At 47.1% G+C, this 70,327-nt stretch overlaps 4 protein-coding genes, 1 long non-coding RNA gene and 2 other non-coding genes across 10 annotated transcripts; 2 read left to right on the top strand and 5 right to left on the bottom strand.

Annotated features, from left to right (window-relative positions):
* The first annotated feature begins 32,234 nt into the window (after positions 1 to 32,234).
* Positions 32,235 to 33,392, top strand: LOC100280478 (xylanase inhibitor protein 1). The gene has a single exon (NM_001153398.2). It carries the CDS (start codon positions 32,293 to 32,295, stop codon positions 33,214 to 33,216), a length of 924 nt encoding a protein of 307 aa, NP_001146870.2. The 5' UTR covers positions 32,235 to 32,292; the 3' UTR covers positions 33,217 to 33,392.
* On the bottom strand, positions 33,285 to 39,310 carry LOC100384250 (Guanylate-binding family protein). Its single transcript, NM_001357883.1, has 17 exons — positions 38,917 to 39,310; positions 37,854 to 37,956; positions 37,646 to 37,715; positions 37,516 to 37,554; positions 37,310 to 37,427; positions 37,157 to 37,214; positions 37,006 to 37,070; positions 36,901 to 36,907; positions 36,764 to 36,824; positions 36,148 to 36,207; positions 35,999 to 36,018; positions 35,847 to 35,912; positions 35,035 to 35,202; positions 34,683 to 34,940; positions 34,168 to 34,380; positions 33,699 to 33,970; positions 33,285 to 33,590 (listed from the first exon to the last, which is right to left on the bottom strand). Exons 1-17 carry the CDS (start codon positions 39,003 to 39,005, stop codon positions 33,446 to 33,448), a joined length of 1,812 nt encoding a protein of 603 aa, NP_001344812.1. The 5' UTR covers positions 39,006 to 39,310; the 3' UTR covers positions 33,285 to 33,445.
* Positions 39,311 to 46,715: 7,405 nt separating this feature from the next.
* LOC103632024 (uncharacterized) lies at positions 46,716 to 47,888 on the bottom strand. The gene is made up of 2 exons (XR_555610.3): positions 47,214 to 47,888; positions 46,716 to 47,118 (listed from the first exon to the last, which is right to left on the bottom strand). It is a non-coding gene; the product is annotated as an uncharacterized lncRNA (long non-coding RNA).
* LOC111589910 (small nucleolar RNA SNORD96 family) lies at positions 47,352 to 47,444 on the bottom strand. Its single transcript, XR_004851715.1, has one exon. It is a non-coding gene; the product is annotated as a small nucleolar RNA SNORD96 family (small nucleolar RNA).
* On the bottom strand, positions 47,542 to 47,635 carry LOC111589909 (small nucleolar RNA SNORD96 family). The gene has a single exon (XR_004851714.1). It is a non-coding gene; the product is annotated as a small nucleolar RNA SNORD96 family (small nucleolar RNA).
* Positions 47,889 to 47,993: 105 nt separating the features above from the next.
* LOC103632023 (pentatricopeptide repeat-containing protein At5g64320, mitochondrial) lies at positions 47,994 to 55,606 on the top strand. Of its 3 annotated transcripts, none has more exons than XM_008653873.3 (4): positions 47,994 to 50,664; positions 51,056 to 51,263; positions 54,196 to 54,437; positions 54,936 to 55,606. In XM_008653873.3, the coding sequence occupies exon 1, from the start codon at positions 48,311 to 48,313 to the stop codon at positions 50,360 to 50,362; it is 2,052 nt and encodes a 683-aa protein (XP_008652095.3). In that variant the 5' UTR covers positions 47,994 to 48,310; the 3' UTR covers positions 50,363 to 50,664; positions 51,056 to 51,263; positions 54,196 to 54,437; positions 54,936 to 55,606. The 3 variants fall into 3 exon arrangements, with proteins under 3 accessions (XP_008652095.3, XP_008652096.3, XP_008652097.3); XM_008653874.3 differs by having other exon boundaries at positions 54,168 to 54,437; XM_008653875.3 differs by having other exon boundaries at positions 53,921 to 54,437.
* Positions 55,607 to 57,088: 1,482 nt separating this feature from the next.
* On the bottom strand, positions 57,089 to 59,087 carry LOC100382025 (uncharacterized). 2 transcript variants are annotated; one of them, XM_008653417.4, is made up of 2 exons: positions 58,439 to 59,087; positions 57,089 to 58,296 (listed from the first exon to the last, which is right to left on the bottom strand). In XM_008653417.4, exons 1-2 carry the CDS (start codon positions 58,826 to 58,828, stop codon positions 57,535 to 57,537), a joined length of 1,152 nt encoding a protein of 383 aa, XP_008651639.1. In that variant the 5' UTR covers positions 58,829 to 59,087; the 3' UTR covers positions 57,089 to 57,534. The 2 variants fall into 2 exon arrangements, with proteins under 2 accessions (XP_008651639.1, NP_001168261.1); NM_001174790.1 differs by having other exon boundaries at positions 57,281 to 58,355; positions 58,439 to 59,062.
* Between the last annotated feature and the right edge of the window lie 11,240 nt (positions 59,088 to 70,327).

Raw genomic sequence — 70,327 nt, 5'->3', positions numbered from 1 at the left:
ATTTTCTCCGGGTTGGCCTCTATGCCCCGCTTGGAGACGATGAACCCTAGGAGCATGCCTCGGGGGACTCTGAAGACACACTTCTCAGGGTTGAGTTTCACGCCTTTAGCTCTCACACACTTGAATGTCGTTTCAAGGTCAGAGAGGAGGTCAGAGACTTTCTTCGTCTTGACAACGATGTCATCGACGTAAGCCTCGACCGTTCTGCCGATGTGTTGTCCAAACACATGGTTCATGCACCTCTGGTAGGTGGCGCCTGCATTCCTCAAACCAAATGGCATTGTAGTGTAACAATACATGCTAAAAGGTGTGATAAAAGAAGTCGCGAGCTGGTCGGACTCTTTCATCTTGATTTGGTGATAGCCTGAGTAGGCGTCGAGGAATGACAGGGTTTCGCACCCAGCAGTGGAGTCCACAATTTGATCGAGGCGAGGCAGAGGGTAGGGAACCTTCAAACATGCTTTGTTTAGACCAGTGTAGTCTACGCACATCCTCCATTTCCCATCCTTTTTTACTTACAAGAACAGAGTTAGCTAACCATTTGGGATGGAATACTCTTTGATGAACCCTGCCGCGAGTAGCTTGTGGATCTCCTCGCCTATGGCCCTGCGCTTTCCTTCGTCAAAACGACGCAGGGTCTGCTTCACGGGTCGGGCTTCAGCTCTGATGTCCAGTGAGTGCTCGGCGACATCCCTTGGTATGCCTGGCATGTCCGAGGGACTCCACGCAAAAACTTCGGTGTTTGCGCGGAGAAAGTCGACGAGCACTGCTTCCTATTTGGAGTCGAGCTTGGAGCCGATCCAGACTTTCTTGCTGGCGTCGTTGCTAGGGTTGAGAGAGACAGACTTAACCGCCTCGACTGGTTCGAAGTTGCTAGTGTGCCGCTTCATGTAGGGCGCCTCCTTGGAGAGGCGTTCCAGGTCGGCGATGAGGGCCTCGGACTCGGCGAGGGCCTCAGCGTACTCCACGCATTCCACGTCGCATTCGTACGCGTGGCGGTACGTGGATCCGACGGTGATGATCCCGTTGGGGCCTGGCATCTTGAGCTTGAGGTAGGTGTAGTTGGGGATGGCCATGAACTTGGCGTAGCACGACCTTCCCAACACCGCGTGGTAGGTCCCTCAGAACTCGACCACCTCGAAGGCGAGGGTTTCCTTTCGGAAGTTGGAGGGAGTCCCAAAGCAGACGAGCAAGTCAATCCGTCCGAGGGGCAGGATACGCTTTCCGGGTGCGATCCCGTGGAAGGGTGCCGCACCGGCCCGGACCTCGGACCGATCAACCCCCAAGAGTTCCAGGGTCTCGGCGTAGATGATGTTGAGGCTGTTGCCTCCGTCCATGAGGACCTTGGAGAGCCTAACGTTGCCGATGATCGGATCGACGACGAGCGGGTACCTCCCTAGGCTTGGCACGAAGTCGGGGTGGTCGCCTCGGTCGAAGGTGATAGGCTTGTCGGACCAGTCTAGGTAGGCTGGCGCTACCACCTTTACCGAGCAGACCTTTCGGCGCTCCTGCTTGCGGTGCCGAGCCGAGGCGTTCGCCACCTGCCCGCTGTAAATCATGAAGCAGTTGTGGATCTCGGGGAACTCCTCTTCCTTGCCACCCGCCTTCTTGTTGTTGTCTTGGCCCTTGCCATCTTCCGCCGGGGGCCCGGCCTTATGGATGTAGCGCCGGAGCATGACACATTCTTCAAGGGTGTGCTTGACGAGATCCTGGTGATAGGGGCACGACTCCTTGAGAATCTTGTCGAACGCGTCGGCCCCTCCAGGGGGCTTCCGAGGGTTCCTGTGCTCGGTAGCAGCGACAAGATTCGCGTCAGCGGCGTTGCGGTTTGTTTGCGCCTTCTTCTTGGCCTTATTCTTCGCGCCACGCTGGGCAGACGCCTCGGGGGCGTCTTCCTTCGGCTCCCCTGAGGTTGCTTGTCTTTCCAGAAGATGGCCTCGATCGCCTCCTGACCCGAGGCAAACTTGGTGGCAACGTCCATCAATTCACTCGCCTTGGTGGGAGTCTTGCGCCCCAGTTTGCTCACCAGGTCTCGGCAAGTGGTGCCGGCGAGGAAAGCTCTGATGACATCCGAGTCGGTGATGTTAGGCAGCTCGGTGCGCTGCTTCGAAAACCGCAGGATGTACTCTCGGAGGGATTCCCCAGGCTGCTGGCGGCAGCTTCGGAGATTCCATGAGTTCCCAGGTCGCACGTACGTGCCCTGGAAATTTCCTGTGAAAGCCTTGACCAGGTCGTCCCAATCGGAGATCTGCGCAGGTGGTAGATGCTCCAGCCAGGCCCGGGCGTCGTTGGAGAGGAAAAGGGGTAGATTACGGATGATGAGGTTGTCATCGTCCGCCCCTCCCAACTGGCATGTCAGTCGGTAGTCCGCGAGCCACAACTCCGGCCTCGTCTCCCTCGAGTACTTGGTGATGGTAGTCGGGGCTCGGAAACGGGCGGGGAACGACGCTCGTCGTATGGCCTGGCTGAAGACTCGTGGACTGGGTGGCTTGGGCGAGGGACTCTGATCCTCCTCGCTGTCACAGCGTCCCCCACGCCTGGGATAGTAGCCTCGGCGCACCTTCTCATTGAGGCAGGCTCGATGATCGCGATGGTGATGCTCGTTGTCGAGGCGATCCCGGGCGACAGGTGCTTCGTCCCGTGTGCACTCGGGATGGACCGAGGCCTCCCGCATTCGTCGGGAGGACGCCGTGTGATGCTCCGAGGGGTTAGCTCGCCTTTGGGAGGTAGAGCTCTCGGCTCGTCGAACTGTGACACCTTCCAGGAGATCCTTGAGTTCGCTCTGGATACACCGTCCCTCGGTGGTGGATGGCTCTGGCATGGTTCAAAGTAGCATCGCCGCTGCAGCTAGGTCCCGGCCGGACCCGCTGACGGTCGGGGGCAGCGCTGCCCTGGCATTGTCGACGATGCGGCGCTCGACGTCCCTGGCCCGATGACAGGTTCCTCCGGCGAGTGTTCGGCCTGCCCACTCCTGTTCGATGTTCTGTCGGAGCTGCACAAGCCGCCCTGCTTCCTCGCCGACCTTGGCCTGCATCTCGCAGATTTGCTCGAGCTGTGTGTCCAGACCCCCCGCAGGGACTGGGACCACAGCTAGCTCTCGCGGGATGTCAGCGCGAGATGCGGGCCCAGGGGATCGTCAACCTCCGGCATACCGAGGTGGTTGCCTTCGTTGTGATCTCCCTGATCGACGTGGAAACATTCGCGACTGGGGCCGTAACCCTCGTCGTCAAGGCCATGGCCATCGTCAGAGCAACCGGAGAGGCAGTGGTCACATGCGGACATGAAGTCCTGCATGGCACCGGGGTCATCGAGGCCAGAGAAATTCCAACTGAAGTCGGGGTCGTCCTCTTTCTTGGCCAGAGAAATTCCGGTCCGAAGGTTGAGACGGCTATCAGTCGGTCCCAGGTTGACCACATATGGTACCCCAGAAGGTTTGGATACGCCCTTACAAAAGCGCTCACCGTAGCAGGGTCGCTAGGTGGATCGAAGCTGAATCGAAAGGGAATAGGGTGGAATACGGACGGTACCTTTTGGTCGATGGATGGTGGTGAAGTCGCATCGGGGACGGAACGCACCGTCATCTCAGGTACGAGGGTGACGCCCAGCAGGTCCTTTGCGAGGGTGCTAGCGTCGTCAGTCCGCTTGGGGCTAGCACGTTGCGGGAAAACGGCGCTCGTCGTTGTCCTAGGCGCGAGGACAACACCCGACATGTCCCCCGGAGGAGTGCTGGTGTTGTCGGCTCGCTCTGGTTCGACAGTCAATAAGGTGCTGCCTCCTGCGTGGCCACGGTTGCCCCGTCTCCGTCTCCTCCAGCGAGGAGGGTGGCGAGGACGACCGGAGTGTTCCTCTTCCGCCACAGGGAGATGCCGTCGTGGAGGTCGCCTCCGCTGGGCGAGCCGTTGACTGTCGTTGTCGTCGTGCTGCTGAGGGAGGAGTACCATGTCGTAGCTGCCGTCGAGGGACATGAACTCGAGACTCCCAAAGCGGAGCACCATCCCGGGCTGAAGAGGTTGCTGAAGTCTACCCATCTGGAACTCAACGGGAAAGTGTTCATTAACACGCAGCAGGCCCCTACCTGGCGCGCCAACTGTCGGCGTTTTGGACCCGGGGGGTCCCTGGACCGACGAGTAAATTTGTCGCTGCGTGCCCCTGCCCAGATGGGTTGGTGCGAGATGGAACACAAGTGGAGGAATGAGCCTTGTATTATCCTGCACCAGGGTGCTTGTAGTAGGGGTTACAAGCCTTGCGAGAGAGCGAGGGCGAGAGAGAGAGAGAGAGAGAGTAGGAGAGAGTGAGAGAGAGAGAGGGTCCGGTCCTTGCTCGTCTTCTCCCGTCCCTTTGTCGTGCGTCTACTCGTCTCTCCTGCCGTGCGTACGTATGCTCATATGTTCGTATGCTCGTCCCTCTGTCCCCCCTTTCTTCTGTGGGGCCCTGGACACCCCCTTTTTTAGACGTAAGGAGATGCCCAGCTGTACAATGGGGTGTAGCTGGGAGCTAACGTGGCTGACAGGGGAGTGCCCTGAGCCCTGTACAGATAACAACATGGCCGTCGGGGGGACATCTCGAGCCCTGTAGAGGTAGTATCGTGGCCGTTGGAGAAGTGCCTTGAGCCCTGTAACAGTACAGCTGTTGGTGCCGTATGAATCCTGCTGACATCTCCTTGCTTTCGTAGGGGGCTTGAGAACCACCGACGTCATGGTTGCATGCGGGAAACCACCATTCGCCTGTTACCGGGGTAAGCTGGATGGAACACCGGTCTTGTTCCTTCGTAGCCTGAGCTAGCTAGGAGTAGGGTAATGATGCATCCCTTGTGGCGTGGTTGATCCGAGCCTGAGGTCGGGCGAGGCGGCGACTCCTCCGAGGCCGAGGCTGGGGCCGAGACCCAGGGTCGGGCGAGGACGTGACTCTTCCCGAGGCTGAGGCCTGGGGTCGGGCGAGGCGGAGATTTCCTCCCGAGGCCGAGGCCGAGGCTGAGCCCTGGGGTCGGGCGAGGCGGAGCTTCCTGTTGCGCCCGAGGCTGAACTCGACCGTTGTCGGTTTCGCCCGGGTGGTTGGCACAGCAGCCGGAGTGGGGCGGGCGACGCTGTTTTCCTGTCAGATTGGTCAGTGAAAGGGCAAAGTGATTGCGGTCACTTCGACCTTGCCGACTGAGGCGCGCGTGTCAGGATAAGGTGTCAGGCGACCCCAGCATTAAATGCGCATGCAACACGGTCGGCTGGTAAGGCGATTTGGCCAAAGTCGCTTGCACGACAAGGCTTGCCTTTGGCTGAGCCGAGGGTGCGCTCACTGTCTGAGGAGACCCTCGGGCGAGACGTGGATTTGTCCGGGACCACTATTCCGTCCGAGGCCGGGCTCGGGCGAGGTGAGACCGCGTCCCCTGGTAGACGAAGCCTTGACTTTGACCCGAGCCGTCAGTCTTCACGGTTTGCTCTGAAGGTGTTTACCAGCCGTGATTAGGAGTGGTGGGGGTACCCCTAATTACGGTACCCGACAGATTGTGTGTTTACATGGAGTGCCAAAGAAGATCATGTCTGATCGAGGTTCACAGTTTACCTCAAGATTTTGGAGAAGCCTTCATGAGAACATGAGCACGAAGTTTAATTTTAGTACGGCTTATCACCCTCAGACTGATGGACAGACTGAAAGGACTAATCAAGTTTTGGAAGATCTGTTGAGAGCTCGTGCCCTTCAGCATGGAGGAAGTTGGGATAACAGTTTACCTTATGCTGAGTTTTCATATAATAATAGCTATCAGGCCAGTCTGAAGATGTCACCTTTTGAAGCTTTATATGGGAGGAAGTGCAGGACTCCTCTATATTGGGATCAGACTGGAGAAAGACAGTTCTTTGGGCCTGAACTGATTCAAGAAGCAAAAGAACAAGTCCGTATAATTCGAGAGAATTTGAGGATAGCTCAAACCAGACAAAAGAGCTATGCTGATAATAGAAGGAGACCATTGGAATTTGAGGAAGGAGATTATGTGTACCTCAAGGTGTCACCACTTCGTGGAATGAGGAGATTCAAAGTCAAGGGCAAATTGTCCCCTCGCTATATTGGACCATTCTTGATCTTTAGGTGAGTTGGGGAGATGGCATACCAACTCGAGCTACCTGCTACGCTATCGGATATGCATAATGTATTTCATGTGTCTCAACTTAAGAAGTGTCTCCGTGTCCCTGAGGAGCAGTTACCAATGGAAGAGCTCAGTGTACAGGGTGATTTGACTTACACGGAGTATCCGATCAAGATTCTTGACACATTGACTCGAGTTACAAGAAATAAGGTGATAAAGAATTAAAGATGTGCAAAGTGCAATGGAGTCACCATGACGAAGATGAAGTAACTTGGGAAAGAGAAGAGGAGCTTCGCATAGATTTTCCCCATCTTTTCCCTAGATCTTCCTAAATCTCGAGGACGAGATTATTTTTAAGGGGGGTAGGATTTGTAATACCCACTTTGTAAGAAAAGTCTAAAAAGAGAAATTATGTCACTTTATAGCCATATGTGTTATCCATGTCTATTGTTTCATGTGAACACCACATATAACAGACAAATAAATGACAAAAGACACCTAAAAATAATACATGCATCATGCTGGGAATTTATTTTGTGTGCATTTTGTGACAATATGAAAATAATATGACAAGAAATATATTAAAATTCCAAAAGGGAAATTTAGAATATAAAAGAAAAAGCTAGAATTTAGAAGTGGAGAAAGAAGAGAAAAAGTATATATACAAAATAAATATTATAAATGGATAAATAAAATAGTGTGTGCAAAATTATACTCTTAATTTGAGGAAGGTTTACCACATAGTAAAATTCGAATTTTGAATTCAAATGGAAAGGAAAAACAAATCATGAAAAGGGAAAAAGAAATAAAAAAGGAAAACAACACTATGCATTTTGGGTCGATCGACTTCCCTTTTCGACCCAGGCAGCATTCCCTCCTGCGCGGCCCACCAAGTTTCCACCGCGCGTAGACGCTCCGCAGCGCCGACAGTAGGGCCCCACGGTCCAGTCTCTCGTGCACTCCACGCGCGCTCGGTTCCCGCGGACACTGATAGCGCGGCCCCGCCTGTCATCAGGCTGGTCGCCGGCTCCAACGAAACGCGCGATCCGCGCGGCGGATCCTCCGGCGGTGCTCGCCCACGTCGGGTACTCCCACCACATATATGTGGTCGCGTGCCTAGCGCAGGCATTGCGCTTCTAAACCCTGGACCCGAGACCCCCTTGGCCGCAGCTACTCGTACCAGCAGAGCGAAACCGAAAGAGAGAGAGGGAAGCGGCCGCGCGCCGCCGTGGTTGGGATCTCGACTGGGGCGTTGTCTGGTGACCGAATCCAGGCCGTGGTGGTGTGCGCCACCGGGGGAAATTGTCCGGTCAACAAGCTGGCGCGGGCAGCGGTGAATTGAAGGCAATTCCTCGCCGGAGTCAAAGCGCCGTCGCGATTCCGCCTAACACCGCGGCCAGCACCGTCCAGACAACCATCCGCGGTATGAACTTCCCCCTCCGTTTTGTGGACCCTCCGATTTGGTTTTTACCGGGTAGCTATGGTGGATTGCGCTCGGGAACAAGCTCAGGCGTAGTGCGGCGATGGCGCCGCTGCGGGGAGGCAAACCACGGTGACCGGAGTTGGGTGGCGCGGCCATAACCACGCGGGCCGTTCATCCTTCGGTCTATGGCTGCGATTAGAAGATCATACCCCTTTGTTTGAGTGACTCGCGCGACCGTAGATCTTTGATCCGTCGGCACAGATCGCGTCCTGCTTCATTAAATCGCGACCGTCGATCGTTGATCGAGTGGACGCGCTCGTGTACCTGTTTACTGCGGCCGGGATCTAATCCTCACCGTCCATTTTGGATCAGGCGGCCAGTAAACCCCGATACCCCTTCGGCCATGCCATTATGCAAAAGAAACCCCGTAGATCCCTATATTCAACCCGCCGTCCGCGCCTAGATCTGTCTGTGTCATGTGGACATTTACCCCGAGGCCCCTGCCTTCCTATGTAATAGTGTGCCCAGTCCAGAGTTCATGAGAAATGGTTAAATAAAATCTGAAAATGATTTTAATGAGAAAAAGAATTGCTAGAACTTATAAAATTCATAGAAAATTCATCTCTAGTCCAAATTAATCCATCCCACTTTCTAAAATTTTGTAATTTTATTCTCTATCACTTAGAGTCTCTGTTTTGTCATGACAACAGTAAGAAAAATAATTTCTCACTTAATCCTATTTCAACCACTTAAAACCTTTGGAAATTCATATCTCAAAATCTATAACTCCAAAAATTATGATTCATGTTCCTAGGATTTTATTTTAATATGTAGATTATTACTAAGTATTTTGTTTACATGTTTGGTGTGATGTTAATTTTCTCTATACACTGTGCTTGTTTGTATTGTGGCGAGTAGAAGAACCCGTTACTGAGGATCCTAGTGAGAAGCAGATAGAAGTAGCTGAGCAGGAGCTCATTGAAGGCAAGTTGTGCCCTTGACCACTTTTTACCCAATAATGTTCTTTAATATCATTTATTCATGCATAGGTTAATTTTGATGGGACCCGATAGGTCACCCTAGATTGTTTATCTCATTACCTTGTTTACCCATGAATCACTTGGGTAGTTTGCTATTGCTTTACATGGTTTTGGGATAATCATTTATTATATCTATGTTCCAATTCTTTTGTTATTCTATTTCTGTTCATGTCAAGATCATTAATGTTAATCGGAACATAGAGCTTAACTTGAGAAACACGTGCCACCACAAGGGTTTAATGGGACGCCCTTGGCTGACTAATTAGGAAAGCTAGTGGAAGACTACCTTACCCGAAAGGGGCAAGGGCAGTAGGGGAGTTGCATGCAAGGAGGTTCTCGGGTTGATTTAGCTGCGATGTCGGTCAGATGGGGGATTCTTGCAAGTGCTCTTCCCATAAACTGTAGCGGGTTTTCGGAAGCTAGTGGAACTTTGTAAAGGCCTCGTAGTGTTGCCCTGCCTCGCCTCCTAGGTAGAGGTGTATGGGAGTCGCAATCCCTTGGCAGATGGGTAACATGACTTGTGGGTAAAGGGTACCACCTCTGCAGAGTGTAAAACTGGTATACTAGCCGAGCTCACGGTCATTAGCAACTCAGGACTCTCTGATGATTAATTTATGGAACTTAAATTCAATTTGTCATTTGCATATGCATGGGTTTATTATTAATTTGTTCTATTACTTTACTTAAGGTTTGGTGTTTACTTACATTTAGTAACTGCTAATAAAACTTTGACCAACTAATTAAAAGCAATGCTCAGCTTTAACCCCTGTCATTGATTAGCCTTACACATCACATGAACTCCCACCTTTGTGAGTTCATGCCACTGGTTCCCCACAAGTTGTTGAGTTATGATCATGTGTGAGCTCACCCTTGCTATCTCACACCCTCCCACAGGAGAAGAACAGGTGGTTCAGGAGGAGCCACAAGGCGAGGAGTTTCATATGATCTAGGTGGCTTTTCTCAGTTGACATTGGCGCCAACGGCGATCCTTAGTTTGTTTTATATTTATCTTTTATTTTGTAGTAAGACTTCCGCTATGTAATAAATACTCTGATTTTTGTGACATTTATCTCTATACACTCTGTTATTATATATGTTGTCTTCTTGGTGCATGTATGAGATGCACCTAGCTTTGTTACTTAAAGCCGGGTGTGACAAAGAGCAAGTTGGTACCTGGAATCTTGAGTCCCAAGCAAGTTGTACCCTTGATCACTCCTTTTTACCTAATAATGTTCACTATTAATCTCTGTGACATGCTCAGGTTAATTTGATGGGACCTAATAGGTTTCCCTAGTATTGTGTATTCCCCACCTTGCAAACAGATGAATTATTGGGTAGATTTGCTATTGCTCTACTTGGTTTTGGGAAACCAATGTTTCATTATGATCATGTTCCAATTATGTTGTTGTTTAATTATTATTCATGATAAGATCATATTATTAATTGAAACATGGAGAACTACCCGGGAAAATAGTGCTACCACAAGAGTGGTATGAGACGCCCTTGACTGACTAATTAGGAAAGCTAGTGGAGGACTAACTTACCCGAAAGGGGTAAGGGCAGTAGGGGAGTGGTTAGTGTAAGGAGGTCCTTGGGTTAATTTTGCTGCGATGGCAGTCAGGTGAGGGATCCCTGCATTGGAGCTTCCTAGAACTGTAGCGGGTTTTCTGAAGCTAGTGGAACTTTGTAAATGCCTCGTAGTGTTACCCTGCCTCGCTTCCTTGGTAGAGGTGTATGGGATTCATGACCCCTTGGAAGATGGGTAACATGACTTGTGGGTAAAGATGCGTAACCTCTGCAGATTGTAAAACTGGTATATCAACCGTGCTCACGGTCATGAGCGGCTCGGACACTCACATGATTAATTTATTGAACTAAACTTAATTTGTCATATGCATTGCATTGTGGGTGTTGTTATCAATTTTGATCTACTACTTATTTGGGTTGGTATCTACTTATACTTAGTAATTGCTAATAAAATTTTGACCAACTTTAAAAGCAATGCTCAGCTTCAACCATCCTCTTTGGTAAGCCTTACACTTCACATGAGCTCCCACCTTTGGCGAGTTCATGCACATTATTCCCCACAACTTGTTGAGCGATAAACGTATGTGAGCTCACTCTTGCTGTCTCACACCCCCACAGGTCAAGAACAGGTACTGCGGGATGAGACACATGGAGGATGTTGTGATGAGCTTGTGAGTGGTCTAGGCCGTCTGAAAGTCGCCTAGAGGGGGATGAATAGGGCGAGACTGAAATTTACAAAGTTAATCACAACTACAAGCCAGGTTAGCGTTAGAAATATAATGCGAGTCTGAGAGAGGGCGTAAAAACAAATCGCAAGCGAATAAAGAAGTGAGACACAAGGATTTGTTTTACCGAGGTTCGGTTCTCTCAAACCTACTCCCCGTTGAGGTGGTCACTAAAACTGGGTCTCTTTCAACCCTTTCCCTCTCTCAAACGGTCCCTCGGACCGAGTGAGCTTCTCTTCTTAATCAACCGGGAACCAAACTTCCCCGCAAGGACCACCACACAATTGGTGTCCCTTGCCTTGATTACAATTGAGATGATCACAAGAAAGAATGAGAAAAAGAAGCAATCCAAGCGCAAGAGCTCAAATGAACACAACAATCACTCTCTCTAATCACTAAAGCTTTGAGTGGAATTGGGAGAGGATTTGATCTCTTTGGTGTGTCTAGAATTGAATGCTAGAGCTCTTGTAAGTAGTTGGAAGGTGGAAAACTTGGATGACTTGAATGTGGGGTGGTTGGGGGGTATTTATAACCCCAACCACCAAAAATGGCCGTTGGAAGACTGCTGTCGCATGGCGCACCGGACAGTCCGGTGCACCACCGGACACTGTCCGGTGCGCCAGCCACGTCAGCCTGCCGTTGGGGTTCGACCGTTGGAGCTCTGTCTTGTGGGCCCTCCTGGCTGTCCGGTGGCGCACCGGACAGGCCCTGTAGGCTGTCCGGTGTACCACCCGCGCGTGCTCTGCTCCTCTGCGCGCGCTGGCGCGCATTTAATGTGTTGCAGTCGACCGTTGCGCGCGAAGTAGCCGTTACTCCGCTGGCTCACCGGACAGTCCGGTGAATTTTAGCGGAGCGGATTCCCGAAGCGGGCGAGTTCAGAGTCGCTCTCCCCTGGAGCACCGGACACTATCCGGTGGTGCACCGGACAGTCCGGTGAATTATAGCGAAGCGCCTCTGAGATTTCCCGAAGGTGAAGAGTTCAGCTTGGAGTCCCCTGGTGCACCGGACACTGTCCGGTGTGTGCCACCGGACAGTCCGGTGCACCAGACCAGGGCAGCCTTCGGTTGTCCCTTGCTCTCTTTGTTTGAACCCATTCTTGGTCTTTTTATTGACTTTTTGTGAACCTTTGGCACTTGTAGAACTTATAGACTAGAGAAAAACTAGTTAGTCCAATTATTTGTGTTGGGCAATTCAACCACCAAAATCAATTAGGAAATAGGTGTAAGCCTAATTCCCTTTCAATCTCCCCCTTTTTGGTGATTGATGCCAACACAAACCAAAGCAAGTATAGAAGTGCATAATTGAACTAGTTTGCAAAATGTAAGTGCAAAGGTTACTAAGAATTGAACCAATAAATATTTTCATAAGATATGCATGGATTGTTTCTTTATATTCTCAATATTTTGGACCACGCTTGCACCACATGTTTTGTTTTTGCAAATACTTTTGTAAATTCTTTTCAAAGTCCTTTTGCAAATAATCAAAGGTAAATGAGTAAGATTTTGAGAAGCATTTTCAAGATTTGAAAATTTTCTCCCCTGGATCAAATGCTTTTCCTTTGACTAAACAAAACTCCTCCTCAATAAAAAACTTCCTCTTAGTGTTCAAGAGGGTTTTAAGATATCAATTTTGAAAATACTACTTTCTCCCCCTTTTGAACACAATGAGATACCAATTTGAAAATCATAAGTTTTAAAATTTGGGTGGTGGTGCGGTCCTTTTGCTTTGGGCAATACTCTCTCCCCCTTTGGCATGAATTGCCAAAAACGGATGTTTGAGTGAAATATACGCCCTTGTTAAACTACTTTCTCCCCCTTTGGACAAAAATAAAGGAGTGAAGATTATACCAAAGTTGGAGAGTTGTGCGGAGCGACGGCGAAGGATGAATGATTTGATGGAGCGGAGTGGAAGCCTTGTCTTCGCCGAAGACTCCTTTTCCCTTTCAATCTATGACTTAGCATGAAATGGACTTGAAAGAACACATTAGTCATAGCACATGAAAGAGATGATCAAAGGTATATAAATGATCTATGTATGCAAGACATCAATAAAAATTCCTAGAATCAAGAATATTTAGCTCATGCCTACGTCTGGTAAATGTTTGTTCATCCAATGGCTTGGTAAAGTTATCGACTAATTGTTCTTTGGTGTTAATATATGCAATCTCGATATCCCCCTTTTGTTGGTGATCCCTTAAGAAATGATACCGAATGACTATGTGTTTAGTGCGGCTATGCTCAACGGGATTATCCGCCATGCGGATTGCACTCTCATTATCACATAGAAGAGGAACTTTGGTTAATTTGTAACCATAGTCCATAAGGGTTTGCCTCATCCAAAGTAGTTGCGCGCAACAATGGCCTGCGGCAATGTACTCGGCTTCGGCGGTAGAAAGAGCTACGGAATTTTGCTTCTTTGAAGCCTAAGACACCAAGGATCTTCCCAAGAACTGGCAAGTCCCCGATGTGCTCTTTCTATTAATTTTACACCCTGCCCAATCGGCATCCGAATAACCAATTAAATCAAATGTGGATCCCCGAGGGTACCAAAGCCCAAACTTAGGAGTATAAGCCAAATATCTCAAGATTCGTTTTACGGCCATAAGGTGAGCTTCCTTAGGGTCGGCTTGGAATCTTGCACACATGCATACGGAAAGCATAATGTCCGGTCGAGATGCACACAAATAGAGTAATGAACCTATCATCGACCGGTATACCTTTTGATCTACGGATTTACCTTCCGTGTCGAGGTCGAGATGCCCATTGGTTCCCATGGGTGTCCTGATGGGCTTGGCATCCTTCATCCCAAACTTGTTTAGAATGTCTTGAGTATACTTCGTTTGGCTAATGAAGGTGCCCTCTTGGAGTTGCTTCACTTGAAATCCTAAGAAATACTTCAACTCCCCCATCATTGACATCTCGAATTTCTGTGTCATGATCCTACTAAATTCTTCACATGTAGATTCGTTAGTAGACCCAAATATAATATCATCAACATAAATTTGGCATACAAACAAATCATTGTCAAGAGTTTTAGTGAATAGAGTAGGATCGGCCTTTCCGACTTTGAAGCCATTAGCAATAAGGAAATCTCTTAGGCATTCATACCATGCTCTTGGGGCTTGCTTGAGCCCATAAAGCGCCTTAGAGAGCCTATAGACATGGTTAGGGTACTCACTGTCTTCAAAGCCGGGAGGTTGCTCAACGTAGACCTCTTCCTTGATTGGTCCATTGAGGAAGGCACTCTTCACGTCCATTTGGTAAAGCTTGAAGCCATGGTAAGTAGCATAGGCTAATAATATACGAATTGACTCAAGCCTAGCTACGGGTGCATAGGTTTCACCAAAATCCAAACCTTCGACTTGGGAGTATCCCTTGGCCACAAGTCGAGCTTTGTTCCTTGTCACCACACCATGCTCATCTTGCTTGTTGCAGAAGACCCACTTGGTTCCTACAACATTTTGGTTAGGACGTGGAACTACATGCCATACCTCATTCCTCGTGAAGTTGTTGAGCTCCTCTTGCATTGCCACCACCCAATCCGAATCTTGAAGTGCTTCCTCTACCCTGTGTGGCTCAATGGAGGAAACAAAAGAGTAATGCTCACAAAAATGTGCAACACGAGATCTAGTAGTTACCCCCTTATGAATGTCGCCGAGGATGGTGTCGACGGGGTGATCTCGTTGGATTGCTTGGTGGACTCTTGGGTGTGGCGGCCTTGCAACTTGCTCTTCCTCCTTGTCTTGATCATTTGCACCTCCCCCTTGATCATTGTCGTCTTCTTGAGGCGGCTCATCTTCTTGATCTTCTTCTTCATCATCTTGAGCCTCATTCTCATCTTGAGTTGGTGGAGATGCTTGCATGGAGGAGGATGGTTGATCTTGTTCATTTGGAGGCTCTTCGGATTTCTTAGGACACACATCCCCAACGGACATGTTCCTTAGCGCGATGCACGGAGCCTCTTCTTCACCTAACTCATCAAGATCAACTTGCTCTACTTGAGAGCCGTTAGTCTCACCAAACACAACGTCACAAGAAACTTCAACTAGTCCTGAGGACTTGTTAAAGACTCTATATGCCCTTGTGTTTGAATCATATCCTAGTAAAAAGTCTTCTACAGTCTTAGGAGCAAATTTAGATTTTCTACCTCTTTTAACAAGAATAAAGCATTTGCTACCAAAGACTCTAAAATAGGAAATATTGGGCTTTTTACCGGTTAGGAGTTCGTATGATGTCTTCTTGAGGATTCGGTGTAGATACAACCGGTTGATGGCGTAGCAGGCGGTGTTGACCGCCTCGGCCCAAAACCGATCCAAAGTCTTGTACTCATCAAGCATGGTCCTTGCCATGTCCAATAGAGTTCGATTCTTCCTCTCCACTACACCATTTTGTTGTGGCGTGTAGGGAGAAGAGAACTCATGCTTGATGCCCTCCTCCTCAAGAAAGCCTTCGATTTGTGAGTTCTTGAACTCCGTCCCATTGTCGCTTCTAATTTTCTTGATCCTTAAGCCGAACTCATTTTGAGCCCGTCTCAAGAATCCCTTTAAAGTCTCTTGGGTTTGTGATTTTTCCTGCAAAAAGAACACCCAAGTGAAGCGAGAATAATCATCCACAATAACTAGACAGTACTTACTCCCGTCGATGCTTATGTAAGCAATCGGGCCGAATAGGTCCATGTGTAGGAGCTCCAGTGGCCTGTCAGTCGTCATGATGTTCTTATGCGATGATGAACACCAACTTGCTTCCCTGCTTGGCATGCGCTACAGATCTTGTCTTTCTCAAAATGAACATTTGTTAATCCTAAAATGTGCTCTCCCTTTAGAAGCTTATGAAGATTCTTCATTCCAACATGGGCTAGTCGGCGGTGCCAGAGCCAACCCATGTTAGTCTTAGCAATTAAGCAAGTGTCGAGTTCATCTCTATCAAAATCTACCAAGTATAGCTGACCCTCTAACACTCCCTTAAATGCTATTGAATCATCACTTCTTCTAAAGACAGTGACACCTACATCAGTAAATAGACAGTTGTAGCCCATTTTGCATAATTGAGATACAGAAAGCAAATTGTAATCTAATGAATCAACAAGAAAAACATTGGAAATGGAATGGTCAGGTGAAATAGCAATTTTACCCAAACCTTTGACCAAACCTTGATTTCCATCCCCGAATGTGATAGCTCATTGGGGATCTTGGTTTTTCTCGTAGGAGGAGAACATCTTCTTCTCCCCTGTCATGTGGTTTGTGCACCCACTATCGATGATCCAACTTGAGCCCCCGGATGCATAAACCTACAAAACAAATTTAGTTCTTGACTTTAGGTACCCAAACGGTTTTGGGTCCTTTGGCATTAGACACAAGAACTTTGGGTACCCGAACACAAGTCTTTGATCCCTTGTGTTTGTCCCCAACAAACTTGGCAACTACCTTGCCGGATTTGTTAGTCAAAACATAAGATGCATCAAAAGTTTTAAATGAAATGTCATGATTATTTGATGCACTAGGAGTTTTCTTCTTAGGCAATTTAGCACGGGTTGATTGCCTAGAACTAGATGTCTCACCCTTATACATAAAAGCATGATTAGGGCCAGAGTGAGACTTCCTAGAATGAATTCTCCTAATCTAGCTCTCGGGATAACCAGCAGGGTACAAAATGTAACCCTCGTTATCATGAGGCATGGGAGCCTTGCCCTTAACAAAGTTAGACAATTTCTTAGGAGGGGCATTAAGTTTGACATTGTCTCCCTTTTGGAAGCCAATGCCATCCTTGATGTCAGGGCGTCTCCCACAATAAAGCATACTACGAGCAAATTTAAATTTTTCATTTTCAAGTTCATGCTCCGCAATTTTAGCATCTAATTTTGCTATATGATCATTTTGTTGTTTAATTAAAGCCATATGATCATGAATAGCATCAATATCAACATCTCTACATCTAGTGCAAATAGAAACATGCTCAACGGTAGATGTAGAGGGTTTGCAAGATTTTAATTCTACAACCTTAGCATGTAATATATCATTTTCACTTCTAAGGTTAGAAATAGTAACATTGCAAACATCAAAATCTTTAGCCTTAGCAATTAATTTTTCATTTTCATTTCTAAGGCTAGCAAGAGAATCATTCAATTTTTCAATCTTAGCAAGCAAATTAGCATTATCATCTCTAAGATTGGAAATTGAATCATCACAAACATTAGAATCAACCTTAGCAATTAATCTAGCATTTTCATTTCTAATGTTGGCAATCAAATCATGGCATGTGCTTAGCTCACTAGTTAATTTTTCACATTTTTCAACTTCTAGAGATTAAGCATTTTTAACCTTGACATGCTTTTTGTTTTCCTTGATTAGGAAGTCCTCTTGGGTGTCCAAGAGTTCATCCTTTTCATGGATGGCACTAATTAATTCATTTAATTTTTCTTTTTGTTGCATGTTTAGGTTGGCAAAAAGGGTACACAAATTATCCTCCTCACCACTAGCATTATCATCACTAGAGGACTCATATTTAGTGGAGGATTTGGATTTAACCTTCTTCCTTTTGCCGTCCTTTGCCATGAGGCACTTGTGGCCGACGTTGGGGAAGAGTAGTCCCTTGGTGACGGCGATGTTGGTGGCGTCCTTGTCGGAGGAGGAGTCGGTGGAGCTCTCGTCGGAGTCCCACTCCCGGCAAACATGGGCATCACCGCCCTTCTTCTTGTAGTACCTCTTCTTCTCCTTTCTTCTCCCCTTCTTGTCGTCGCCCCTGTCACTGTCACTTGATAATGGACATTTAGCTACAAAGTGACCGGGCTTACCACACTTATAGCAAACCTTCTTGGAGCGGGATTTGTAATCCTTCCTCCTCCTTTGCTTGAGGATTTGGTGGAAGCTCTTGATGATGAACGCCATCTTCTCATTGTCGAGCTTAGAGGCGTCGATTGGTTGTCTACTTGATGAAGACTCTTCCTTCTTCTCCTCCGTCGCCTTGAATGCAACTGGTTGTGCTTCGGGCGCGGAGGGGTCATCTAGCTCGATGATATTCTTTGAGCCTTTGATCATCAACTCAAAACTCACAAAATTACCTATCACTTCCTCGGGGGTCATTTGAGTATATCTAGGATTGCCTCGAATTAATTGAACTTGCATAGGATTAAAAAATACGAGGGGTCTTAGAATAACCTTGACCATCTCATGGTCATCCCATTTTGTGCTCTCGAGGTTGCGCACTTGGTTCACCAAGGTCTTCAAGCGGTTGTACATGGCTTGAGGGTCCTCGTCTTGGTTGAGTCAGAACCGACCGAGCTCCCCCTCGATCGTTTCCCGCTTGGTGATTTTGGTCACCTCGTCTCCTTCGTGCGCGGTCTTGAGTACGTCCCAAATTTCCTTCGCACTCTTTAACCCTTGCACCTTATTATACTCCTCTCGACTTAGAGAGGCGAGGAGTATAGTGGTGGCTTGGGAGTTAAAGTGGTGGATTTGGGCGACTTTGTCGGAGTCGTAGTCTTCATCCCCTACGGATGATACTTGTACACCAAACTCAACAACATTCCAAATGCTTGTGTGGAGTGAGGTTAGATGATGCCTCATTTTGTCACTCCACATATTATAATCTTCATCGTCAAAAACCGGTGGTTTGCCTAATGGAACGGAGAGTAAAGGAGTACGCTTTGAAATACGGGGGTAGCGTAGGGGAATCTTACTATACTTCTTGCGCTCATGGCGCTTAGAAGTAACAGACGACGCGTCGGAGCCGGAGGTCGATGGTGATGAAGTGTCGGTCTCGTAGTAGACCACCTTCCTCATCTTCTTCTTTTTGTCACCACTCCGATGCGACTTATGGGAAGAGGATTTCTTTTCCTTCCCCTTCCCCTTTTTGCGGGACTCTTCCGATGAAGTTTTCCCGTGGCTTGTAGTGGGCTTGTCGCCGGTCTCCATCTCCTTCTTGGCGTGATCTCCCGACATCACTTCGAGCGGTTAGGCTCTAATGAAGCACCGGGCTCTGATACCAATTGAAAGTCGCCTAGAGGGGGGTGAATAGGGTGAAACTGAAATTTACAAAGTTAATCACAACTACAAGCCGGGTTAGCGTTAGAAATATAATGCGAGTCTGAGAGAGGGCGTAAAAACAAATCGCAAGCGAATAAAGAAGTGAGACACAAGGATTTGTTTTACCGAGGTTCGGTTCTCTCAAACCTACTCCCTGTTGAGGTGGTCACTAAGACCGGGTCTCTTTCAACCCTTTCCCTCTCTCAAACGGTCCCTCGGACCGAGTGAGCTTCTCTTCTCAATCAACCGGGAACCAAACTTCCCCGCAAGGACCACCACACAATTGTAATCTCTTGCCTTGATTACAATTGAGATGATCACAAGAAAGAATGAGAAAAAGAAGCAATCCAGGCGCAAGAGCTCAAATGAACACAACAATCACTCTCTCTAATCACTAAAGCTTTGAGTGGAATTGGGAGAGGATTTGATCTCTTTGGTGTGTCTAGAATTGAATGCTAGAGCTCTTGTAAGTAGTTGGAAGGTGGAAAACTTGGATGACTTGAATGTGGGGTGGTTGGGGGTATTTATAACCCCAACCACCAAAAATGGCCGTTGGAAGACTGCTGTCTCATGGCGCACCGGACAGTCCGGTGCGCCACCGGACAGTCCGGTGCGCCACCGGACACTGTCCGGTGCGCCAGCCACGTCAGCCTGCCGTTGGGGTTCGACCGTTGGAGCTCTGTCTTGTGGGCCCACCTGGCTGTCCGGTGGCGCACCGGACAGGCCCTGTAGGCTGTCCGGTGTACCACCCTCGCGTGCTCTGCTCCTCTACGCGGGCTGGCGCGCATTTAATGCGTTGCAGTCGACCATTGCGCGCGAAGTAGCCGTTGCTCCGCTGGCTCACTGGACAGTCCGGTGTTACACCGGACAGTCCGGTGAATTTTAGCGGAGTGGATTCCCGAAGCGGGCGAGTTCAGAGTCGCTCTCCCCTGGAGCACCGGACACTGTCCGGTGGTGCACCAGACAGTCCGGTGAATTATAGCGAAGCGCCTCTGAGATTTCCCGAAGGTGAAGAGTTCAGCTTGGAGTCCCCTGGTGCACCGGACACTGTTCGGTGGCACACCGGACAGTCCGGTGCGCCAGACCAGGGCAGCCTTCGGTTGTCCCTTGCTCTCTTTGTTTGAACCCATTCTTGGTCTTTTTATTGACTTTTTGTGAACCTTTGGCACCTGTAGAACTTATAGACTAGAGCAAACTAGTTAGTCCAATTATTTGTGTTGGGCAATTCAACCACCAAAATCAATTAGGAAATAGGTGTAAGCCTAATTCCCTATCACCGTCATCTCCCAGTCAACTTTGGGTTGCTAGATCGTTGTCTCCTTATGATGTAATTATTTATTTATTTTGTGCAGAACTCATATTATATAGTAAAGATGTGACATTCATTTCTGTACCATGATTCATCATATGTATGAGACTTGGTCCCAGCACACCTAGTGATTATGTTCGCGCCCCGGTGTTGGTGCCCCGAAACCCGGGTGTGACAGAAGTGGTATCAGAGGGATGTTGACTGTAGGACGAAACCTAGATAGAACTAAACAACCCTTACTTACTTACCTTTGCTACTCTGATTCTTTCTAAACCTTTCTTAATTTCTTCTCAACTACTGCTGGTTTACTCTGATTACTCTTACCTTTTCACTCTAAAGACAAAAGTGGATTTCACACTTTGAAATCATGTACCTAAAGTGACTTTTAGGAATAGGAGACCTAATCTTAGGAATAAAAACAAAACTAGTTTTATAGGTATCTATGTGCTTCAATGTTTGTTCTTATGATACTTGTCTGATTTGGATATTTGATTGAGTGTGATGGGTTGTGGAGTAATGTCCACAATTGCATCTGCATATACATCTAGGCATAAAGGAGAATATTTATAAAATAACTAGACAACCTAGATTACCCCCATTAAAATGTATCTAGTATCTCATATCTATCTGATCTTGACATATTCTATCTTACCTTTGGACATTCACCTTATACGACTAGTTATCCCAATATTGACATGAAACAATAGATCAAAGCCCTGCCAAATAACCTTCAGTTTATAACTAGCTACTAGCCTATCTGTTTACCTACTAAATAATTTCCCTTGCAAAACTATCTTACCATATATTTCTAACCCAGATGGTCAATACTAGGAAGGGAGGCGGTATCGATCTACCTGCTAACCACCATAGCAAGAGGGTTGTTGGACAACCACAACCAGAAATGAATCCTCCAAATCCTCCACCGACCGGAACAGATCTAGTGGTTGCCGCTCAGATGCAGATGCTGCAGCAAATGGCAAACATGATGAATGAAATGCAAGCTCAAATGAGGCAAGAACGCCAGGAAATGCGTCAGGAACAGTTGGAAATGCGTCAAGAGATGAGGTAAGAACGCCTGGAAAGACAGCAACAACCACCACTACCTCCACCACCACCACCAGCTCCACCCAGGAATAAGCACCGGGAGTTTATGAGTCACAAACTACCAACATTCTCCAACTCCGCGGACCCACTACAAGCTAATGACTGGTTAAAATCTGTGGACAAGATGCTCAACATAGCTCAGTGCTCTGATAGGGATAATGTGCTATATGCATCGGGCCGTCTTACCGGTCCCGTTGCAGATTGGTGGGATGCATACTGCGTTGCTCACGCTGCTGTCAACACCATTACCTAAGCAGAATTCTCCACTCAATTCAGGAATTACCATATTCCTGCTGGGCTTATGAAGATTAAAAGAAAGGAGTTTCTATCCCTTAAGCAGGGAGGTATGTCCGTAAGTGAATATAGAGACAAATTTATCCAACTATCTCGATATGCTCCTAGGGAAGTTGAGGATGATGAGAAGAAGCATGAGCTCTTTCTGGAAGGTTTGATTGGACCGCTACAATATCAACTGATATCGCATATATTCTCGTCCTTACAAAGACTACTGGACAAAACTATTGCTATGGAAAACAAGAGGCTTGAGTTTGGAGAAAATAGACAGGTTGCTAACCAGGGATAGGCTGGAAGTAGTTCCCATCCCTGATATAATACTACTCTAAGTACACTTGCTCGTGGTAGTTCCGGGCAGCAAACTCAACAGACACAAACTGCTCCTCCTCAAGCAAGCACCCTAGCAGGACCTGTTGCTCCTAATACATCCACCAACAGAGCATGCTTCAAGTGTGGACAGTATGGACACTACGCCAACTACTGTCCCAACAGGGCTGCTTATACTACTCTGGCTCCAATGAAGCAGGGTCAGGTCTCAAGAGGCAAGAGCTAGCCTTTATCTGTCAACCGGGGTAGGTCATTCCGCATGTGTACGGGGTCGTTCCACATCAAATCGGATGATGAGGCCTTAACTAGGATATATGTAGAGATGGCAATGGGTACCCGAAACCCGAATACCCGATGGGTTTTACCCGATATGAAGATGGGTACATGATGATTTCTCTACCCGCGGGTATGTTAATGGGTAAAAACCTCTACCCGTTGGGTAGACGGGTACGGGTTGGAATATACCCGCATCAATACCACTATAACCATCTAATAGAGCCCATCTTAGTTAAATAAAACCCTTCTCTAGCTATCATTTGTCTAGATACCAAGTTATGTAATCATATGATTTGTTATATGTGAAGTTGAAGTTATTTTGTATGTTTATTTAATATTTTGAGTGATTGGTATATTAGAATTTAAGAATTTTCTAACGGGTACGGCTTAGTCGCGCGGGTACGAGTATGGGTAAGATTTTATACCCGCGAGCATATATGGGTAACCGACGGATATAATTTTTTTATGGGTAGGTATGGAATTGTTGACACCTTTTTGGAGGCGCCAATCACTCAAAAGAACCAGCGGCGGTGCTCTCTGGTCAGGCGCGGACGGTCCGCGGCACAGAGCCAGATGGTCCGCGACCTGGCGCGAGGCGGCGGTGCTCTCTGGTCAGGCGCGGACAGTCTGCGGCCAGGGGCCAGACGGTCCGCGACCTGGTGCAGAGGCTAGGGTTTCCTGCCTGATGGCCGGACGGTCTGCGCCCTAGGGCCGGACGGTCCGCGCGTGCGCAGGGGCGGCGGAAGATCGCAGGCGGCGCCTGGATCTCGCTCCCGGGAGGGACCCCGTCGGGGAGGAGAGATTCTAGGAGATGTCTACGCTCGGGTAGACCGACCTAGACTCCTCTAATCGACGTAGAGTCAAAGAGAAGCGGAAGATTTGGGGATTGGAAACCTAAACTAGACTAGAACTACTCCTAGGATAAAATGTAAATTGTATTGATTGAAGGTTCGATTTCTTGTTCAAATCGGTCGTATACCTCTCTATTTATAGAGGAGGGGGACTGGACCCTTTACAAACTAATTTCCGAGCGAATCCCGCGAATCTAGCTAACAATTGTAGCACAAAACTCGGAACCCTAAACTGCTCTGCGCACGCGCGGACCGTCCGGCCCACAGGCGCGGACCGTCCGGCCTCAGGGCCGGACTGTCCGCACCTCAATTTGGTGCTGAACATATGCCCCCTTCCTTTTGGTGGAGCTGAGCAAACCAAAAGCAATTAACTCGATGTGATTACATCGGTTCTCTTAGGCATCTTGCCACATACTAGGATGATACTATTTGAGGAAACACCCATTCAAAGCCTTAGGTAAATCCTTGCTTTGTAATGTTTGTAGTAAATAAGCGTTACCAGACATCACCTGTTTTACTTTATAAGGACCCTCCTAGCTTGGCGACCATTTCCCGAACTTCCGGTCTTTATTCCTTAGAGGCAGGATGGTCTTCCACACCAGGTCCCCTACTTGAAATGATTTTGCTTTGACCTTCTTGTTGTAGGCCATGGCTACCATAATCTTGTCCTTTTCTATTGCTCCCAAAGCTATCACCCTCTTGTCGGTCACCTCATCAATATTATCCATCATTGAATTATAATAATCAGTGACAGTTAGATCATTTTGTCTGGCGAACCTGACAGCATTCAAACTTATTTCCATAGGCAATATTGCTTCCTGCCCATAGACAAGCTTAAAAAGAGATACTTTAGTAGCACTATGTTTAGATATTCTATGAGCCCATAAAGCTTCAGATAAAATCTTATGCCAATGTTTAGGATTATCAGATATCTTCTTTTTTATCAAATTAATCAATGTCCTATTACTAGACTCGGCCTGTCCATTGGCCTGAGCATAATATGGAGATGAATTAAGCAGCTTAATTCTATATAATTCAGCAAATTCACGTACCTCCTTTGACATAAAAGAAGTCCCTTGATCTGTAGTCAAGGTCTGGGGAATGCCGAATCTATGAATGATATGTTCAGTTATGAACTCAATTACCTCCTTGTGTGTCATGTTCTTCAGAGCAACAGCTTCAGTCCATTTGGTAAAGTAGTCAGTGGCAACTAACACGAACTGATGCCCCTTTGATGATGAAGGATGAATTTCTCCAATAAAGTCTAATCCCCATCCTCTGAAAGGCCAAGGCTTGATGAAAGGATGTAATTCGGCTGCATGGACCAACTGTAGGTCGCCGAATTTTTGACACACTTGGCAACCCTTGTAGTACTTGAAACAATCAGCTATCATGTTAGGCCAATAAAAACCAGACCTTCGCAACAGCCATTTCATCTTTGGAGCCGATTGATGGGTACCACAAATTCCTTCATGCACTTCGGCCATGGATAATATAGCATCATCTGGGCCCAAGCACTTAAGCAGGACGTCGTTGACTGTTCGGCGGTAGAGTTCATCACTCATCAAAACATACTTGAAAGTTGTACGCCGAATGTTCTTATCTGTCCTAACATTGGGATTTCGTAAATAATTTGTTATGGGCGTCCTCCAATCACTTGCATCGACCTCATTATCGGCCGAATCGATTAGGAGAACCTTCCTGGTAACCCCGGACGGTCCGGCGCCTTCACGCGGACGGTCCACGGCCTAGTGATTTGGCCCTGCACTGGTTATCAGATTTTCAGTTTTGTGAAATCTCCCTCGCTTTATCCGATAACCTGATGCATCTTGTGCCAAATTGTTAGCTCTATTATTCTCAACTCTAGAGATATGCCGAATACTGAATTCGTCAAAAGAATGGATTATGCTCCAACATTTTTTAAGGTAACTATTTAAAGTACCATCAAAACATTGATATTCTTCTAACACATGTTGGACGACCAGCTAAGAATCACCAAATGCCTTCACATGTTTTACTCCCATATAATTTAAGGGTTCCAAACCGAATAAGAGGGCCTCATATTCGGCTTGATTATTAGTGCAATAAGTTTTCAATCGGCTAGAGAAGTCGAAGGAGACATCACTTGGTGAAACAAGTACGATGCCAATGCCTTGCCCTTCATTGCAAACCGATCCATCAAAATATAAAGTCCAAGGAGTAATAGTGAGGTATATCATGTCTAGTTTATGAATATCATTAATCCGATGTTCTACAATGAAATCCGCTACGACCTGGCCTTTCATAGATTTCAACGGTTCATAGGACAAGTCATATTCTATAAGTGCATAAGCCCACTTACCAATTCTACCACTCATAATTGGGTTATGCAACATGTATTTGATTACATCGGCTTGACCATAAACAGTGCAATGACTAGACAGTAAATAACATCTACACTTGGTGCATGCATAAAACAAGCAAAAGCATAACCTTTCAATAAAAGTGTACCTTGTTTCAGCATCCACCAACCTCCGACTTAGATATGTCACCACATGCTCCTTTCCTTTAGTTTCTTGTGTCAGAACAACCCCAATAACCTTACCTTCAGCTGCAATGTATAATCTGAATGGTGCTCCTACTTGTGGTGCTTTTAACACGGGAGCCGAAGACAAGTATTTTTTAATGAGATCAAATGCTTCCTGCTGCTCTGCTCCCCCAAGTGAATTCGGCATCATTCTTAAGCCGAAGGATAGGGGTGAAGGCATCAATCTTCCCGGCTAGGTTAGAAATAAACCTTCGTAAATAATTCACCTTGCCGAGAAACTTCTGCACTTCGACCTTACAAGTCGAAGGTCCCACATTCTGAATAGACTTGATTCGGTTAGGGTCTATTTCTATACCATGTTCATGGATGACAAATCCTAAAAACTTACCAGCCGACACTCCAAAAGCACATTTATGTGGGTTCATTTTCAAACCATACCGACGCATTTTATCAAAGGCTTTGCGCAAATCAGCCATATGAGAACTAAACTCAGCCGATTTGACTACAATATCATCAATGTAGACTTCCACAATGTTTCCTAACAACTCATGGAAGATCAGATTCATAGCCCTGTGATAAGTAGCACCAGCATTTTTAAGACCGAATGTCATGACAACCCATTCAAATAAACCAATAAAGCCTGGACATATAAAGGCCGTTTTAGACGCATCCTCTTCGGCCATGAAAATCTGGTTATATCTGGCATTACCATCAAGAAAGCTATTAATTCTATTTCCTGATGCATTATTGATTAATGTGTCGGCTATGGGCATGGGATATTCATCTTTAGGAGTTTCTCTATTTAAATTGCGAAAATCAATGCATACCCGAAGTTTACCTGACTCCTTCTTCTCCACCGGCACAATATTGGAGACCCACACTGCGTATCTGCAAGGTCTAATAAAATTAGCTTCTAGCAGCCGGTGGATTTCGTCCTTGATTCGTGGGAGAAGATCTGGACGAAATGTTCTAGCTTTCTGCTTGAAAGGTCTAAAACCGGACTTAATAGGCAGTCGATGTTCGACGATCTCATGGCTTAGTCCAGGCATCTCAGTGTAATTCCAAGCAAAACAATCTGAATATTCCTTCAATAGATCGATCATTTCATTTCTAGGATCGGTCTCCAGGGTCTTGTTTACAAAAGTCGGCCTTGGAGTTTTACCATCTCCTATGTCAATCTCCTCCAAAGGATCGGTCGATGTAAACCCCTGTCCTAGTTTATCAAGATCTCTGAATTCCTCTATCATGTCCCCCACAGAGGAATCAGATGATCTTTGTGTGATGGTGGATTTTCCAGTCTCGGGTACCGGATCATCCATAATACTGTCCTTATGCTGCGGTAGATGCTCGGTCTTAAAGTCCGAACTGTTTTGTGAAAAACCAGACCATCCGGCTTTAGAAGCCGAATTGTCCGTGACCAAAGACTCATGAACTTTGTGTGTACTCATCATTTAAACTTTATTTAGGATTTAGCCGATTCTCCATCGGCTCTAGCATCATAGGAATGAAACCTCTCTTATCTATACTTATGAACTGATAATCAGAAAAATATACTCATGTGAGACATGTAGCAGTCTCATAAGTCCAGAGTACAGGGGCATCGGCCACAACGATACAGGCCGATACATCAGCATGCACCTGTTCTACATCATCGCCTACCCATTGTATTAACATTTGATGTAATATAGAAGGTATACATTGGTTGGCATGAATCCAATCTCTACCTAGTATTAGGCTGTAATTTCCTTCTACATCAGCGACGAAGAATGCAGCAGCAAGGGTCTTAGTCCCGATGGTTAATTCAACGAACGTGACTCCCCTGGCTTTAATCGAACTATCCCCAACACCACTGAGGGTCATGTTGGTCTTGACAAGTTCGTTGTCTTGTTTACCTAATTTTCTGTATAATGAATAAGGCATTAGATTTACAGCCGCCCCTCCATCTACTAACATTTTAGCAATCGGTATCCCATCGATGTGACCGCGCACGAAGAGCGGCTTCAAATGGTTTACCGATTCCTTTGGTTTAGTAAAGGCGGCTTCTTTAGGACCAAAATCAAACTGGGCAACGACAGGTTCATCATCGCCAACAATAGTACAATCGGCAGAAAATGTAATAACATTTACATCCATACCTGGGCGCTCTGGAGAAGCCTCGTAGTCTACCAGGTCTTCTCCCAGTAGGTCATCCTCTTCCATTGATGTTGGCGTGTCGTTGGAGGCTTCCTGGTGTGGTGCGGACGGTCCGGACTCCGGGGGCGGACGGTCCGCGCCTGGTGCAGATTGTCCAGCCTTGTTGGCCAGGCTATCTGTCATGTCTGCAGGGTGTTGTACAAGTGTTGTTTCATTTTCTATCTTTGTGGCCGTTTGTTTTTCTTCAACGGCCTTTGGTCTCCATTTCTTTTGTGGTGGCGGGAACTGTGGATGTGTGTCATTGAATATCTTTTCCGCCTCCTTTTCTTGGTTTTCTTTTGCTCTTAGGCGTTGTAATTTTCGCTTTTGGGACCGTGTCAATCCCGCTGGGCACCATCGAGGCATGGAGTATTTTGGATCGGTTGTTTTGATGGTAGCCGTATCTTCTTTTTTGGTTGTGCTGGCCGATTCACCAAAAATTATCGACCCTTTATTATCTTCCTGTATGACAACATCTGCAGTACCTATTTTGATGACGTCCTTCTTTGTTGTCCTTTCGGTTGCTGCAAGTACATGCCCCCCTGCCAGATTGGTCGGCCTTGGAGGCCGAATACTCCGGCACTCTTGTTGGGCCTGTGCCTGGTGACCGGATTGAGCGGCGCTCAATCGGTCTTGTGTTGGAGGTGCCAACCTGTCGAATACAGATGTTTGGGGTGCCCCCCAAGCAGGGTACTGTGGCATCCCAAGTGGACATGGTGGCATGCCCCACATTTGGTTTGGGACATATGGTGGAGGAAATATGTGTATGGATATGGCATAGGCGAATAAGGTGGTGGGGGTGTCCATGTCGGTACGTTAGGTCTCAATTGTACAATATGACCTTTCATTTCTTCCGATTGGCGGGGTGGTCCAATCGGCCTGACCTGACGTTGCTCATGAATGGGTGAGCGGGATCGCTTTGCTGGCCGATCACTGTGGCCGGCCTTCTTTTTCACGTATTTAGACAACAATTGATCGAAAGTTGTGCCGGTTTTGACCAACTGACCAGCTGCCTTGAATGTATTTGTTTTCCACGTACCTATCTCTGGTCATCGTGGTTTGAAAGTACGTGGCCGTTACGAGTCTTGAGCATGGCCGGACCGTCCGCTGGAGTTCCCTGGACAGTCCGGCGGGGTCCCGGACCGTCCGTGCCTGTGTGCCGGACCGTCCGGGGTGCGCAGCACGGGTTCCTGCTCCTTAGTCCGTGCTTGCCCACCAGCGCCGTAGGCCATGATGGTCACCTTAAGAGTTTCCCCTCCGTCAGGAGTCGTTTCTGCCACCACTTTCCTGCAAGAAATTTTATGATTTTTATCGGCATCTCTTGCATTGCCAATGACTATCTCTTTGCCTTTGCCTTTATCGGCTGCGTTTGGCCGAACCAGGACTTTCTTGCCCTCGAAGTCGATCATGTTCATCGGAAAGGGCTCTATATCCACCTGCATTTCCTGAAATTTCAATCGTCCCTCGTTAATGGCCGATTTTATCTGTCGACGGAATACATTACAATCATTTGTGGCATGAGAGAATGAGTTATGCCACTTGCAGTATGCACGACGTTTTAGCTCGTCGGCGGATGGAACAGTGTGATTTATTTTAATGTTGCCATTTTGAGTAATTCATCAAATATTTTATCACACTTACCAACATTAAACGTAAACTTAACCTCCTCTTGCTGTTTCTTTTGAACCGGCTGTAAGGAGGAACAAGCTAAAGATTTGGCCTGCTTTGGCCAAACCATTTCAGCAGCATACACTTCTGTTGATTCGTCATCTGAGCTACTTTGGTCGCATTCTACTATATGTACGTTGTGACGAATTGTTTTAGCAGTTTCTTTGCTTCGGCTTTCACAAGCCAAAGCTCTCTGGTGTAACTGTGCTAGTGTAAAAAATTGGATGTCTTCTAATCTTTCTTTTAAATAATATCATAGACCATTAAAGGCTAATCCTGCTAGCTATTTTTCAGTTAAATGAATTTGGAAGCATCAGTTTCTTGTATCTCGGAATCTCCGGATGTAATTATTAACCGATTCATCTTTTGCTTGTCGCAATGACACTAAATCTACCAAATCCAACTCATAGCCACCGGAGAAAAAATGATCATGCAATTTTTGTTCTAGATCCCCCCATGATGAAATGGAATTAGGAGGTAAAGTGGCGTATCATGCAAACACGGTTCCTGTTAGAGATAATGAAAATAAACGTACGCGAAATGCCTCTGTGTAGGCCAACTCTCCTAATTGTGCTAAAAACTGGCCTATGTGTTCGCGTGTGTTCTTTCCTTGATCACCCGAAAATTTTGCGAATTCGGGTATCCTGGTTCCCTGTGCGTATGGGTGGTGGTCAAATCAGCTGTCATAAGGTTTCCGATATGATTGCCCCCCAGGGACCATGCTTACTCCGAGCTTATCTCGGAACGCCCCGGCTATTTCTTCCCTCACTATATCAATGGCAGCCGGTGCGAGACCACCGGCTCTCTGGTCAAACATAGGTGGGGTTGGCTAGATATTAGCATGTTGTCTTCCCCCCCATTGGTTTGAGCTACGTGGTCCATTACCACTTGCCCTATATGGTTCATATGGTTGATCGTTCCTTTCCGGCCTTCTAGGTGGGGCCGGAATGCTTTCCTGGGCTCTATACCTCGAATTAATAGGCTGATGCATTGCATAGTGCGATGGGAAGTGTTGCTGGGACGGGTGAGGATTCAAGTAACAATCCTCCTCAAAAAGATCATGCGCGGACTGTCCGGACATTGGCCCGGACCGTCCGTGATTATATGCGGACCGTCCGTCGTTGTATGCGGACGGTCCAACTGGGTAGTTTAGATTCTATGCCGTATGTGGTGGCTCGGGCGCATATCTAGGTAACTCATTAAAAGTAGGCCCGACTGTTGCTGGCCCGGACGGTCCATGCATGGGCAGATCGGCTGATTTGCTGCCGATTTGCGGTTGCTCAGGGTATGTGTCCATCGGCATCCCATAAAGGGGTTGTGACTGGTCGTGACAACCTATAGCCGATGTATTACGTGTGTTACCCCCTAATTCAACCTCGTGCGAAGTAAAATTTGCGATATTAGATTTATCAAATGCACGTACTAGTCTCCTATAATCGTTTTGCATACCCCCTATGATATTTTGCATTTGTTCACGCTGTTCATCTACATAATTTCTAAGAGATTGTAGCTTGTTTGTATTACTTACATTGGGGATTTCTAGTGTGGGTCGGAGCGAAGCCGGATCCGTCGCCCGATGTCGGACGACCTTGTTGTTCCTGTCCACTTTGAAGTTGGCCAAGAACTTTGCTTTTGCCTCCTGGATCATCTGCTCCTTGTGCTCCTCGAATTAGAGCTGTTCGTCAGCCGGCAAGGTCTCCCAAGTCGGCTCTATGATGTTGCTTGGGGAAATATCAGAGCTATCTCTTGAACCGGCCATTGAGGGCCGATTTGATGCGTCTATATCTGTTTGTCCCCAACGGAGTCGCCAAAAAGTATGTTGACACCTTTTTGGAGGCGCCAATCACTCAAAAGAACCAGCGGCGGTGCTCTCTGGTCAGGCGCGGACGGTCCGCGGCACAGAGCCGGACGGTCCGCGGCCTGGCGCGAGGCGGCGGTGCTCTCTGGTCAGGCGCGGACAGTCCGCGGCCAGAGGCCGGACGGTCCGTGACCTGGTGCAGAGGCTAGGGTTTCCTGCTTGACGGCCGGACGGTCTGCGCCCTAGGGCCGGACGGTCCGCACGTGCGCAGGGGTGGCGGAAGATCGCCGGCGGCGCCTGGATCTCGCTCCCGGGAGGGACCCCGTCGGGGAGGAGAAATCCTAGGAGATGTCTAGGCTCGGGTAGACCGACCTAGACTCCTCTAATCGACGTAGAGTCGAAGAGAAGCGGAAGATTTGGGGATTGGAAGACTAAACCTAAACTAGACTAGAACTACTCCTAGGATAAAATGTAAATTGTATTGATTGAAGGTTCGATTTCTTGTTCAAATCGACCGTATACCTCTTTATTTATAGAGGAGGGGGACTGGACCCTTTACAAACTAATTTCCGAGCGAATCCCGCGAATCTAGCTAACAATCGTAGCACAAAACTCGGAACCCTAAACTACTCTGCGCACGCGCGGACTGTCTGGCCCACAGGTGCGGACCGTGCGGACCGCGGACCGTTCGGCCTCAGGGCCGGACTGTTCGCACCTTAATTTGGTGCCGAACAGGAATGATACTACGCGATAGGTATGTACCCGTTGCCATGCTTAATATATGGACGAGAAGGTTCCTATCACGTTCTATTATTTTAAAGGTTGATGTAGAAAGACGACAAATTCAAATCGGCCAGGCAACAATTATTTTAAAGGCAGCAGTGGGTAATAATGCAAGGGGCGGACACGAGACACTGCGTCGTGCGTCGGTCAAACACAACAGCATGCATAGTCGATTCGCCGCCATGCTATGTACCACGTCCACGTCCTTCTAGCTCGGTGAGCTGTCCTCCTCTTTCCCGATTCGATCCAAAACAAGACAAGTCTAAGACGAACACCAAATGAAAGGCATATAATGGGTGATGGGTGACTGCTGCTACACGCACACGCAAGAGTAGTGACGAGTAGTGGTAGCAGCAATTAACCAACGAGACACCAATGGCGGTCGCAAGTAATAGACCAGCAACCACTCTACTGCCCCTGGCGGCCCTTGTGGCCGTCGCTGGCTCCCTCTTCCTCGCCGGCCCGGCCGCGGCCGCGGGGAAGACCGGGCAGGTGACTGTCTTCTGGGGCCGGAACAAGGCCGAGGGCACGCTCCGAGAGGCCTGCGACACGGGCACGTACACCATCGTCGTCATCTCCTTCCTCAACGTCTCGGCCGGCCCCGGCAACAGCCCGCCGAGCCTGGACCTCTCGGGCCACCCCGTCGCCGGCATCGGCGCCGACATCAAGCACTGCCAGTCGAAGAGCATCATGGTGTTCCTCTCCCTCGGCGGCCGGCAGCACTCCCTGCCGAGCGCCGAGGCCGCCGCGGACCTCGCCGACTACCTCTGGTACGCCTACTTCCCGGCGCCGGCGCCGCGCGCCGGCGTGCGCCGCCCGTTCGGCGACGCGTACGTCGACGGCCTCGACTTCTTCCTCGACCGCGGCGGCCGCCCGCCGCCGGACCACCTCGACGCGCTGGCCGCGCGCCTGTGGAGCTACAACCGGCAGTTCCGCGCCCGCACGCCCGTGCAGCTGTCGGCGACGCCGCGGTGCGCGTTCCCGCCGGACGGGCCGGCGCTGCGGCTGCTCGCCACGGGGCTCGTTACCCGCGTCAACGTCAGGCTCTACGGCGACGCGCGCTGCGCCGCGTACTGGCAGCAGGAGTGGGACAAGTGGGCCGCGGCGTACCCGGGCTCCGGGCTCTACGTCGGCCTGCCGGCGTCGGAGCGGACGGTCGGGTACGTGCACCCCAAGAACCTGTACTACGGCGTCCTCCCGGTGGTGCAGAAGGCGCCCAGCTACGCCGGGATCATGATCTGGGACCGCTACGCCGACAAGCAGACCAACTACAGCAGCTACGCCATTCAATGGGCTTGACACTACGGAGACAAACCCCAGAGGATCAGAGCTTAATAAATAAACAAACAAATAAATCCAAGAAGTTTAGCAAGCAGCCATATATTTATACAATTGACAAACCTTCTGGGTTTCATATTTACAGCAACACCCGAGTTTTGACTCATAATCGAAGAATGCAGTGTTGGAATAAGCATGATACAACTATATGTGCACGCTAATGGTGTGATTGTGCGCATGGTTCGAGGGATCAGTCTGTTCTTGTGCGACTGGAGCTTCTGTAATAAGCCCCGTTGTACAGAGGTAGCAGTGACCGGGCAATTCCCCTCCTTCCACCGAGGCAACGCCAATAAAACGCCAAAAACAACAGGACAGCGCAGATCGGGAACGCCCATCTGTGCATATAAGGGTAGTAACATCACAGTAGTATAGCAGCAGACAGTAGATAGAGAGATGCCATGCATGGGCAGCGTAGAGTTGGGAAGGGAGGGAGAACTCCTGACCTGTCAAGATCAAGAACGGGGCTGTAGACGACGGTTTCCCAAGAAGAGACGATCGCGTGCCAGGCGGGGTTGTAGTACAGGGACTCCGACGACCAGAACAGCCTCGTGTATGTCTCTAGGAAGGCAAACATCACCCACGCAGCAACTTCGAGCAGGAAGAACTTGACCAAGAAGCGCCCAACGACAACCATGGCCAGGGAGAATATGGCGAGCCAGTTGAAGAGCTTGTTGTTGTACTCCTTGATGAAAAGAGCACGGGACCTTGCCAGCATCTGGGAAGCGTGCATGCATAAACTAGGTTCAGTTTAACCTTGTCAGGACTCAGGAAAGGGAGCACATCCAAAAGGGTGATTCTATATTTTGTTACTGGGTGGACCACAAAATCTGCACTATCCATGAAATACATCATATAGTCATATAATCCTCATGGAAAAAAAGCAATCTCAACTCGTAAGTGGAAGAGAGAAACCTTTGACATCCGGTGTCGATAGCTTTCCTTGGCTGGCCCCACACAGTCCGTTTCAAAACTTCGATTGCAGAGAAGGAATCCGGCATCAAATTTCGCCATGGACGGAAGCTTCAAGACTTGGAGTCGTTCCATTTTATCTTCGCACTCTGAGAACCGTGCTTCGCACAGCTTTGATGACTGATACTCGTTAGCTTGGCCCAAGTTTCTGTACACCTAAAACGAATACCCAGGTTAGGTATGCTGGAGATATATTATCCATGTCGCGCGCATAGGCTGCAAGGCATATTATATTAAAATATATATAAAAAATAGCCAAATATAGTGGCAAACACCGGCACACGAAACGTTAACACAACACTTCCATACTTAATCAGCTCAGGGAAAAAAAATAAACATAATTTTTTTGAACTCTGTAGCAGGCAATGCAATGCAAACCTTCACGGCCAAATCAAAATGCAAAAGATAAGGTTCTATTCTGGACCGAATAAAAAGATGGATAAAATATGTGGAAAAACCTTTTTAATCTCTTCATCAAGCTTGAGGATGGACCGAGCAGCATGATGTTTACCGAAATGCTGCTTGTTGAAAAGCCTTCTAGCTTCATCTTTTGCCAGGTCGTGGAACTCCCGAAGTTCATCCACTGACACTGGTAGACCTGCTCTGCCCATTATTTCACTGTACACCTTCAAGCAACGTTCAAGAATGGCCTTATTGAAAATTTCAACCAGCGACCCGGCTGATGGAATTTCACCTTTATTCAAAGCATCAACTATCTAAACAAAGAGAGATAATTTTAGATAATGTTTTGCGATGGCATATCAATATACTCGTCGGTACCAGTAATGAACTCTCTCCGAGAAGTATTACCTGCCCTAGGAAGGATACAAACTCTGTTCCATTCAGAGTTCTACCCTGCACAATTTTTGGTTTTATCATGGATGCAACGACTTCTTTCAACTGATCCCTCTTCTTTACATACAACGGATCAAGTTCCTGGTCCTCCATATCACATAACTTTGTCCTTTGCAGATGAGGCTGGAAAAACAACAAGTTCAATCTCACCTACTGATGATGCAAAAGTAAACCAGTGTACAATCACTAACTGAGTTTACATTGGAGTATAGAACAGATTGAAGAATTGTATTTATTGTTCTCATATATGTATCTTGATGAATGAACAAAGACAAGCATGTGTTTCCTCAAAAAAAAATCTGTTTTGCAGTTTCGCTAAGACTACATAAATTTTATGTGTGAAAGGGCCTCTAAACCTAGCGGTTAAGGCTTTCCAGTAGCACCTCCAAGACCCAGTTTCGATTCCCCTCGAGGGCGAATTTTCTGGCTTGGCTAAAAAAATCCCCTCGTTGTGTCTTATCCGCCCTTGGGGTACAATGTCCCATGCGCCACCCTCCGATTGAGCCGTTGCAGAGTGAACGGTTGACGTCACCCCGTCAGTGATAGGGGCCAAGGTTCGAAGATTTTCTCGGCTAGAACCATTGTATCGGTCTCTTCTTAGCATTATACCGGGAGGGCGGTCATTCCCTCCCCAGCCGTTTTTTTAACATAAATTTTATGCTCATAGCATAATGTGTGCTGAACTGGCATATTTGAGATCCAACGATTCACAACCATCAATGCTTCTAATGGCATTGCAGAGCATGAAAATTCAAAGATTGTCTCACCTGTGGTAAGCTAAAAGCTGTACTGTTATCTCCCATAACCGCCAAAGAGTCTCTGATTTGGTTGAGCTGATGTAACACTAACGTTATTTTCTTCAATAAGAACTGCATATCATAACTTCAAGTTGATAATATATGGGCTGAAAAAACATTACCTCGTCAATATTTGTGTCTCCTGCAGCAATATAAAAAAGGAGGTAAGTTGAATTTGATTGCTTCTAAGTGCAAAGGAAAATGCTTCCATAGAAAAACTAAACAGCACACTAAAAATAGTTTGTAAGATATCTTGAAGACTTGAACTAACCATTGTTGTTAGGTACCCGTTGGAGAGCTTCATCAACCATCTGCTGAACCGATTTTCCTTCTGGATCATGGAAGTTACTGACATCAGAGGATGTTTGATAAATTATGGCATTTGGGTGTATACTACTGCTACTGCTGCTACAAGTCTACAGCACAATTTGATTACTAAGTAATTAAGTACCTTTCAAAAATGTAGGTACCTAGAAAGAGCATCAACCAGTTACTGTAACAAAATGACCTTTGTGAACTCCATGACAATAATATGATAAAAAGGATGAGGTAACAAAGTGTTAAAACTATTAAGACTGACTCCTTGAAGAGATAAATTTAAACAGATACTTTTGTAGAATAGAAAAGAAACAGCAACAAAGCTGATTATTTGAAGAATCGACACTATTTCTGCATCCAAAATAACTGTTAAGGTCAAGCATAACCCTACAGTTTTTTTAGCAGATCCAACATTTTCAATACTAGGAGATCAAGGGTATATGCCGCATAATGATGATGATTATGATCTGATCTGTGACTGGTTATCAAATTATATGCATTCCCAGGACAGAATAAATACTGTATGATCCAAACAAAAAAATGCATATGCGTTACAAGAAGCAACTTACGGAGAAAATCCCTCTGGATCAACCACAGAAGTTTGGCTGGCTCAAAAGCAACATCTTGCCCCTGCAGAGCCCCACGGCATGATTTTGATATACTTCTATATTTCATAAATCTGGGAAGTAGGTTAGTGAAGTTTTACCTTGACTCTAGTTTACCACAAGCCAAAGGGCAAAATGGAAATATGTTAGCAAAGGACAAACTGGGTACAATGAGAAGCTCGAATCAGAAATAGCAGGAAGCAAACCTTCCATAGAATTCTTCAGCAATTTCGACGGCAAATGAAAGTCTCGATATATCGGCTTCACGAATCTGTCGCCAAAAGTAAGTAAATTTTAACTCCTATCAAATAAACAAGAGGTGGTGAAGCCCTGAGGCATCATAAGATAGGAACTCACTGTTTCAGGAAGATTGTAGATCAGAACAGAACTTAAAACAGTTGCCAGAGCAAATATCCTGTCACAAGCAGAAAATCCAATATGTCCGTAGCCACGTCCAAACCAAAAGGCTATAATTCAGAATTATGTGCATCTTATATGTCGGCAACAAACCTATCATCATATACATTTGATTTTCCAACACTCTCAAATCCTTCGGTGTCCAGGTATAGAACAGACACCTTGGAGCCACCGATATCCACCTCAACGGGGGAACCCCATACCCATATACCTGTATAGTGTGGATCAGTTTGTCGATATCCGTCGATAAAGATATTACAATAGTAAACTACATCGGCATAGTTGTGAGCCAACCTTACCTTTTGTTTTTGTATCCCGCATGTGTCCAACTCCAAAACCTGTGCAGAAAATTTATTTATCACCTACCATTCAAAATCCAAGTGTTTGGTTTTTCTGAAGCATGGTGTTTATAACATAAGCTCGACGTACCATTGTCACATGATAGGGAGAGAAGTTGGTTGAGAAGAAAAGATTTGCCCGACCGATAGGGGCCAATAACCTGGTTTTACAATAAAAGAGACAGAGCTTGGTATGCAAAAGGCAGCAGGTTTGTGTTTGTTATGAAAAAACTAACTACCCCGTATTCATGTAAAGCAATAAGCCATTGGGACAATGGACTGATAAAGTTCGAACATACAGAAACAGCAGCTATTGGAGTTCTGATCCTCTGAATTGCTTCCAGACCTTCTTTTGCGAGTTGGAGTTTCGTGTGCCCGTAGTCTGGCTTCACTATTGGAAACCTGTGTAGCTATCTCTGATCAAAAGTCTGGAACTGAAATGAGCTTTTTACAGACTATATCTTGTTGAAATGACCTATGTTTCTCTCACTCTCTCTCTCTCTCTCTCTCTCTCTTTGTCATCTGACATAAATGTAGAAATAAACGGAAGAAGACTAATGCAGACATGTTTCACTCCCATTCTCTCAGGTTATTTAGTTCACTCTTAAGTCTTAAGATAGGCTCACCATCCATCCAAACAGCAAAAATGACTCATTTGATTAGATCACTGTCTGTGGACAGGATAACAAAAATAAGAGGAACAATTGGATCTATAACATTAAAAGATCCAAACTTTAGATATATACCATGGACCCCACATGTCATTGACTCATGTGGACCCACATGTAAGTGAGATAGTAATGGTATGGATCCAAAGTGGTGATCTTTTAATGGTATGGATCCAAATTTCCCTAAATAAGATGATCAAGTGCTCAGTTTCTTAAAACTGACATCCATTCACGTACAAAGCATATGCAGATATATGCTTGATTAGTCCCGATTACCTCAAGGTGCTAGTACCTACTCCGCGTTTCAGCCCACTTGACTATACCCACTTGGTTTCATAGCCATGATCGTGACTTGTGAGGGATTCAAGGTCAAAAAAAAATTTGCAGACCAGCCAAAGACGCATATATGTCTTCTAAGTTCTAACATTCGGACCACTCCAGCTGAAATTCACGCATTTTAAAACAAGATACATAAATGCCGATCGCATGCCTGGGGCGCGGAAATGGTTGGTCTGGCATTGAGATTATGCCTTGCCCCTATCGGAAACATCGAATAACTATGGTCCGGCATTGCAACAATGTCATCCCAGCCCGAAGCTACAATTAACCGCAACGACGAACAACTGAACGCACACGCAATCTGACACGTGAATGTAAGAAGCGGGTAGAAGGGCCCAAGCATTTCTGCACTTACGCGCGCTCGAGGCCGCCGGGATCGGCGAACCCTGCCACCGCGGCAGCAAGCAACCACACCGCGGCCCACACCACCGGGGCACAGCCCATCTCTGCGACGCCGCAGCCGGAGGCTCACAGGAGAGCGCTAAAAATCAAGCGCGATCGCCCCCTTACGCCTGCAACGGCAACGGGTTCTGCTGTGGACTGTGGACGGGGAGGAGGATTGGAGGTGGAGTGGAAAGGGAGGGAGGGAGAGGTCCCGCCCAGCAGCGGGCGCGGCCTGATAAAGGGCTCCGCCGGACGCGCGGTGGCGGTGGCCTTTGCTTGGCGCGAGGTAGGAAGGAGACGTGGAGGCGAGGCGAGGTCGAGGTCGGCGGCGAGCGGAAGACGCGACGAGAGGGAAGCCGGATTCTTCGTTAATTAATCCGGTTCAAATGCTGATTAGCCGTGGGTTTAGTAGATAAGTGATGTAGACAGGCTGAGGAAGAGATGAAGCAAATATTGTATAGTTTATATTACGAGAAGATTATTATATAAGTATAGGCTTTTAATTAAGTATATGTGACATGGCAAAATTATGGTGTTGACGCCTTTTTGGAGCGCCAAACACTCAACAAGAACCGTGGCGGTGCCCTCTGCACAGGGGCGGACGGTCCGCGCGCAGGGGCCGGACGGTCCGCGGCCTGGTGCGAGGCGTGGTGGTGCTCTCTGCGCAAGGGCGGACTGTCCGCGGCCTGGGGCCGGACGGTCCGCGGCCTGGTGCGCTGCTGAGACTTCTGCCTGACGGCCGGACGGTCCGCGCCCTAGGGCCGGACGGTCCGCACGTACGCAGGGACGACGGAAGATCGCCGACGGCGCCTGAATCTCGCTCCCGGGAGGGACCCCGTCGGGGAGTAGAGATCCTAGGTGGTGTCTAGGCTCGGGCAGGCCGACCTAGACTCCTCTAATCGACGTAGAGTCGAGGAGAGGCGGAGAATTTGGGGATCGAGTGGCTAAACCTAAACTAGACTAGAACTACTCCTAGGATAAAATGCGAGTAAAAGTTGTATTGATTCGATTGTTGATGATTACAAATCGGCCGTATACCTCTCTATTTATAGAGGAGGGGGGCTGGACCCTTTACAAACTAATTTCCGAGCTTATCCCATGATTTTAGCTAACAACCGTAGCACAAAACTCGGAACCCTAATCTGTTCTGCGCCCGCGCGGACCGTCCGGCCCACAGGCGCGGACCGTCCGGACCGCGGACCGTCCGGCCTCAGGGCCGGACCGTCCGCGCTCAATTTGGTGCTCAACATATGCCCCCCTGCCTTTTGGTGGAGCTGAGCGAACCAAAAGCAACTAACTCGATGTTATCACATCGGTTTTCTTAGGCATCTTGCCACTTACTAGGATGGTACGCAGTGGCCTTGGTCTCGATGATTGACTCAACGGACGTGATCCCTTTAGATTTGATCGAACTGTCAGTCCCAACATCGCCGAGCGTCATACTGGTCCTGACCAATTCGTCACCTTGCCTTCCTAATTCTCTAAGTGTTCTGGCGTAGCTCCGTAGTCGACCAGGTCTTCTCCTTGCAGGTCGTCTTCCTCCATGGGCGTCGGTACGTCGTCGGAGGTGTCTTGGTGTAGTGCGGATGGTTCGGCCTCAGGGGTCGGATGGTCCGCGTCCTGTGCAGATGATCCGGCTTTTATAGCCGGACAGTCTACCATACCTGCAGAGAGATGCACAGTTGTCGTTTTATTTTCTATCTTTGTGGCCGTTTGACTTTTCTCAACAGCCTTTGGTCTCCATCTCTTTTGCGGTGGCAGATACTGCGGATGCGTGTCATTGAATATTCTTTCTGCATCTTTTTCCTGATTCTCCTTTGCTCTGAGGCGCTGTAATTTTCGCTTCTGCGATCGTGTCAGTCCCGATGGGCACCATCGAGGCATGGAGTATTTTGGATCAGCTATTTTATTGACAGTCGTACTTTCTTTTTTGTTTGTGTTGGCCGATTCACCAAAAATCATCGGCCCTTCGTTATTTTGTTGTACGACGACATCTGTCGTTCCTATTTTAATGACATCTCCCTTTTTCGTACTGTTGGAGGTTGTAGCTGTATGCCCCCCTGCCGGATTAGTCAGCCTTTGGGGCCGAGTTGTTCGGCAATCTTGCTGGGCCTGTGCTCGTGGACCAGATTGAGGGGTTCTCAATCGGTCTTGTACTGGAGGTGTCAACCTATTGAATACAGATGTTTGGGGTGCCCCCCAAGCGGGGTACTGTGGCATCCCAAATGGGTATGGTGGCATGCCCCACATCTGATTTGGGGCATATGGTGGAGGTATGTATGTATATGGATATGGCATAGTTGAATATGGTGGTGGAGGTGTCCATGCAGATACGTTAGGTCTTAATTGAACATTATGACCTTCCATCCTTTCCGATTGGTGTGGTGGTCCAATCGGCCTAACCTGCCGTCGCACCTGGGTGGGTAAGCGAGGTCCCTTTGGTGGCCGGTCGCTTGGGCCAGCCTTCCTTTTCACATATTTAGACAATAATTGATCAAAGGTCGGGCTAGATTTTACCAACCGACCAGTTGCTTTGAACGTGTTAGTTTTCCACGTACCTATTTCTGGTCGTCGTGGTTTGAAGGTACGTGGTCGTCGTGGCTCTTCGGCGTTGCCGGACCGTCCGCTGGAATGCTCCGGACCGTCCGGTAATGTTACGGACCGTCCGCGCCTGGGCACCGGACCGTCCGCGATGCGTAGTATGGGTTCTCGCTCATGTCCCTTTATCTGCGCTTGCCCCCCAGCGCTGGAGTTTGTGATGGTTATCTTCAGTGTCTCCCCTCCATCAGGAGTCTTCTCGGCCATCACTTTCCTGCAAGAAATTTTGTTGTTTCCATCGACCTCCCGTGCGTTGTCGATGATGACTTCTTTGTCTTTGCCCTTATCGGCTGTGTTGGGCCGAATTAGGACCCTTTTGCCATTAAAGTCGATCACATTCATTGGGAAGGGCTCCGTGTCCTCCTGAAATTTCAATCGTCCCTCATTAATGGCCGATTGAATTTGTCGTCGGAACACATTACAATCATTAGTGGCATGGGAAAATGAGTTGTGCCACTTGCGGTATGCGCGACGCTTTAGTTCGTCGGCAGGTGGAACGATATAATCAATTTTAATGTTACCATTTTTTAGTAATTCATCGAATATCTTATCACATTTGCCGACATTAAATGTAAACTTAATCTCCTCCTGTCGTTCCTTTTGAACTGACTGCAAGGAGTAGCAAGCCGAAGATTTGGCCTGCTCGGGCCAAACTATTTCGGCAGTGTAAACTTTCTTTGGTTCATCGTCCGAACTACTTTGATTGTGTTCTACTATAGGGACATTATGATGAACCGTTCTGACTAGTTCTTTGCTTCGGCTTTCACAAGCCGAAGCTCTCTGATGTAATTGTGCTAGAGTAAAGAACTGGATGCCTTCTAATCTCTCTTTTAAATAATAGCGCAATCCATCAAAGGCTATTCCCGCCAGTTGTTTATCTGTTAAATGAATTTGAAAGCATCGGTTTCTCGTATCCTGGAATCTCCGGATATAATCACTAACCGATTCATCCTTTTCTTGTCGTAGGGTCACTAAGTCTACTAAATCTAGCTCATAATCACCAGAGAAGAAATGTTCATGAAATTTTTGCTCTAAGTCTCCCCATGACAAAATGGAATTAGGAGGGAGCGCGGCATACCATGTGAATGCAGTCCCTGTTAAGGATACTGAAAATAAACGCACACGGAATGCTTCGGTGTCGGCCAATTCTCCTAATTGTGCTAGGAACTGGCCTATGTGCTCACGCGTGCTCTTTCCTTGGTCACCCGAAAACTTTGCAAACTCGGGTATCCTGGTTCCCTGTGGGTATGGGTGGTGATCAAATCGGCTGTCATAAGGCTTCCGATATGATTGCCCCCCAGGGATCATGCTTACTCCGAGCTTATCTCGGAACGCCCCGGCTATTTCTTCCCTCACTATACCAATGGCAGCCGGTGCAAGACCACCGACTCTCCGGTAAAACATAGGTGGGGTTGGTTGCATGTTAGTATGTTGTCGTTCCCCCCATCGGTTTGAGCTACGTGGTGCATTTCCATTTGCCCTATATGGCTCATATGTTTGATCGTTTCTTTCTGGCCTTCTAGGTGGGGCCGGAAAGCTTTCCTGGGCTCTGGATCCTGAATTAATGGGCTGGTGTATTGCATAATGTGATGGAAAGTGTTGTTGGGACGGGCGAGGATTCAGGTAATAATCCCCCTCAAAAGACTCATGCGCGGACTGTCCGGATACGTACCCGGACCGTCCGTGATTATATGCGGACCGTCCGTCGTTGTATGCGGACCGTCCGACTGGATAGTTTAAATTCGTGGCCCTATGTGGTGGCTCGGGTGCGTGTCTAGGTAACTCATTAAAAATGGGCCCGGCTGTGGCTGACCCGGACGGTTCGCGCTCGCGAGCGGACGGTCCGGACATGTGTAGATCGGCTGGTTTACTGCCGATTTGCGTTTGCTCAGGGTACGTGTCCATCGGCATCCCATAAGGGGGTTGTGACTGGTCGTGACAACCTTTAACCGATGTATTACGCGTATTATCTCCTAATTCAACCTCGTGTGAAGAAAAATTTGCTATACTAGATTTATCAAATGCACGTACCAGTTTCCTACAATCGTTTTGCATAACCCCTATGATATTTTGCATCTGTTCTCGTTGTTCGTCTATGTAAGCTTTAAGAGATTGGAGTTCGTTGGTGCTACTTACATTTGGGGTAATCGTAGTAGGTCGGAGCGAAGCCAGATCTGTCGCCCGTTGCCGAACGACTTTGTTGTTCCTGTCCACTTTGAAGTCAGCCAGGAACTTCGCCTTTGCTTCTTGGATCAGCTGCTCCTGGCGCTCCTCGAACAGGAGCTGTTCTTCAGCCGGCAAGGCTTCCCATGTCGGTGTGATGATATTGTTGGTGGAAACCTCAGAGCTATCTTTTGAACCGGCCATTGAGGGCCGATTTGATAGGTCTATATGTGTTATCCCCAGCGGAGTCGCCAAAAGTATGTTGACGCCTTTTCGGAGCGCCAAACACTCAACAAGAACCGTGGCGGTGCCCTCTGCACAGGGGCGGACGGTCCGCGCGCAGGGGCCGGACGGTCCGCGGCCTGGTGCGAGGCGCGGTGGTGCTCTCTGCGCAAGGGCGGACTGTCCGCGGCCTGGGGCCGGACGGTCCGCGGCCTGGTGCGCTGCTGGGACTTCTGCCTGATGGCCGGACGGTCCGCGCCCTAGGGCCGGACGGTCCGCACGTACGCAGGGACGGCGGAAGATCGCCGACGGCGCCTGAATCTCGCTCCCGGGAGGGACCCCGTCGGGGAGTAGAGATCCTAGGTGGTGTCTAGGCTCGGGCAGGCCGACCTAGACTCCTCTAATCGACGTAGAGTCGAGGAGAGGCGGAGAATTTGGGGATCGAGTGGCTAAACCTAAACTAGACTAGAACTACTCCTAGGATAAAATGCGAGTAAAAGTTGTATTGATTCGATTGTTGATGATTACAAATCGGCCGTATACCTCTCTATTTATAGAGGAGGGGGGCTGGACCCTTTACAAACTAATTTCCGAGCTTATCCCATGATTTTAGCTAACAACCGTAGCACAAAACTCGGAACCCTAATCTGTTCTGCGCCCGCGCGGACCGTCCGGCCCACAGGCGCGGACCGTCCGGACCGCGGACCGTCCGGCCTCAGGGCCGGACCGTCCGCGCTCAATTTGGTGCTCAACATATGGGTTCAATATAAAGTATATTACTAAACTTGATCTTAGAAACCAGATACATGGTGGGTCTGTTTGGGAACATTGTTTTTAATAACCACAGTTTATAATACCACGGTTTAATATATGCTATAACATAACAAATTAACAATAATATATTTTACATAAATCTAATCTAATACTTATTTGAAAATATAGTATTTTAGTTGTAATATATGAAAAGAGAAGACTATAGTTGTGTGCAAATAAAAAACTTTAGTCTAGAACAAAGTTTTTTTACCAAAAATATCATCGTATTAGCAAACCCATGATTTAAAATACAGAGTTATTGGGGAATGGAGCAGATTTCCCAAACTATTGTGTGCGTACCTGTTTTCTTGTGCAGATTCAAACACGCTGGAGAGCGTATTTAGTCTGTTATTTATTCCGTTGCATTGCTGTGACTTGATCCTCTAGAACGTTGTTGTCATGTTTCCATTTTCCTTGGGAAGTATTGTTGTGAATGGGACCTCCATTTTCATTATGAAAGGGTCATGTTTATGTTAGGATTTATGGGCTTGGCCCAATTAAGAATTTCTAATAATTCCAGGAAAATCTCAAAAGCCCATATAAGTGGATGGCAAAGGGATAGGTGGAACCAATAGCACCATATTGCTAGCTCTTGTGGAGTAGAGCTAGCTTAAATATGGAAGCCACACTCACTCACCAAGTCATGGATGAGAGGAGAGAGTGTGGAGAGCCACACGCGCGCGCGCGCTCGCTCGCCTCGCCTGGCCTGGCCGGGGCGAAGGGCGCGGGCGCACGACATGCGCGTGAATGGTCCGCCGAAATCCGGCCCCTCGCCTTGCGGGGGCGCGGCTACCTTTTGCCGTTTGATTTTTTTGGTTTCTTGGCTGTTACGCTTATCCTAACCGATCCCTATAAAATCTCAACTGATTGCGAGATTTTCGTGGGCGGATAAGCACGGGGGTCGCGGACTCGGCCCTATAAAAGGAGCCCGGCAGCCAGCCTCCATATTATCCCAGATCCCAGTTCGCTTTCGCCTCTCTTCATAGCTGAGTCGCCTTTTAGTTCCCTTCGTCCCGACCGCAGAGGTGCATCTGCGATCAGGAGAGCAGGTCTCCGGAACCCTTCGTCTTCTAGATCCTGCACCGGGAGAGGGCGAATAAGGTTTTTGGGAAGCGTCTTCACGCAACTGCTCGTGATCTGCTGACCTCGTCGACCCTGCTGATTTCGCTACTTCGACATCGTCGACCCTGCTGATTCCGGCGCGTGCCATCGATCAGTAAGTCTAATCAGTACGCATCATCTGATTTGGCTTGTTATTTCAGTTCTTCTGATTTGGTCATGATTTATATTCGGAATTTAGATTGGAATTTGTCTAATTATTCAACAGTTTAGTAGTCGTTGCAACTTGTGCATTTGGTGGAGGTGACGACCTTCATAAGCTGGCCTGTTTTTTTTTGTCTTTGCCATCTAGTATTGCTGAACAACCCATCGATAACGCATGGTATAGAACAATAGATCAGTTTTGCTCTCATATGCAAGTGACTGATCTAGCAGTACTGATAATTGTTCAATGTAGCCAACAAATGTAGTGGTCTGCTTAATGTGGACTAGTTGTCGGATCAAATGTTCATGTTGGACGCACCCAAAATGCTCCAGAATCAAAATGACTGAATTCAAACCAATTACAGAACTTAATGCGAGAAGCCATAAACTGCAACAAAAATCCACATGTGAGGATCTACATTTGAATAATTAAGGTGGTGTTTTGGTACGATGTTTGTAACGCGACCTGAATACAGATAGGCAAGGCTACACCTGTTTGTTTGCGTAGAGCTGTTACACGCAATCGAATGCAATGCCTGTACAAACTGATACCGCCCCTTTTGATCGTTTTACTCTCCCACGGCTCCTCTCCCCACGTTACCAGCCTCGTCCAAACAAATGGTGCTTTCTATTTGATTACTTTAGCGGAGATTGTGGGAGCATCAAACTCAGAGCATTCCATTGGTCAGGGGTGGGATTGGGCGAAGAGGAGGCATGCGGTTGAGTATTTCATTCTTTGTTCTACTCTCAAAGTAGATTCAAGCAGTGTATGTATCTGGTTATTACGGGTCTATTTGGGAGGGCTCCCTCCACATCAATGAGTCGTTTTGCCAAACAATATGTTAAGATAACACTAGCTCAAGAGGACAAGAGCCGAAGTCATTTTTACAGCCATGCCGAGGCCTACATGGGTCGTAGATCAATATTTCACCCACTCTGCGACTGCCAAGTGGACATCGGGCTTCAGCTTCATTGAGCCTAGCAGCAGCATCCTGCTGCACTTCCGCGTCATCACCGGCAAGGGCGATCCATAGGACTTGTACCCACAAGCAGTGTAAGTAATCATAATCTGCAGGTATCCAATTCCATCTCAAATTCTGCAGCACATTACATCCTACAAATGTAAAATAAAACTAGTAGTTAATTCACTTTTAACGTTGGCAGTTTTTACGGGTACCGTTCAGTGGTTTGTTCAAAAAATAGCAATACCATGAAAATACTAGGCTACAATATTTTGAAACGCCTAAGAACCAAGAAGTCTTTCTGGTCTGATTTGCTGTTACCATTTTCCTGAAAAAAAAAATATGGCCAATGCGGTATCAGACTCAAAAGTGGTTATACTCTGTTTGGCCTCAGAATTCTTTGCAGTGTGACAGCATGGCTCGCGCCAATCAGCCCCGAAAGATGGTGTTTTTGATTGCTGAGTTTCGTCACAGGCCACTGTCAAAGTATTTCAGATCAATTTTTTTACGATGCAGCATACAGACGCATGAATAAAAGCGTGGAAATGCAAAAGAAAATCTGCGGGCTGGAATGGGGACGTCAGAATTGCAGAGTTGGCAGCATGGCTCGTATCGAGCCAATCAGTCCCGAAAGATGGTGTGTTTTGATTGTGTTTTTCATCACAGTCCTCATCAGAGCTCGCAACAGAAGAGAGAAATAAATTCTTAAGGACGACAAAAAAGAGGAAAACATCGTCTCTCTGAACAAAACTGCACAAAGAGGAGCAAAGGGGAGAAAAGGAAGAGACACTCAAGAAACAAACCAACCAAGATGCTTCATGAAACTACAAGAAAGAACGCTGAAACAGCAAAGGGCACGGGACGTCTGCAGAAGCGGCGGCGGCCGTAAAGACCAAACCCTAGCTAGCGGCCAGGTGACATGATATCGTCGAAAGGATGGGGAGGTGGCCTGTTTATAAAGGAGCTGGGGTGTAGTCCCAGCCGTTGGATTACTTCCTGAGAACGATGTGCCCGATGAGGGTTTCCATGTTGTGTGTGGCCAAATTTCAGCCCAGTGCGATACGATACGATACGGCCTATGACGTTTTTTTTTCAAATGGAAACAGGAGAGTATGCCGGCCCATACCAAAAGAACAGCCCAAGCAGTTAGTCTGGTGCTATGCATCCACTCGCCTGAACTGAACGTGGTCCCTCTCCTCTGTCCTCCGCGATGGTGGTCCCCAGCTCGGCAAATGTTGTCCCCGGGGCGGCAGCGCCGGCGGCCTGAAGCGCGACGACTAGGACGGCAGCGGCAATCTTTAGCGCTGTCGGCGGCGGGATACTCGCTGCGCGCCACGCGCTGACATGGACGAGCCCCCGTGCCCGCCCCCGCGGCCCGCGCTCAACTCCGCCGCCGCGACGTCATGGCCGGAGCTGCTCGCGCCGTTCGACCTCTCCCGCCTCCGCGCCACGCTGTCCTCGCACCCGCTCACCCCGCGCCGCCTGGCCCGCCTCCTCGCGCTCCCGCTCGCGCCGGCCACCTCCCTGCTCCTCCTCGACTGGTACGCGTCGTCCCACCCGGCGCTCTCGCTCTCGTCCCTCCCGCTCCGCCCCATCCTCGCGGCAGCCGACCCCGACCGCGCGCTCGCGCTCCTCGACTCCCTGCCGGCCTCCCGCCTGCCCCCGCTCCGCGAGTCCCTCCTGCTCCCGCTGCTCCGCTCCCTGCCACCCGGCCGCGCGCTCCACCTGCTCGACCAGATGCCCCGCCGCTTCGCCGTCTCCCCCTCCTTCCGCTCCTACAACGTCGTCCTCTCCACGCTCGCCAGGGCCGACTGCCACGCCGACGCCCTGCTCCTGTACCGCCGGATGCTCAGGGACCGCGTGCCGCCCACCACCTTCACCTTCGGTGTCGCCGCGCGCGCGCTCTGCCGCCTCGGCCGCGCCGGCGACGCGCTCGCGCTGCTCCGCGGGATGGCGCGCCACGGATGCGTGCCTGATGCGGTTCTCTACCAGACTGTCATCCACGCCCTGGTCGCGCAGGGCGGGGTCGCCGAGGCCGCGATGCTCCTCGACGAGATGTTACTCATGGGGTGTGCGGCGGACGTGAACACCTTCAACGACCTGGTGCTCGGGCTGTGCGGGCTCGGGCGCGTGCGAGAGGCAGCCAGGCTGGTGGACAGGATGATGACGCAGGGATGCATGCCAAGTGTGGTGACATATGGGTTCCTCCTGCAAGGGCTGTGCCGAACAAGGCAGGCGGACGAGGCGTGCGCCATGCTCGGGAGGTTGCCGGAGGTGAACGTGGTGATGCTTAACACGGTGATCCGTGGATGTCTGACGGAGGGGAAGCTGGCCAGGGCAACAGAGTTGTATGAGATGATGGGTTCAAAAGGATGCCCGCCTGATGTGCACACATACAGTATTTTGATGCATGGCCTTTGCAAGCTTGGGAGATTTGGTTCAGCAGTGCGGATGCTTGATGAGATGGAGGAGAAGGGTTGTGCACCAAATATCGTGACCTACTCTACCTTGCTGCATTCATTTTGCAGGAATGGCATGTGGGATGACGCAAGAGCAATGCTGGATCAGATGTTAGCCAAGGGCTTTAGTATGAACTCCCAAGGATACAATGGTATCATATATGCCTTATGCAAGGATGGCAAGCTTGATCAAGCGACAAGGCTTGTCCAAGAGATGAAGAGTCAGGGGTGCAAGCCTGATATTTGCACGTACAATACAATGATTTATCATCTGTGCAACAATGACCTGATGGAGGAGGCAGAACATATTTTCAGAAACTTAATTGAAGAGGGTGTTGTTGCCAATGGAATAACTTATAATACTCTCATTCATGCACTTCTGCGCAACGGAAGGTGGCAGGAGGGCCTAAGGCTTGCAAGTGAAATGCTACTTCATGGTTGCCAGCTAGATGTTATTAGCTACAATGGCCTGATTAAAGCCCTCTGCAAAGAGGGGAATGTTGATCGGAGTATGGCGTTGCTTGAGGAAATGGTGACAAAGGGAATTAAGCCAAATAATTTCTCGTATAACATGCTGATCAATGAACTCTGCAAGGCGGGAAAGGTACGTGATGCACTGGAGCTCTCAAAGGAGATGCTGAATCAAGGACTGACACCTGACATTGTGACTTACAATACACTCATAAATGGGTTATGCAAAGTGGGATGGACACATGCTGCTTTAAATCTTTTAGAGAAGCTACCCAACGAAAATGTGCATCCTGACATTGTGACATACAACATTCTCATTAGTTGGCACTGCAAAGTCAGATTGCTTGATGATGCCGCTATGCTTCTAGACAAAGCAATAAGTGGAGGAATAGTTCCTAATGAGCGAACGTGGGGAATGATGGTGCAAAATTTTGTCAGACAGACAGTCAATCTCGAGGGTTACTAAAAGGATTTATTGTATATGTTGTATGTCATATCAGAAGGGAGCCTGGTGCAGTGGTGAGAGTTGTCTCACCGAGTCACCTGATCGCAGGTTCGAAGCAGTCTCTTTGCATTCGCAGGAGGAAAGCTTACTTTGGTTTATCCCTTCCTCAAACATCACTCATTTGGGAGCCTCCGGCACTTGGTCTGTCTCTTTGTGTGCCATACTGGTTTTGGGACTCCGCAGCTCGATATGCTTTTAGATCAATATGGGCACATCTTAACTTCCAGCATACTGCCTGCCGTGCATGTCGTCATGTCGATCTGGTGCGTATTTCTTCTCTGTTACAACTTGTACCATCAAAATTATATGTATTGATCAAGTAATAATACTTAATATTTTCCTGGGCAGAGCAAAAATTGATACATTAGTACACCATTTTGAGTTGTACTCAAAAGTAAATTTAAAAAGCTAACAACTTTTTTTGAAATGTGCTTGTTGCAAAGTTACTGATGTTTGTAGCATAAGCATACTTTCTTTATGTAGTAGAATTATTCTTTCGAAAATCTTGAGCCAACCATGTTCTGTGAACTCTAGAATTTAGAGAACCTGTTATAGGCATCATAAACTGTATGTGTGTACCTGTTTGGTTGTCGTTATGGCAAATAAGTGCGCTTACACATCATAAACTGTATGTGTGTACCTGATGTTTTGCAGGACTGTTGGAGCCCTTTTTCTCTTAGGTTACTGATTAACCACCAAAGCAAATAGCCATTGACAGAATTCAACCAGAGTCTTGGCTGAAAATTCTTGAATGGGAATGGAAGATCTCTGGTAGCACAGTGGTCATGTTGTGAGTGATATATAATGGACCTTTCTACTGTTCCAGCTGCACATCCTACCTGCAGTAGTGAACCACCCTAAGGTACAGAAATCCTAGTTGGCATGAAAAAACTGTTAGCGGACATACACTACTTGCTTACAGTTCTTTTTTTCTATTTGAAAAGGCAGCATATAGTATGAAACAGGTGCACCCCAAATACAATTCATTGTGTGTTGTCTTGAAGTATGACCCAACTTGCTTATAATCATACAATGTTATTCGGAATATGACCACTTCAATTGAGGTGGGAAGGGGTAGTTCCAGTGTCCACTTTAAAATAAGAAGGCAGCTTGAGGGAACATACTAGTCTGATGGTTCTGGAGTAGCTAATGTGTTTGATGTTTAATCTGAACTTTTTGGCATAACCATAACCAGCCCATTATTGTGCACTCTCATTGGATTCTCTGAGTTAGCCTTATCAGAAGGGATTGTGAAATTGCTGTTGAGATTGTGATGGGATCCGGTAATATAGTTGGAGTAGAATTGGTAAATATCGTAAACTAGAGATAGATTTTCCAAAGACATGGCTGTATTGGTTCACCCCATTATCAGCACTGTGATAACTGTGTGGGGTTTCTAATTACAAGAATCCCGTTTTGTATAGGATGAAGACTTTGATCCTTCATTTAGATGAAAATTTTGTGTCGTGTTACTTTTTTATCTATGGGATCTGTATTCTCTAAAACTGATGTTTTTGTGTGTATCTGTGTCATGGGCATAATAGGGAGCGAGAGGCAACAGCCAGGCTGGGATAAGGCTAGAGAATAAGATTGAGATGAGCTGGGATAAGGTTAGAGAATAAGATTGAAATGAGAGAATTGTGGAGAGTTGGTTAGCATTAGATAAGTCCAAGAAAGTAGGAGTTAGTTGAGAGTTTGTAGGAGAAGTTGGTTAGCCATAGGGCTATTTATAAGCCGCATGGCAGCAGGGAATAAATCAAGCAAGATCATTATCAAACCAATCTCTCTCCCTTGCAATGACCCTCTCAAGCGCATAGGGCTGCTACCCTAGAACCAAGACTGCGGCAGAGGGGTATAACCTCGCCGGAGAAGATAGCTATCCCCATGAGCTCCAGGTTATCCTCACCACCACCAGCCGCCGCGCCATCTGCCGCCGCAACGCCCTCCCACCCGCCCTCTCCAACTCCAGATGCATTCACTCGGCTCGAAGAGAAGTGGGATCAATTCGTTGTGATGTTCCACCGCTACAAGGAGAAGACAGAGAAGGAACTCCAAGCAGCGGTGCGGCTTCAGGCGGCAGCGCGAGGGTTTCTGGCACGCCGCCAGGTACAGTCCCTTCGTGGGGAGAAGCACCTTGCTGTGGCCTCCAGGGCCACCCCATGGCTGTCATCACATGAGCAGGTCGTGGTGCGCCTGCAAGCCGCAGTGCGCGGCTTCCTTGTTAGGCGGGCGGTGCGGAAGCTGCACTTGCTGATCAGCTCATCGCTGCACCAACTCGCAGCCTGCGCGCCCAACCACCAGGTCTCGTCTATACTTTTTGAACCCCCTGCAGAAGTCGAGATCTGGGTATGCAGCCCCCCTGCACGGCCAAAGAGGGTCGTCTCCTTCATTCGGGCAACTACCTTGGTGCTGGACAGACCCAACATAAGAACGGGCTGGTTCCTCCTTCACCTTTCATCCAACGTGAAGTCCGCAGTTCAGCTCTTTCCTTGGGATCCAGGAGGACATACTGCAGTTCAAATTTATATTTTAGTTCCACAATTATTTTGTATTTTTGTCTTAAATAATAAAGGTAAGCCGAGATGTACAAGGCTTAACCTTAAGTCGTGTCAGGTAAGTCTATGACAGCTCGAGGACGAGCTGGTCCTCAAGGGAGGGGGAGATGTCATGGGCATAATAGGGAGCGAGAGGCAACAGCCAGGCTGGGATAAGGCTAGAGAATAAGATTGAGATGAGCTGGGATAAGGTTAGAGAATAAGATTGAAATGAGAGAATTGTGGAGAGTTGGTTAGCATCAGATAAGTCCAAGAAAGTAGGAGTTAGTTGAGAGTTTGTAGGAGAAGTTGGTTAGCCATAGGGCTATTTATAAGCCGCATGACAGCAGAGAATAAATCAAGCAAGATCATTATCAAACCAATCTCTCTCCCTTGCAATGACCCTCTCAAGCGCCTAGGGTTGCTACCCTAGAACCAAGCCTGCGGCAGAGGGGTATAACCTCGCCGGAGAAGATAGCTATCCCCATGGACCGAAGGTCCATGACAATCTGTTTGTGAATTGAAGTCATAGTAGCACCATTGAGAAGGAGGCAATATATTGGAATGCCAACACTGCCATTTTAAACATGAAATACTATGGTTTAACGGAAACCAAATTATTAAACTTAAGCTTATTGTATTGCATAGGTATTTAGCTAACTAGTGTATTGTACAGTACGGCCTCCATGAGGCTCTGCCCCTGTAGGTGGCTGCATTATTCTTGTGCTACTGATCTGGAGCTTGGATGGATTCACGATTTTCGAGAAAACAAGTATGGCTGCATTGTGTGTTATGTTACTTCGGTTTATCCGTGGGGGGCAGTAAAAGTGATGTTTCTTTTTGGTGTGTGAATTTAAGTCGTAGCAGCAACATTGAGAAGGGGACAATACATGATGAAATGTCAACACTGTGACTTGAACACATGAAACACTAGGGCTTAACGAAAACTAAATTATTAGACCTCAGCTTATTGTATGTATTGCAGAGGTATTGGGTAACTAATGTATTGTACGATATGGCGTCTATGAGGCTCTGCCCCTGTGGGTGGCTGCATTAATCTCGTACTACTGATCTGGAGCTTGGATGGATTCACGATTTTAGCGAAAACTGGCATGTTTATGAAGCTTTTTCATACCAGAAAACTTGAAGTCGTGAAGTTTGATCTACTGTATCTTTTTCCTTCAGATACGCAATCTGTTTCATTTAGTGACTGTAAGTTAACTTTTTAATAGTTTCCTTTGTTTCTCCTGGCTTGTGCAGTGGCAGTGAACTATCAAGTAAGTAGTTGAATATACCTATGAAGCATGGACCAGAGTCTCCCTGGGGTGGTTGGCACTAGTCGTGAACTTGCGATGCTGCTGTCTGTGGTCAGCGTTTCCACGGCACTTAAGGGTCAACATTTAAGGAACACTCCGTCGTGCTGAACCCAAGCACTTTGATTGATGGAATGCTGAAAAAAAAAGCATGCGTGTGGCCCATGAAAGCATGGCAAGGCCTCCCAGGTACCAAACGTTATCTTGTATTGTATTATTGTGCCTATCTTTCGGTTTGTTGAAGTACCATGTTATTCTAACAAAGCATTAACTAATTCGGTGCAGCACAATATATTGGGTGTAGCCGTGTAGGGGTGCTCTTAATCTAGATAAACCTTATAGTGTCAACTACATGATTGGAGGATGGGTGGCCAACTAAGATAAAAAAATATAAAGTCGTTGGCTCTTCTAGAGCAACAACATTGTGTTGGAGCATCTGGCTTAAGGGAAATGATATTGTGTTTGAAAACCAAACTCTGTTTTTTTTGGTATGTGCATGTTATATTCACTATCATTCATTGATGCTATAGAAGCAAGACTTGTAGCATATAATTATGGCGGCTTTGCAACAATCGGCGCGGTTGGCTAAGGATTGTTTTACCCAGACTCGTAGATTTGCGTTCTAGTGTTAGAATCGATTGTAATTAGAGCCGTGATGATTGCTGATTTATTTTTATGCTCTTGCAGAGGTTGAGAACGTGTCTCCAGAAACTCTGTATCATCTTGGTACACTGATCGATCTTGGTTGAATCTAATCTTCTGTTACCGAAAAATTCTGCGGCTGTCGGGCTCGAATCTGTAGACGGCTCTGGCAAGGAGGAGTCCCGTTGCTGGTTTGGATAATTTTCTGTTGGGCGATCGATGAATGCTGTCTGCTGCCGCCTGTTGAGTGCTTGTGGAGTAGCACCGTGGTGTGGGAAAGGCCGAGGCAAGTACCTGGGTGGTAGTAGCACGGCCATGGTGTGCGTGCCTGCGTGCGCTACACCCACGCCGCTGGCCCCACGGCTGGCTGATGGCACGGACCGTATACCTTGTTGTCTCGGTCAAAATGGATGTACTACCACCACCGCTCGTGCGCACTGCTACTGTGCTACCTGTTCCCCGTCCCCCGATGCTTCTCCAGTGGTCCATCTGCTGCTCCGCTTACCAGGTGGAAAAAATCACTGGTGGTAAAACAATAAGGGCACAACAAACGATGGACTCAAGAATATAAGAAATACATAGGGTATGATGATAATGTGTAAACCATTCATTTTTACACAAACAGTTACGATGATTTTTTTTTTAAAAAAAACAACATTTCTATTATACATTAACTTTTCAAATGACCCTTTAAACTCGTCTAATATATTTTTAAATATAGTCTCCGTGTTGGTTTACACAAGAGATTAGTTTGCACCTGATTAGAGATAGTAATGGATATCCGCGACCGATATATGATAGGTATCTAGTCCATTTGGGTACTATCTAGTCCATTTAGGTACGTGTATAGGCTAAATATTTTATGCATGGGTCTTTTATTTGACAAAAATCTTTACCCAATGGGTAAACGGGTATTAGAACGTTCTACCCTAACTCATACTCGTTAACCCATGGTATAAAATACCCAGTATAAACTTAGCTCACAAGCATAAACTTGGGCTTTAATCATCCATCTCTTTTGACTATTTAACAACCTTTTAAACGATAACATCGTAGAAGGCTTAACAACTAATTAATGATCATGTAATAGAACATATAATGTGTTATATGGTATTATCCGAGTGTTGCTACTTCAATTACCTATGGTGTATTTGGATCGATGATTGAATGATGATAAAATTTTTTGCAATGGTGTTTAGATGAATATATTTGATGTTTATATAATGTATTATTTTGATAGATGTTTAATCATTGTGGGTACGTGTGACCCGATGGTTGACCTATACGCACATGAGTATGGTATGGACGTATGATGGTAAATTCATACCCATCGGTGGATATGGGTGACCCGAAGGGGTTATTTTTTATCGTAGATATGAGTATAGGATAGTAATACCCGGTGGGTATTTACCCATTATATTGTAATATCTACACCTGATATATTTCCGTTTATATAACCATATATAACTCAAATATTACTATATGTATATAGTTAGTAAATAAATTTGGCACTTCTATATACAGGACCTACTGCGATAACCAGTGGATAAACCGGGCGTGTCCCCAGCAGTGGCAGGCTCTGCTTGGGTTGGAGGTTTTGTATTTTTTTTATTTACTTTTTACCGCGTCGTGGAAAAAGAGGTAAAGACAGGCGAGCCGGAGCGAGGCAAGTGGTGGTGGGGTGGAGAGAACCCACGCCGTCGGCCCGTCGCCATGGGCCTGCGCGCGCTGCCCCTGCCCTGCCGCACGCGTCGGCCCTCGTGGGGCCTCGTCACGTCGCCGGCCACGGCCGCGCCTCTCGAGACGCCACGAGCGCAGCGCAGACCTCTCCGCGGGTCGACTCCGCACGACGACTGGCAGCATTTCAGTACTTGGCTGTTCTATCTCTGGGTCAATGACGTCGGGTCCCACCCTCGAGGTCACGCCTCCAGCCAGTGGCCACTGGCCAGTGCTCCGAAGCTCGCCCCACTGTCAGTCTATCACTAGTCACTAGTACTTTCCGGTGTCCGTCCGTCGCTTCTTGACTTCTTCCAGTTCCAGCCAGACCAGCACGGTAAAAACTAGCAGTACACGATGACCCCGTCAACGCAAAAGCTGTCCACAGCAGAGCTGACGTGCGATGAAACGTCCTACTGCTGCTCCTGCTCCATGTCGTTCTCTTGCAACAATGGCAGCAGGATGGAGGATCGCAGGAAACAAAACAGAAACAGTATCTTTACTACTACTGTAGTAGTACCTCTTTCAATTGAAGTCACAAGCCTGACATGACCTGACGAACACGGTACAGCACTGCAAGCCAGGCCGAGGCTTCAGTTCCTCCCAAGAACAGAGGGCAAGGGGACCCAACCAAAACTGCCCCGGATTCCTTCCGTTCCCCCGGGGCCGCGGACAACTGAAACTCTTGTTTTTTTTTTCTCGCATGAACAGAAAGAACAAGAAGAAGAAAAAAACGACGGGAAAAGGGAGGCGTTTCTTTCTCTCTCACTGTTCCGAGGAGCCGGAAAAAAACCGCTAAAACACCTGGAGCCGGCCCTCGGACGGATCGACGAACGCGAGCGAGGGAAGGGAGGCAACAAAAAAAAAAGGTGGAAATTTGTTTTGGAGCCGGAGCCGGAGCCGGGGAGAGCGTATCTCCTTGGGTTGATCAGCTGGCGAGCAGCAGCAGGGACGCCAGCCCGGTCACCACCTTCCTCCTTGCCTGCGGCGGCTGCGGGCTCAGCTTGCTAGCCGCCTCGGGCCGCCACGGCGACGGCGGCACCACGACCGTGGCCTTCTTGTCATCTCCGCCGTCGGGAATGCCGTCGTCGCCGGGCGCCTTCGGCTTCTCGCCGAACCGCGGCTCGAACACGCCGGAGAAAGCGGGAACCGGCGTCGCGAGCGCCGGCGTCTCGTCCGGGCCGCCGCCGCCGCCGCTGCGGGCGTGCGGGGACAGCCACTTGGCGCGCATGTACTCGTGCTTGCGCCACGGCGGGAGGTGGAGCCCGCGCTTGCGGAGGCTCTGCCGCGCCGCGTCCGCCACCACGGCCACCACCCGGCCCAGCCGCTCCGGGGTGCCCACGAACAGCGGCGGCAGCGCCTGCAGCGCCGCGCGGTACGCCTTGGTGGGCCGCGCCACCTCGAACTCCGCCCGGAAGTCCACCTCCACCACGAGGCGGACGCGGACGCCGTCCGTCGCCCCGGGCTCCGCCTCCGCCACCACCGCGTCGATGTACTCGTGCTCGCCGGCCGGGTGCGAGGGGGCCTTGTCCCACCGCGACGTGCACACCGCCGCGTCGTACCCGAGCGCGCGGAGCCCGTCCGCCACGGCGCGCCGGGCGTCCGCCTTCTTCCGCCCGCAGCGCTCCGCGATCCGCGACGCGTCCGCCAGGAGGTTCCGCTCCGCCGTGCTCGCGCACTGCACCAGGCCCTGCGTGCGAGAAGGAACGGGGACGGAAGGCGGAAAAGAAGGGGAGGAAGAAGAAATAACTGGAAATCAGTTCTTGACCACTGGACGGACGGTGAGCGACTTGGGAGGCGACAGCAGCTGAATCGGGGACAAAAGACGGTACCTTCAGCAGCTCCAAGGCGTCGCCGCCCGCGGCCGGCGCCGCGGCGGGCGCGGAGGCGGAGGGCAGGAAGTCGAAGTCCTCGTCGTCGCTGCCGTCCTGATGGTTGCCGTTAAAGCAGTTGCCGCACCGCCCGCGCGACGGCCGCTCCACGGCCGCGGAGGACTCCTCCATGAAGCTGAGCACCATCTTGTCCAGCCCCACCGACCCAGCCTCCGCCTCCCCTCCCCTCTCGTCCTTCTCTCTCTCCTTGCCGTCCCCAGCTGCCAGCCGCTCGGCCGGGGTCACCCGCACCATCAGCCTCCGGAACATCGACACCCTCGCCGTCGCCGGCGCAAACGGACTGCCGTCGATCGTGCCCTGCTGGTTCTTCACCGGGAACCGAAACGTCATCGATGACCGCCACTTACAGCACCGCCGCCGCACCCTCCCTCCCCCTTCGTTCCCCTCTCCAACCAACCACAACCACCGTCCTCACTCGGCAACCAAAACATGAATGGCGCGTGCGGCGTGCCCTGCCTATTACGACCAAACAAGCGCTACAGTATACGCCGTCTTACTTGTGCCCCAAAGGAGGCTCGCCGGCGGTGTTCATCTCCGGCGGTTCGTGTTCCCTTCTTGTCTTCGGAGACGAGAACGGAGACGGAGGAGTGGGACAGTGAGGTGCCCCGCAAGGTCTTATAAAGAGTGAGTGGCCCTGGCCTGTATGCTGTATGGCGGATGGGGGTGGGTGACGTGGACGGTGTGTGGGCCCGTAGAGTACGTGGTAGGCGGTGTGGGGGCAGGGGAAGGACGACGTTGACAGGTGGGCCCGAGCGGTGGGTCACTGTGTCGTTGCCCTTGTTGGGAGGGGGACGGAGGACTCCGTGGGCGAGGAGTGAAGTGACGGGTTTACCCCTGACTGTTGGTTGGGATAAGCCATCTGTACAAGTTACAACTTACAACTGCTGCATAGGGAGGGGTGGATCCGTAGTTTTCGTATGAAAGGTCGATTTCAGCATGAAATGGCAAGTTTGCCCCTTTGGAGTTTACCCTTGTTTCTGCTGCCCGTGGTTTTGTGCGACAAAAGTTAGAGGTGTGTACTTTACTTTTGATGTAAATAAATTAGCTTTGGTATTCCAGCTTTCAACCATAAATCGGTTTATACAGGACATAGACCCCATATTTATTAAACAGGGAAATTTACAAGATACACTGTATTAGACATTGATGGAAAACAACATGGCCAACAACAACTACAATCATAACAATTTTAGAATTTACAGGTTAACATGAATAGATGGTTTGATATTCGTGCATTGGCAAACCGCAACAAGTCCAATGTTAATTGACCTTCTATTTAATGTAGTACTACATCGACTACGTCGTATTTGGTTCTTTCTTGTACATATCATATTAACGGTTAATATTAGGTTGCTTCACTCATAATGTTAGCACAACATAAGATCTCTTGACACATACAAAGAACAGTCTCAACGCGTTAATGTAGTAGTACTAGATTGATTACGCTATGCTCAGTTCCTTGCTCGATAAGAAATGTCGTAATTATTATTTGACTAATAATGTTAGCACAATAGAAGATTTCCCTATATATAGTGGACAATGTAAGAGTAGTGTCAATGCGTTGAGTGGAATATATTCATGGTATTAACTATCCTTCCATATACTATATAGGGATGTCCGGATGTGGTGAGTGTTATTCAAGACAGAGAGAGAGAGAGATTGCTTCTCCGTAAAGGAATCGTCTCAACATATCCTCTAATGAATGAAGAAATCAACGAGATACGCGTTGGGTGGAAAGCGTGGTTTCTTCACGTGTTTTGTGAGGACAACCATCAAACCATCGCCCCAAATTCGTCGTTGCTAGTAGCGCATCGGGTCTATCACGAAAGAGGTCGAGAAGAGGAGATACGCTCACCTTTGAGCTTAGCCCGTTGTCGTCGGATGTGTCGCGTGAGGTGTGTAGAGAGGAGGAAAAAGAGAGGATTGTGGCACTCTACGTCATCGACGCGAATCTAGGCCTCACCGTGTCGGTCAAAGCCTCACGCTCTAGCGTCCAAGCCACCGAAACGGATTTAGGGATAGAGAAAGAGATTTATTATTAAACCTATCAGATGTTACACGCATATATACCTTGTATATTAAGTGATGTGGTTTCTAAAAAAGTGTAACCCTATTGATATGATAAGTATGAGGCGAAGAGAAATTGCAACAAGCTGTGTGCTAGGGCAAGGATGAGCTTGCATTGTATTGCTGTGAAATGCCATGGTTTTGCGAGTGTGTGGTTGTGGCGCCCCTTTGTGTAGAATTTGCTTTTCGACATTTGGCCTCACGAGATCTTCATCATTTTGTGGAGTTATTTTTTCTAGTTACTTGTGTCTCGCCTTTAGTTTCACGAATGGGATCTTCATCGCTTGGTTACGAATAGTTAATACATAACCGGGGATGGAGCTAGAAAAAAAATTTAGGAGAGGCTAAAGTAAACCATTACATTATATAAAGCCTCTTCTATATTATATGTGTATGTTTTGAACTTTGGGAGATGCTTCAGTGAGGCTTCATGGATTCGGGAGCGGTAGGGAGGGCTTGAACCCACCCGCCCCACCTTTGGCTCAGTCACTGCATATAACAAAACGTCGATGTCTTTAATCTAATTTGTAAGGATGGCAAGTTTAGATTTGGTAAGATGCATATGTAACTTTTTCTTACTCCTAAGGGATAGTTTGGTAACCCTATTTTTTAAAAAAAGTTTTTTTTAATTTTTCTAAAAAAAATCAGCTTATTTGTCCTTAAGAAAATGAAAATCCTTTAGAAAAAAATGAAGTTGTCAAACTAGTACTAACAGAAAAAAATGTAACTTAGGGTCCGTTTGTTTTCATACTAGATTATATAAGTTGGATTATGATGTAAGAGTAAAATATCACTTTGGAAGTACAAATAAACTGAAAATAAGCTATCTCATATTTGTGATTCCAAAATGTATTTTACCATTCTTCTCTTCCATCATAATCTAACATATATAATTTATTGGAAACAAACATGCGGTCGTGTAAACAAAATAGCGTTGGAATGGAACTTACCGAATACGCTTCTCCTGTACCTAAAGCGGGGAGGGGGAAACTCTCGTTGCCCATACAGACACACACCCATGCACTTTTTTTGTTTGTTCATGGACCTTGTAAAATGGAATCCGTAAAATGGGCCGCACAGTCAGGGGCAAAACGGAAAATGGTGGGAGCCTAGGCCCCGGAGGAATAACTAGGACGAGCGTTGGGTTTATTATGGTAATTCGGTTTGTCTTATTCGGGTTTTATAAAATTTAGAGTTCTGAAAAATAAAAACCAAAATTTTTAAAATAATTTTAGGAATCGAATCCGAATAGACTTATAATTTCGGTTCGGTTTATTCGGTCCATGAATAATAGAAAGACTATTATCTTTTGTTAAAATATATAATGAATAATTAATTGAAAGTACTATTATTAAAACAAATGACTATAAAAATTAGCATACAGATAGATATATATATATACTATCGTTAAGATAATATCATTATTTTTAGCTAATAAGTTCATAAACCATATAATAATATCATCACATATTAAGAATTTTTTATATTTCGGGTTATTTAGTCTATTCGGGTTTTAAAGATTAGGAACCAAATCCAAACCTAAACTCCGAAATATAGCATATATAGAAACTGAACCCGAAAAACTGAATAGACCAACAATTCAGTGTATTTAGGTTCGGTTCGGGTTTGTTTTTCGGTTTTAAATTGACTACCGCTAGAGATAACGAAGGCCACAAGCACGTCACGCAGGGGAGGATGCCTTCCGTGCACTGTGCGCGCGGAAACCTGGAGCCCGACACGGAGCCCCGCGGGATCCCGTGTGGCTGCGCCGCCTGTGCTCCAGTTTTCTTCTCATCCGGCTTTTCTTCTCTGGCGCCTATGGCATATTGGCACGAGGCTAGCTAGCTATGATTTGCTCCGGCTGGGCAGCGGCTCCTGTTGCAGACTCGCGGCTAGCCTTCCCTTGCTGCAGGTTGGTGGATGAAAAGGATGCCCATACAGGCTATGATTTGGTGAGCATCGTTTTTTTTTGGTGGAATCAGGGACAGTTTAGTACGTATGTTGTGTTTCATCTACTGCCTTGTTAATATTTCAATCTACAAGTCTATAACAAAAGAAGTTGTCTGCATATATAGTGCAAAGAAATTTGGCTGTTCCGTGTATAACTTATGTTACATTCTTTTATTCTTGTTTTGGGAGCTAGCATTGTTACTTTTTCTTGTGTGTTCTCTAGTTTTTTTTTTTACTTTAGTTACTATTTTGAGATAAAGCTTCCTTCATATAAAAAGCTAAGGATTTGTTCGGTTATTTCCATTATACATAGATTAGATGAGATTGAAATTTTTTTAAGAACTTTGACTTTCTTGGAATTTAAACCCAGTCAATTTCACTCAATCCACATGGATTGAGAGCTAACCGAACAACCCTTAACGGGGCCAGTCGATCCGGCTTGGAAACAAAATTTGGACTAACCAACACGACGCAACACAGATGTTGTTTGTAAATTGTAATTGTAACACATATGGAACCGTAAAGGTGGACATTCTCTAGGGAAAAAGTACGGGTCAATCCATTTCCAAATATCATTTTAGGGCTAGTTTTGGAACCTCATTTTCTCATAGGATTTCTATTTTCCCAAGTGAATTTAGTTCATTTTTCTTGGGAAAACATAAATCCCTTAAAAAATGGAGTTCCCAAACTAACCTTTAGAGATATTTACATAAAAGGTTTATCATCCGTGTTGCACACCCAAACATGTAATTTTCTCAATGCTATAAAAATCTTTAGTTATTCTAAATTATAAGCAGTTCAGTATTTTTTTTGCATATAGTCCAAATGGCACTCCCCTCGAATAAGTTTAGTTCATGGCTAGGGGATTAGTAAAGCTTTAAAAAAATTAGCGCTATTAGAGAAAAACGGCAGTTTGTTGGGCCACTTGATGAGGTAGAAATGACATTGTGTTTGAACGTAAATATGTGACAAGTTCTCTGCATGTTCTTCATTTGGCTATCCGCTGGCTCCGTTTCTGGGTTGTGCTATAGAAGCCTATCTTTCAGGAGTTAGTTTTGACTATTTGTCAACGTTTGATGGCAAGTGGCTTGGGAGTTTTTTTTTACCTAAGCTCATGGGTGACAATCTAATCTTAGGATTGATTACTACTGGAGTGTTCGGGTTAGTCCAGTTTGGACCGTGTGCATCTCGTGCGATACAAAAGTCGGAGTTTTTGTTGTCAAGAGAGTTATGAGTTATAACTATCTTGATACAATAAATTTTCCTTTATTGAAAAAAATAGATTTTGTTATATGTGTGTCTAAACACAATGTATATAATGTATATCTAGATACGTAGCGAAAGGTATGCATATAAAAAAATGTAAAGGGACCTATAATTTTAAACGGGGACTCCCATAAACTATCACGATTATCGATATGTTGCACATCCTGTAGATAGGGACTGAACTAATAATTCCCGGGTGTCCAAATGCAGGTTTAACAAGTGAGAACAGCAAGCAGATCACGATCCTTTAATTTTATGTCAGTGAGTGAGTGGTTGTTTGTTCCTATCCATTGTCATTGGTGTAACGACTTCTATTCTTCCTTTGACACTGTCCCCTAACCACTATTCCCTGCCCCATTAACAACTGACGGCTACACCCTACGCAGCTGACGCCTGATGGATGGCTATGCAGTGCAGGATGATGCATACTCTGAACTGAACCAACCAACCAACCCACCTAGTAGTCTGATGGTTTGCACTATCTTTTTTTGAGAAACTCTTAAGATCACATACAATGTGTATATAGTTTTGCCTTGTTTTGATGGCCTGCACTTTGGGGCCTTTCTATCTTGGCTTTCGGCTCTGAAAGGTAGGGAACATGGCTTCCGTACTGTGTTGAAACTGAATGGGAGAGAGAGTGAGGCGTCGTTTTTCTTCAGAAAAAATAGGTGTGTCTATTCTTTCTTTCTTTTTTGGGTCTGCAACAAACGAGGTGGGGCAACTCTTTCTCTCTCTGTATAGATATTTAATTTGGAGCTCTACGAGATCAAATATTTTGCAGCAACTTCTCGTGTATTTATGATGTGTTTGGTTGGAGAGTCATATGGTTTTAGAGGGAAGGGAGAGGAGAGCACTCGCGTCTAGAAGAGCGCGGAGCGCCCGTGTCCGATCGTTTTGATGGAGCGAGAGCATTACAACTATTTATGGAAAATTTTCATATGTAGACTCTAGAAGCTGCTCCGCTCCTATTATGTTGAAAACCAAACATCTAGGAAGTATGAATAGAACTGCTCTATTCTGCTACGCTCCTCAACCAAACTCACCCCCCCCTATCTACATACCCACTCTATGAATATCTCTCCATCTAAATTAGTTTACTCTTGATCTAAATTAGTCTATTGATAAATTAAAATCATATACTAAAAACTCAATATGTATCTTATTATCAAATAGTAAATTAAACTTTAGAGTACATGTCTCTAGTCATTTTAAATCTTGTTTGTTTAATTTATATTGAATTGATATAATAATTTTGAATTTGCCTCTAAATACGGCCGTAAAAAATATTGTTTGCACTATAGACTACACAATTTAGTTTGAAAATAAGGAGAAAGAAGCGAGGTGGAATAGGGGAGATAGCCTAATAGAATAAGGGAAAACACTACCTTCGGTTCAAACAAAAAAAAAGGGTGCAAACTCACGTCGTTGGAAAATGAGCGTAAACCACAGTTGAGCTTGAAAATAAGAGTTAGAACACGGAGCTTGGTATCTTTTCGCTAACTGATGGTAAAAGCTACTTAAAATGTTCGAGTTGGTCTAGTAAATCTAAAACTACTTATATGTATAATGACCAGAGGGGGGCATGTGCCTCCTTTTTTTTTGGGAGAACACAATAGTAGGCTCTGGATACCTTAAATTTTCACTAGATGTTAATGAGGACATTGATTAATATGGAAACCATTTAATCGAACACTGCAACGCGGTGCAACAACTTTCAAGAAATGATGTAATTCCAATTCTTCTTTTTTTTTTGGAAATCACGGAATTGAAATTTAGAATCGTGTGGTCTAATTCCACGCAATTCAAAGGGGTGCTGTTTTTATTAGGTGAGTGGGTTTCTAGTTATAAACCAATTATTCCCTGTAATTAGATCTCTAATTCCAAATCTCAATTCACAATTCACAATTCCAACATAACAACAGAATATAGAAAAACTAATTCCAATTCACAATTCCATGCATCAGTATCTACATCCAAACGGGCTATAAAATTTAGCCTCTCAGAACTGTAACATGGAAATAGTAGAATCTGATCATTTGTCGCCCCAGCATACGTACGAAGGCAACCAACACAGATGTCGCTACACCTTTACACGATCACACGCATGGAGCCATGGACGCAGCTGTTCAAGTGTTCTAAGCACTGCTAGCGACCTTATAGGACCTAGTAGAGAGGCACATCGAAAACCAAACCATAATGTTGCGTTGCGAGACAGAACCTTGCCATGCTCTCTACTATGTGCATTAGCAATCAAAAGAACCATACATAGTAGTATAGCTCTATAGCAATAGTATAGTCCCTAGCTACCAAAACAACGAGCACCTTGAAAAATCTCACATCAGCTACAACTGTTCAATCACTTCATGGACCGTGGTTCAGAAAACTCGAGAACTCTTGCTTTGATGTCGTGCTATAGTGAACACATTAAACGGATCAACCTAAAAGAGCCAAGAGCAGGAGACAAGAGAGTAAACATAGAAAATAAAGGAGGGGGCGACGCAAATACAGTTCTCTACCAAGATTCAATACGCACTAGGCCATATCGGAGGAGACGAGGCTGAGCAGTGCTGAACTGCTGTTCTCACTTCTCAGCAAAGATTTGGCACGGGTTATAAGTCAGTTTAAGCTAGTTTGGAAACCCTATTTTTCCAAAGGATTTTCATTTTCTTAAAGGAAATTAGTTTATTTTTCCATAGAAAAATAGAAATCCCTTGGAAAAATGAGGTTCCCAAACTAGTCCTAAGTGATCCGTGGGGAAACAAACAAGGGGATTTCGTTTCTTTGTTCGGTTTAGTGCCTGTAGTTTGAGGTGACCTAACTTTGGAAGGAAACGGAACGCTAGCCTCCAGAGTTCAGAACCAGAGTCGATGGTAAGCTCAGTCGCTGCGAGTCCTAGCTGTTCCAACTGGTTATTTATCGTACCGTAATAATAATAATAGTAATATATAAACGTTAGCTCTGTCTCAGTCAGTGAGTGGTTGAAGAGTGCCTTTCCTACGGTCAAGCCCTACGAGAGGGGCCCACATGCATCGACCAACCAAGTGGACAGGGCGACGATTGGTTGGGAAATCGTTAGTATTACACTAACAGCGTTTACTACACACAGAGGCAAAAAAAAAAAGGAAAAAGGAACAGGTCAGGTGTAGGACGATTTGGTAGGGGAAATCATGGAGGACTGAAAAAAAAACATGGAAGATGAGACTGAAAAAAACATGGAAGAGCTTGCCTTTTCAACTGAAGCATCATTTGGAGTGAGCTGAGCAGCTCCAGTGGGCAGATGAGACTGAAAAAAAAAAACAAACATGGAAGAGCTTGCCTTGGCTCTAAGGGCATGTACAGTGGTGTTTAATGTGGAGGCTCTTAAGGTGTTTAAGGGGGTTAATTGTAAAAAAATCTTAGAGCCGTCTCTCCGTGAAGAGACGCCTCTGGCTCGTAAACCAAGTAGCAACAGACGTCTAACTTCCCACTGTACGAATTTGTCGTCTATTCTATCGATCTGATGCTATACAAATACATTTAATTCTGTATTTATTAATAGACTACGTTTATAGACACTCCATTGTACAATAGAGTCTCTTAGTTGTCTCCTGTGCTTGAAGAACCGTTTTGGTGTCTCTCCACTGTAATTGCCCTAAAGGATGCTCCATCCCTGCTTTCTTCTCTAGTTCAGGGGTGGATAGATAGGTACGTAGGCTTTATCAACTGCACTTTTGTAGTTAGTCCTTTCTTTGTTGTTGTTGATGCTGCTGCTGCGCTAATTGTGATGTTCAGCAGGTACTAATTCCCCGTACGAAATTACGCACCTCATTAATTATGCATGGATGTGGAGATCGCCGGTTCAAAATTCTTCCCTTCGGTTCGAAACAGGAAAAAAGAAGAAGAAGGGTTCAGTTCAGAAAAAAAAAGAACCAACGGTCTGGCTACAGGCTACAGCAGCAGCACGTACAGCTCTATCTCAATCATTTGAAGTCTAACGGGGTGTTTCGTTCCATCGAACTAAATTCTAGACCATGTCGTATCAAATACTTAGATGATAGTTATGAATATATATTAAATATTGTCCAATTATTATAAAAAAATCTAATTACGCAGACGAAGGCTAATAGACGAGACCGGTCTATTAAAGCTAATCAAACCTATATTTAACGCGGACTAAACTTTAGTCAAAGAAACGGACTAAACCCTATATTTAATACTCATGATTTCAATCTTGGTTTTTTTGGTGACATTGAAATTCTCGCAACCGGTAAGGAAACGCGAGGACGTCCATGGACTGACGCACGAGACACGCGGACTGTCCGGGTCTAAGGATCAGACCGTCCGCCACTTTTGGTGTTCAACACGTCTACTCATGGGAGAGCGGCGGAGCCTTCTGGGCCCTTCTTCGTTCGTTCACCACAGAGCAAGCAGGTATCACGTCTACTCATGGGAGGTTTGCTAAAACGCTAAGCGTCGTCGGTCTGATAGGGATATAGAGGCGATGACGATGTCCGGTAGAGGATAACGGGAGGTTTTCTTTGATTTGGTCTGGTTTGGTTTCCTAGGCCAGTTGCTTGGCTGCGAACTGGGGGAGCAGGCAGAGCAGTTTTTTGCCTGGCTGGGTTTTGTGCCAAGTGGCTGGCTGGCTGATGTGTTGTGTCACCAGCGTCCTCCGCAGAATTCCGTATCCTTCCAAACATGTCTCTGTATGTCACCTACAGGCCTCGTGTATCTATTCTATCTACGTATAAACTAGTACTGTGTTGATCAAAATGCGCGTTAATCCTTTGTTGTTTGTGAAAGCATCTAGGCCCCTCGTTGGTTTTAGTGATTAATGACAACGTAATATTATATGTGACTAACGTGTGTTTTGCAGAGACAAATGGTAAGTTAGGTCGCATGACAGGTAGAAGTACTACAACGGTGAAAACAATCCCGGAGATAAGAACTCAAAGCGACGGCTAAAACGACGAAACAAAAGGAAAAGGTCTACGGAGTCCGAGTGTCAAGGAGATGTGGACACTCGCGATTTAGTTAGGTCTTTTATTCTCTTTTAGCCGTACTATAAAGAGGGGTTGTCGATGAGTAGTTTGACCAAGAGAGTTCTAGTGTAGTGTTGGTGCACAATCACACTCATATACAGTGCTAGGTGTCACTCTAGAACTCACACACAAGTTAGAGCGAAAACCGATTTGAAAATCAGCTGAAAAACAAGAGTTAGTGTTTCTGGCTTTGGGGCACCGGACTGTCCGGTGTGCACCGGACTGTCCGGTGCACCCTCTGCCAGGTGGGGCCAGGCTGGTCCACGGCAGAGGCTTTCCCCTTCGCAGAAACCCGAGAGCGCAGCTTTCGGAGTTGAATTTTAGTGGCACACCGGACACCGCACCGGACTGTCCGGTGCGCCATGAGTCCAACGGCTAGCTGTCAGAACTAGCCGTTGGAAACGACCGTTGGCGCACCGTTGGCGCACCGGTGGCGCACCGGACTGTCCGGTGCGCCATTGCGCAGTGAAATGCCTGTAACGGCTAGTTGGTGGGTGAGGGCTATTTATACCCCCTCCACCCACCATATTCAATGTCTTGCACTCCACATTTATTCCAGCACATTGCTAGAGCATTGCAAGCACCAAAAGCCTAGTGAGGAGATTAGAGAATCATAATCCGCGTTTGTTCCTCATTAGCGCTAGTGAGAGCCACCTAGAGCACACACCACTTGCATTAGGCTTCTCTTGGTCAAGCGAAAGTCTACGGCTTGTTACTCTTGGTGATCGGCATCACCTAGACGGCTTGGTGGCGTTGGGAGCTCGGTGATCACCGTGAAGATCTTGTTGGTGACCCGACTCAAGTTTGTAAGCGGTCTCGAGGGATCCACCACGCCGGAGTGGCAAAGGATCATCTCGTAGTGAGCACTTGGTTCTTGCGAGGACCAAGGGGAGCGATACCCTTGCGCGGGTGCTCCAACGAGGACTAGTGGGGAGTGCCGACTCTTCGATACCTCGGGAAAAATTGGAGGAGTCTTCTAAACTTTGCTTTACATTCCGCACTTAATTCAAGCACTTTACATTGTGTATTTGTTTAGCAAGTATTTGAAGTATTGTCTTAGCTTTGTTGCATTTCTAGTATTATATTCTTAGTGCTAGTTGTTGGGGTGAAGTTGGGCTCTTGCTTAGCTCTTGCTTAGGTTTTAATTAGTGTTGATTTTTAGAAAAGCCCAATTCACCCCCCCCCTCTTGGGCATCGTGATCCTTTCAATTGGTATCAGAGCCTTGTTGCTCTTAGATTAGCTTAACCGCTAGAGTTACGATGTCCGGTGGGGATGGACCTCCTCCCGTTTTTGATGGTGATGATTTTCCTTATTGGAAAATTCGTATGGAAGCATACTTAGAGGCTATAGACATTGGTGTCTATAAAGCCACCACACAAGGATTCCCCGAACCTAGAGATCCCACAAATCTTGTAGGTGATGAGTTCAATTATGAGAAATGGAATGCTAAGGCCAAAAACACCCTTTTTAGAGGCCTTTGCAAAGATGTGTTCAATAGAGTAAGAAATCATAAAAATGCTCATG

This window comes from Zea mays, chromosome 7, assembly GCF_902167145.1.
Source record: "Zea mays cultivar B73 chromosome 7, Zm-B73-REFERENCE-NAM-5.0, whole genome shotgun sequence".
Taxonomy (NCBI): Eukaryota; Viridiplantae; Streptophyta; class Magnoliopsida; order Poales; family Poaceae; genus Zea; species Zea mays.
This window is presented reverse-complemented; position numbering and strand designations above follow the sequence as displayed.

Bases quoted from the DNA above. Each gene is read 5' to 3' on its own strand.
- LOC100280478 (NM_001153398.2), top strand. From the start codon at position 32,293: ATGGCGGTCGCAAGTAATAGACCAGCAACCACTCTACTGCCCCTGGCG.
- LOC100384250 (NM_001357883.1), bottom strand. From the start codon at position 39,005: ATGGGCTGTGCCCCGGTGGTGTGGGCCGCGGTGTGGTTGCTTGCTGCC. The intron at 35,203-35,846 runs GTGAGACAATCT...TTGTTTTTCCAG, and splicing joins CAGCTTTTAGCTTACCACAG to CCTCATCTGCAAAGGACAAA. The intron at 34,941-35,034 runs GTAATACTTCTC...CTCTTTGTTTAG, and splicing joins TTGTATCCTTCCTAGGGCAG to ATAGTTGATGCTTTGAATAA.
- LOC103632023 (XM_008653873.3), top strand. From the start codon at position 48,311: ATGGACGAGCCCCCGTGCCCGCCCCCGCGGCCCGCGCTCAACTCCGCC.
- LOC100382025 (XM_008653417.4), bottom strand. From the start codon at position 58,828: ATGACGTTTCGGTTCCCGGTGAAGAACCAGCAGGGCACGATCGACGGC. The intron at 58,297-58,438 runs GTACCGTCTTTT...TCTCGCACGCAG, and splicing joins ACGCCTTGGAGCTGCTGAAG to GGCCTGGTGCAGTGCGCGAG.